We start from the raw sequence: 72,089 nt of genomic DNA on the forward strand, positions 1-72,089 counted from the left end.
CACAAAAAACAACAGGATTGGTATATGATTTTATATGTTTATTCACGGTTACAAATGTTTTACTCAGCAAATGTTAATGCAAATGTTACTTTTCGTTAGATCGTTCTCTAAGCACAATATGGCATGGCATGGCAAGGTGGGTAGGACGTTCAACTCGAAATTTGTGGTTTGCAGGTTCGAGTCCCCACCCCACCAAACATTCTCGCCGTTTCAGCCGTGGGGACATTCTAAAGTGAAGATCAATCACACTATTTGTTGGTAAAAGAATAGCTCAAGAGTTGGCGGTGGATGTTGATAACTAGCTGCATTCCTTCTAGTCTTACGGCCCGGCGTGGCCAGGTGGTTAAGGCACTGGACTCGTAATCTGTGGATCGCGGGTTCGAATCGCTGTCTCATCAAACATACTTACCTTTTCAGCCGTGGGGGCGTTATAATTTGACGATCAATCTCACTATTCGTTGGTAAAAGAGTAGCCCAAGAGTTGGCGGTAGGTGGTGATGACTAGCTGCTTTACCCCTAGTCTTACACTGTTAAATTTGGGACGGATAGTGCAGATAGTCCTCGTGTAGCTTTGAGCGAAATTTAAAACAAACAAAAGTTTAAGCACAAAGCTATACATTGGTCTATTGGTGCTCTGGCTGTCGTGGATAAGGAAATTAGATGTTTAGAGTTGTAACGGCGCATACGTAACACTATGCCACCTGGAAGCACTTTACGTAAGAAATGGATTGTTTATTTAAAAGATTTATAATTTTTTAATAAATGTTAATTGACATGTATTTATTTTTATCATTATATTACGGATTTGAAGTAATGCCGAAGATAATTATATTTTTCATAATACATTACTATTAAGCTTATTATATTTTTTATTCAGCTTCTTAGAGTGTTCAAAAAAGAATATTCGCTGCGTTTAGAATTGGGTTTTATCGCAAAACAGATGTTGTTGTGAATTTCATAAATAGCGTTCCAACTACTGACTTGTTTGTTACGGCCTAGCCGACTTGATGAGCACTGTATTGAGCGAAACGCGCCGTCAATAATGGATATAGTGGGCACTGTATGATTGAGATATTTGTAATACACACTCTTCTTTTTCTCGAACCTGAGGCATTGAATAAAAAGATAATATTAAAAATACGATAGACACTACTATTAGGTTTATCGTATTTCTAAATTTAATTAATTATAATCGCGCTTCAGCAGCGGGGAAAAAAAAGGCGTTCACATCACAACAAATCTCATGTTACCTTTTTACGGAGCAATTTTTTCGTTATAAAAGTATAAAATGGTTTTCTTAGTGAAAAGAAATAAACATGAATTTCTAAATAATGATTAAAATTCCAAATGCAAAATGTTTTACTATTACCTCTAAATTTAGGATTTAACTGCGTTTGTCATCAACAGGTAGAGCATAAAAATTAGTTTACTATATCTTTTGTAATAAATAAAAATATACACGATGGGCTATCTTTGCACTATCCACCACATTTCTAGCATTGTAACATACTGTTGTGCCACTAGGGGGCGTTTCATATGCAGAAAAACCCACAGAAGGAAAATGAAGGCTCTCAAACTTCTGGCTTTATATTAGATATTTTTTCAGTTATTGTGTGTTTGTAGAAATTGTTATATTATAATAATGTTCTATATGCCAGGTGATTAAGGCACTCGACTCCTAATTCCAGGTCGCGGGTTCGAATCCACGTCACACCAAACAGGCTCGCCCTTTCAGCCTTGGGGGCATTATAATGTGACGTTCAATCCGACTATTCCATGGTAAAAGAGTAGACGGTGGGTGGTGATGACTAGCCGCATTCCCTCTAGTCTTACACTGCTAAGTTAGGGATGGGCTAGCGCAGATAGCCTTTGTGTAGCTTTGCGCAAAATTTAAAACAAATCAAACCTTCATAATAGAATAATTAGGTGTAAGTCATGTATGACTTCTGACTTAAAGAAGTTCCCCGCTAGTACAGCGGTATGTCTTTGGATTTACAACGCTAAAATCAGCAGTTCGATTCCCTGCGGTGGGCTCAGCAGATAGCTCGATGTGGCTGTGTTATAAGAAAAATACACACAAAATACACATAAGTTAAAGAATCTCATAATTTAGAAATTATTCTAAATTTATTCATAATAGTAAAAATGCTAAGATTAATAATACAACTATAATTGTAATAAAAATCGATAAGCTGATTGTTTATGGATCTTACGTTTTCCTTTTGTTTTATCCAATTTATTCCTGAAGAAGAAAGGCTTAACTCTCATTACTCATAACTCACTTTTCTTTACTATTAGTTAACATACATCACAGCTACCAATTAAATACTGGTATTTTGAATAATAAAAGAATGCCATAATTTGGTTCAGAAATTAAAGCAAACAGAATTTCGAGAACTTATTGGAAGCAGATAATAATAGCCGGATACTTATTGTTTACGATGCTTACGGTTATAATAACTGTACTTAATGATTCTGTAAATATCCAGAAATCCATCAATATAATTGGGAAACCTAAACAAATAGAACAGATCAAAACACTCATTATCACAATATTGATTTTAGAGTTTTCATGAAAATAATTGTTTTGATCTACCTGTTTTTCAATTATCAGATATAATGATTTCAGTATGGAATATAATCAGTTGAATAGACAATATTTAAACGATGATATTAGCGGGTTTTGATGTCAATTGCTGATTTAAGAAATTATGCTAGTAGGCCTTGATTTCCTTTGCTGGTATAGGAGTGATATTAGTAAGTTTTGATGTTATTTGAAGATTTAACGAGTGGCTTATCATGTTTTGATGTAATTTGGTGATTTAAGGAGTGAGTAAACCAGTTGTGATACCATTTAGCGATTTCAGAAGTGATGTTATCGGGTTTTGATGTCATTTGGTAATTTAAGGCTGATATTGATAGGTTTTAATGCCATTCGGTGGTATAAGGAATGACGTTATCAAATTTTGATGTCATTTGGTGATTTAAGGAATGACCTTTTTAGGTTGTATTTTCATTTGGTGATTTAACCCTATCGCAACCGGTCACGGGTCAAAAGCTATAGAATATTATCGCATTTGTTGACTTGCATTCAAAATTTTGTTGAACTATTATTTAATGAGTTTATGCCAATAATTTTGGTATTAACTTGTAATTATAATTCAAACTTTAATATTATTTATGAGTTAATTTCTTAATTTAAAAGAACACACCTAAATATCGATTTTTCTGTCTCATGTGGTATGTTGAATGGAGTATTGGCTTAAATTATGTTTCTGATGTCCAAATGCAAAGTTTAAAGTTTCATACGAATTTGGAACTCAAATTACTGATATTGACAAGTTAGAATATAAAATAAGAACCTCATATCTTTTTTTTATTTTTGAGATATAACTTATGAACTGAGTCAAACACAGTGGCCCCATCCACCTGTTTCTATTTTTGGAAATGGTCCATTATATACAATTACTTTAATATATGACATGTGAATAACCAATAGAACGCTCATAATGTTCCACTAGTAACTTTTTTCACCCATTTTAAAGTTCTAGGAAGTCACCCCTTTCTTTTGAACATAGATTTCAAGCAGGTAGGTTATTGGTTTAGTCTGCTCGAAGTTACATATTGTTTAGATAAAATAGAGCTTAGTTAGTAATCTTGATAAACTATAGTAGAATTTTATGGTATGTATATAGTTATTTAGGATTTCTTGGTAATTTCAAAAGTGCACATGAAAACAAAAAATAAAAAAAATCATTCAACATCCTCTACTCGCGAAATTTGAAAAGGCTTAGCAACCTATGACAAGCAGCAAACGAGTACAAAGGTCGTCGTAACTAAATGTAATTGTTTGCTATACCTTTTTCTTTACTGTTCTAAGTTTTAATAAGAAACACGTTTAAGAACTTATTTAAATACAGTAATAATCTATTACATATATAGTGTATAATAATTGAAGTGTGACTGTATGTTACAAAATACTAGTCCAATAAAGTTAAGACAGGTCAGTTTGTAAAGACTAATGGTCAGTTTTAAATTATTGGATACGATAGCATCAGTACTCTTAGTCACGTCAATGCAACTTTTGTAATGTTAGCCAGACACGACTGGAAGGTCAATATAATAAAAATAATAAATGTATAACGTTATGATATTTAACAGACTCTCTTACAGCCTTGACTACAAAGGGTTGAGTATAAATTAAAATGATTTTGAGCCTCATTGCGTCGTGATTGTCCATCTAGCAACGCTTTGCTCTGTTAGACGACCTACAGAGAAGAGTCCATTGAAAAGGTTTCATTCTAAAGCTTTTATATCCGAAACACACTACTCCTCCATAGATGTTTTCCATAATTCATCTACCGTAGAAGAAAAATAGTTTCTTAATGTACATTTCTACAGCTCGATTATATAAAAAAATCTATAGACCTTCAGTTTAGCAACTAATACGTCTTTATATCAAATAGCATGAATACTTATTTCATTATACAAATGCTTGAAGTATGCGGCAATTGAACATTAGGAGAGACTGAAAGCCTTATATTAATGAATCCATACACTGTTGACCTCGTTTTCGTAAAGAGTATGTCTTTACATGTAGCACAAAGTGTCTATAATATTTTTATGATAGCACGCAGTGTTCACCATGACTTTTGTGTCCACTACCTTGATCTGTAGTTTGTCCTTGGTGCAGTTTTCAGCGGTGATCATGAATACGTTAAAAATTTCGCGACATGCCGAATACTACTTTTTAAGTATTGCTTTAGCCATTTACTGGCAAAAAAATGAAATTAGACTTGTTATAATTATCATGGTACACACGTGATTCGTTGAATGTTATCATGTACTGCTATTTTTCACTGGATAAGTAAATTTTAACCTTTTTCTGCATTTAGTTTTTCTTATCTGGAAGCGTTTTGAAAGCAACATGTGTACACAAAACTTTTTTGCTTTTGCAGAGAGATATAATTCTTTATCAATAATTTTTGGTTTTGCTTAAAGCCCATGGACGACTGTTGGTGCTATTCTCTATTTTCGTTGGTTACTATTTGCTACAAGACGCTGCACCTTGCTTATCACGAGAGAGTAAGACTTGTTGAAGGTCGCTTTCTGGACAGTCCTTGGTCCTCAAGTTGACACATTTCACTTTTAGATTCCAACAACAGAAGTCATCGGGATGTTCACGTCTTGAAAGTTCAAAAATCCCCCAAATTAATACACCTTTGTGATTTGCATGTATGAATATTTTGCATCAAACAAGGGCTGTTATGCATCATCCCTCAAGTTGACACATTTCACTTTTAGATTCCAACAACAGAAGTCATCGGGATGTTCACGTCTTGAAAGTTCAAAATTCCCCCAAATTAATACACCTTTGTGATTTGCATGTATGAATATTTTGCATCAAACAAGGGCTGTTATGCATCATCCCATAAAGTTATGTCAAAGTATAGTTCTAATATAACTTGTTTTACACTCCGACTTTATACGACCTCAAGTGACGTGCTGATTTCCATATCTAAAATCGTTTTAAGATAGTATACTCAACTCTCAACTACCATGATTGACAGTTGGAATGGTATTGAATGGGTGATGTACTGTGTTGAGCTGGCGTTAGATGCAAAGCTTTGCATTTAGACTAAAAAGATCAAATTATGCCTTCTCTGACCACAAAATCTTCTGCTACATGTTAAGCTTTGTCGTAAACCACATACGAAACTTAAAATAATTGTTTTTCAGTAATGGTTTTTTTCTTGCCACTCGGCCATACAGGTCAGTTTTATGTAGGGACCGGAATATTGTGCGGGTATAAAAATTGATTACCATCTCAGACATGGAACTTTGCAAATCAATGTCACTGTTAGTTTCACAGTGACATCTATAACCAGTTTCTTGCTTGTCAAGCTGCTTACTTCGGAAGGACACTTGTTATAAATAGTGACCGGATGTTATGAATCACTTTCCACTTCTTAATAATGGATTTCACCATACTTAGAGGGGTAACAAGTGACTTTGAAATTTTCTTTTGACATTTTCTTGATCTGTGCCTCCCTATCACGTTATTCCTGACTTATTTGGAAAGTTCCTTTGTTTTCATGGTTGAATTGTCGTATCACTATGTGAGCTGTGGCTTGAGCAGATGCATTTACTATGAATTTAAGTTAAACTACTCTAATTACACACACACACAGGTCATTATACTAATTTTTACTACCTTCAAAGCTAGTCTCTTGTGTCCAAACCAATTTAGGATTGTCATAGCCAAGGCGTTGAATACTTATGTAGAGAATATTGTCATTTTCTTTAAATAATTAACTTACTTACTTTATATCAACGTTTCCTTAGCTTTCTCAGTTTGCATTAAATTATGGAAATTTTAAATTTAATGTCCAGTTTGAAAGTTTCATAATTGCAAGCTCAGACTTGCGACAAGGTGTAGAAACTTTAGAAGGGTGAATACTTTTTTCAAGACACTGTATATACTTATTTAAGTAGGGACATCTACTTCTCTACAACGTAAATCAAAAATGTCGTTTAATCTTTATCCCTTTGTAACTCAACGGTAATATGTGGGCTTATAACTCTAAAAACTGGGTTTCGATAACAATATTGAACAGAGTGCAGAAAGTCTATTGTGTAGTTTTGTGCTTTGAAAAGAACAACAAGTTATTGTTATTGACAAAAGGATGTGGCATGATGCGATATAAAACTTGCTTTGTAATATGTGTTAGACTACCAAATAATAAACTTTTGATAAACACTAAAAGTCTGTGTGCACAATTCTATATTGAAATTGTTGTAATGGGTTTATATCAACGATTAGTTTGGTTTGGTTTGAATTTTGCGCAAAGCTACACGAGGGCTATCTGTGCTAGCCGTCCCTTACTTTACAGTGTAAGATTAAAGGTAAGGCAGCTAGTCATCACCACCCACCGCCAACTCTTGGGCTATTCTTTTCCCAACGAAAAATGGGATTGACCGTCACATTATAACGCCCACAAGGCAGAAAGAGCGAGCATGTCTGGTGTGGCGGGGGTTCGAACCTGTGACCCTCAGATTACGAGTCGAGTGCCTTAACCACCTGGTCATGCCGTGCCCATAACAACGAGAACCATCATATTACAACGTTACTAATTTTAGGCTAAAGTTGCTATAAAATATCAAATAACCACGTTGTAAATGTAATATATTTAACAATTACGTTAAAAATTTAACGTATCAGCTAATCACGATATAAAGTATCAAACAACCATGATACTAATGTAAAGTATCTAACAACTACGTTATCAGTGTGGTTTTTCAAACAATCATGTTATTAACACCCACCCCCCAAAGACACAGTGTTAAGTTTTAAATACCTATAAAAGTAAAAACCAGGTTTTGATATCCATAATATGCACACAGCACAGACAGCCCATTGTGTAGCTTTGCGCTAATAAATAAACAACACTAATAGGATAACATATAAGTTACAATTCAAATTATACACATTTCAGAAATTAAAACTAATTCCCAACAAGGACTTTTATTAACTAAATGTTTGAAACTAAAGCAGACAACTATTCAAAGAAAACAATAGTTACATTGTCAACATCGAATCACAATAAATAAGAAGAAAAAAGGGAGATAAATAGAATATCGATTCACAAAATCACACACAAGAATAATTATAAAAAAAACTTTTCAGTTGTCGTGTGACCCCAAAAACAAAGTTTGTTTTGATTGGAACAATAGTAAGTCGATATCATCCAATACGTGGAGTATTTTCCATAATTAACCAGATTATCCGCAATATTTTTTTTATTTCCTTGTCTACCTTATAATAAACATCTATAGGATATTTTCACATGAATTCCACGCCAGAGAACAATTACACTGATGACGAACTATACATAGCATACTAATGTGAACAATGTATCGACTGCACTACATCACAATATGCAGAATATCTGAAATAATCTATTCTACAATTTTAAAGATAGAAACTATTCTAGAGTTATTTCATAAATAGTTCATAGTCCATTTATTGTATACCGAGAATTGTGGAAGGACATTATGACATTCTCGTGTCTGATGATTTCACATTATAACTGCATTCCAAAAAAAAAAAAAAACATCCTCAAAGTTTTGTAGATGATACATTACCATCTGATCTTCCAGAAGAGTTCTAAGCATCTTGCAAACTAAGTATTATAACAATGTTTAAAACATGAGTAAAAGGATAATGTTTTTGACAAAGAAATGAAACCAATGAGTAGTTAGTACACTGAGACTTAACTTGTGTGATTATGCCATCAAAGTAGCTGAGTACAGCTTTTTAAAGTAGCCAAGACAGAACACACTTCATTAATCATAGAAATGTAGCAGATTATAATATAATCCAAATGGTAACATGACAAACTAGGACAACTGATGTGAAGGCTGTCTTTTTTTCTAGTTATTTTTTTTTACTTTCACTTGTTAATATATACTCTTAAGAACCAAGATTGAAAAGCATTTTGTTGCAGCTAGATCATCCAAAGTAAATTCAGTCCCTAACAGTTGGTAGACTTCTCTTCGTCTGGTTTCATTGATTATTCCGGCAGTCCACGCAGAACCTTTTGCATTAATCCATTTTCTTCATAAGAACAGAAGGTCATGCCAAGGAATAAGTGATCTGTTATATTACTGCTTGTTTCTTCATGAGTTCTATATTTTCGAAAGCATCAGTCTGTTTTTAATGAAGCATTTGTGGAATTGTGGGCATTTCACCGAATTTCAAATGCTTCAAATAATGAGAACAATATGTACATCACAAAGGTTAATTTGAAGAAAGAGAAGAAACGTGGTGCACACTTAGTGAATACTTGTGTGTTTATTTTTTGTTTGGACTTAGCGCAAGGTTACATGAAGGTTATCTGAGATATCCTTAATTTAGCCCTAGAAGGAAGGCTGCTAGTCATCACTCCTCATCACCAGCTCTTGGGTTACTCTTTTACCAATGAATAGTGGAATTGGCCGACACATATAATGACCCTTGGTCAGGAAAGGCGAGTATATTTGGTGGGACAGGGACTGGAACCTCTAACTTTCAGATTGTAAGTCGAATGCCCGAACCATCTATTATGCCTTTATTGAATGTATAAGATAAATTATCCAATCAAAATTAGCCAAGAAGGAAAGGTATGCCTAGTGTAAACTGAAAATACCTTATATAAATAGATGTTTATAATGTCTATAAATGGACGCTATCACAGCAATCGATGTTCAGTTAGATCTCATTAAATACCGACGACAACGTTTATATCTACAGACTGACGTCATCAAAACAGGGAGAAAGTTACAAGCAAAGTTATATTAACTTGGACACACTTTTTAAAAAGAATTGATTAATTGAAATTTTGATGTAGGATCCATATAAAATGTAAGCAGAGACAAGCACGTAGTCACTCTGCCGATTTACCATCCATTTTCGAAGATCTTTTCGATAATTTCGATGTAACCGACTATCTTGATATTGTGTTTTAAAGTATTGTTGTATTTGAATCTCAGTCTCAGAGTCAAGGGCTCGGCATGGCCAAGCGTATTAAGGCGTTTGACTCGCAATCCAAGGGTCGCGGGTTCGAATCCCGGTCGCACCAAACATGCTCGCCCTTTCAGCCGTGGGGGGCTTTATAATGTGACGGTCAATCCCACTATTCGTTGGTAAAAGAGTAGCCCAAGAGTTGACTAACTGCCTTCCCTCTTGTCTTACACTGCTAAATTAGGGACGGCTAGCGCAGATAGACCTCGAGTAGCTTTGCGCGAAATTCAAAAAACAAAAAAAACAACAACTCAGAGTCAAGATGGAGCTCAGCAAAACTAGTCATGATTAAAACCAAGTATTCGTCCTCTCTAAGTCTAGAGAATTTGAGATGTCAGCTTAAATTTAAGAGGATACTCGAGTATTTTTTAGTCGTCGTTACACACCATTACTTTATCTTGCAAAGAATACTAAAGTTATATTAAAAATATATATCACTAAAAAGTTAACATTAAATTTCAAAAAGTAATATACTGCTAGAGGGCGAAACTTGTTATTATGTTAACAGAGAAACGTGGTGAGTTTCAAAATGTTTAAACTTTTCAATTAATTTAACAATATTTTGTTTACGTTTTATCTTAGAAAGTATTCAACTTTATATATTTACATTGCTGTAAAAAATGTTTAAACGTATTTTTCAAATGCATTAATAGAGAAAATAATATAAAATGTATAATTATAAATTGTGGTTTTACAATAAATTAAAAATTCACAGAATCGGCAGTGGAACTGTTACTAAGGTAGTTGAACTTAGCTTCTAAAATTAGGTCACACGTTTGAGTAGAAACGTAGTAGGAAGTGTTACGTAATTGTATTGGCCACGTCATTTTAAAATAATTTTGTCAAGACAATTGTAATATATACTGCTAGTACTAGATCATTAGGTATATATATATATAACTATAATCATTATAAATTGTTTATTTTTGTGCTTATAGCTTCATAGTAAAATAAATAGTCTGAAAATTCTAATTTATTAATTTTAGTTTTACTTATTGTGTGACGATCTAGAACAATTTTTTTTTTCCTGGTTGAAGAGGAGAAGAGCTCAAATTAGGATGAATTTGCTAATATATCGTCTGGAGAAACAATTACAGCAACTAATTTGGGGCTCATTTTTTATATGTAGAAAAGTGATCTCAACGGTCCAGTTGGTGTTTCCACAATACTCTATTTAATGTAGTCCCATTACTATTAGTTATTAATAGTTGATTTTTTTTAGCTTTATAGTTATGAAATATTTAGTATATTAATAATATGTTGGCAATAATTTTGTTTTTTTTCTGACGTTTTTCTTATTGTTTCAAAATACATGTTTTCACATTTAAGCACATGTTTATGATGCGAGTCAATTATTGTTAAAGGCAACGCTAGTTGCAAGTAGTTAGGTAGGTAATACTGATAATAGTTGTAGATACTGTATATTTATTTTAATCATTCAAATTTAACACAGAATGTTTAAAAAGCTAAAATTGTAGTAACTTAAGAAACAATTATTTGAACATAAAATATATTAGGGCTGTTTATTCATTACACTTCACAGTTTTGACAGATTATAGCATGTTAACTGAAGTGTATTTTAACTTATTACTGAAATAAAATCTCATGCTTCTTTTTAGTAGCTTGAAATTGTTTGCTTTTCTTTATATTGTAGCAGTAGATTCAGTATGTGTTGTGTGATATAATTTTCGCAACAGAATATGTCAAGCAAACAAATTTGTTATTTTTATAGTTTTCCATGTAATGATCTGAAGGAAACTGATTTCTTCAGTCACTTTAGGAAACAGGTAAGTCAGTTATATCAGTAATTAAATAAACCTTCTCAAAATCCAAATTTCCCATTTACATTTTCTTTTGCTTTTTATTTCATTGTTTTCCTCATTTACTTTTAACTCCAAAATTACAAAAATTTTAAAATTTAGATTATAAAAAATTCCATTATACTCTAAGTCTGAACACTTCTGTCACATTAAAATGCAATTATCCTGTATGTAAGAATAAATGTTCTGTCAACTGTTCCTTATATGACTCATTGTTACAAAATGCAAATGATGCACAATGTAGTTCATCTGTAGAATTTATATAATATGTTGTTACACATATAAATAATCATTGAATCACTGATAAATTCCTTTAGTATTTATATATATTTATACTGTTTAATTTCAAGAATACACTATCTATATAAAAGCATTAAAGTATGGCATACAATTATGTTAAACTTCTTTAACAGTATTTGTAAAGTACTAAAATTTATATTTGTTTTGAGTTTAAACACTGTTTTAGAGAAAACTATGTATTGTTTAACATGTTTTTCAGTTTCCAATACTGACTTGAGCTATGGCAGCCCAAGGACTGTCTAATCTAACTGGAAAAGTGGCTCTTATAACAGGTTAGCTGTTGTAGTAAAAAAACGTATCATATTCATGTTTTTTATTGTGTTTGTCTTATAAAACTCAAATGCCAGTATTTTACTTAAATTTTTATGTCAAAACAGATTAAGAGCCTCAAGATATAATTATTGTCCATGTTACCACATCTGGTCATACTCTATCTGATGGCTATGCATTTTAACAATATCCCTGGAAAATGCTTCATTAAAAAAAGAACATGTTCATTTCTTATACTCCTTCCTGCATACTTTACATAATTCATCTAATATACAAAGACCATTTTCCCATCATTCATAACAATATTCTGATTGAACAAAAACCTTTAGGTGCTGCATTTGGTGACTTGACTGATGAATACCATTTTATTCTTCAGCTGAAACAGCTATGCAATGGTTAAATGAATGTACGTAGAAACAGATTTACTCGTAACTTGTGTATTTTTCCAACCATTAAGTCTTCTTGATTGTGTTGCCTGGAGCATGTGGGTAGATTTTACTGATTTTATGCCATTAAGTGCAAGATTTATCCTTGTCTTGCAAATTTTAAATTCATAATCTGAAAACATCTTTTGATCTGAGTATGAATACTTGAAAAGGGCTGTTACGTACTCTTCCTGAAAATGATTAGTGCCATCACACTGTTTACAAAACACCAACTGATGTCAAATGTAGCTCTTATACATTCCATTCCACTGAAACTTTTATATCAGCTGTATTTGTCAGTGCTTAAAAATCGTTTTAATGTAGCATACTCAGATCTCTGAATTTTTTTATAATATATGTTACAAGTTTAGCCATTGTTATCATTTCACGTGATGTATGAAAGGACTAAACATTAAGACTAACCTGTATTTGAAGATGAGTGATTTGATAACATGAGAACAGATATTTGTGAAAAGACCAAGGCTGTGTAAACATGATTTACATGATGCTGTTGGCATATTGTTTCTCTTTAAACTTAGTGTTTGCAAAACTGCATAAAGTTATGTACCCACAGGGAAATTAGGCCTAGTGAGAATCATGATTGTTAGATATACATTATTTATTAGTTATTGCCTGTTTTTAATATCTGATAAGTACGAACATTTGATGAATTGTGTGTTGGATTTACATATAATTTTAAAAATTGAATAAACCATCATTTTTTTCAGCAAGTCTGTATCCATCAGTCAGTCTCAGTAAAATCCATCAGTATTGTATATAATAAAATTTAGTCAGATGTACAGATTTAGATGAATAAATAATTAGTATAACAATTATAACTAGTATTGGACTTGTTTTTCAGGTTATAATCTGTATTTTGGTGTTTTTGATGTACATAAGTCTTATCCAGATATTTTTATTGCCAAAAGAAAGTAAAAATCTTATATACTAGACTTGCAAATCTTGATAGTAGTAACCTTCTGAGAGTAACATGACAGCAGTAATTTAATAAGAACGTTTTTTGTTTGTACCTTTGTGAATATTTACGGTTGGAATTGTTATGTGATGTAACTTCTTTTAAGGAAACCATTGAATAAAATTTTGAAACTAAAAGCTAATGAAACATTTGCTTTTCAATCTGGAATGTGATATTTCTGCTTACTTGTAGATAATTCCAATAAGAAAAATAATTAAGTTATAATTATCGTTTCTTCTCCAGCAGAATTTGAATAAAGTATGGTTTCATATAATAAGAACTAAAATGGCTTCAAGAAAAATGAAACATTTTTTTAACATTCTTACTATTTTGATATGGCACATTAATCACTGTGTTTGATACATCATTTGGCAAATAAATTTCAACTATAAATGTTACATTAGTTCTTTATCCAAAATTAATTATTATCAGATTTCATAAGCATGTTTTATTTTTTCTACTAGGAAATCTTCAGTTTATTTTGACTCAATATAGGAAAAGTCACAAATTTTTAAAAATGTATTTAACCTCCAATTATTAAAAAAAAACAACAGATATATAAGAATTAAAAATTAACTAGACCAATTATTACTGTCAAGCCTGGGTGAAAATACACTTTTATTTTAATATCCAAACATTAATGTGATAGCTATAAATGTATGTATTTCTAAATGCACTCTAGGGCAATTATACAAAGTTACAGATAATGTGTTCTAATGTGTTTGATTATTGTTAAAAATCTGATTTCTATGTAATGGTGTTAGAATAGTGTGTAATACTATGAATTGTACTTATAAATCTTTTATGCAAGTTTTTTTTTCTTCAGACAAATAAAGTCATTCAAAATTAATAACCTTTTTTGTAACGGGTCACAGGTTAAAGGTCATATCATCTCGTTTGTTTAGTCGCATTCAAAATTTTACTGAATTACTATTTTATGTATTAATGTTAATAAGTTTAGAATCAAACTGTATATTATAATTCAAACTTTATATATGAGGTAATTTATTAAATTTAAATTAAAAAATAAAGTAAGCCATCTAAATATAGATCATAGTAAGTCAGATGGGGTGTTGAATGCAGCACTGGTTAAAATTGGGATGTTTCTGATGACAAATTATGAACTCAGATTACCAATATTGACAAGTTATAACACAAAATGAAAACCTCATGTCTTTATATTTTGCTGAAGTATGGCTTATGTACTGAATCAAGTGCAGTAGGCCATGTTCATCTCTTTTTCCATTTTTGGAAACAGTCCATTATATACAATTACTTTAAAACATAGTAATACATGTGAATAACCAATTAAAAGCTCAGAATGCCCCCCTAGTAGTTTTCTCAGTTATTTTAGTGTATGAAAAAGCTACCGTGTTCTTTTGATTCAAGATTTCAAGGAGGTAGGCTTATCTTTAATCTGCTTGAAGTTTCATACTTTTTTTAAACAGCTTAGTTACCAAGCTTAATAAATTATAGTGGAATTCCGTGGTATCAGTATAGTTATTTATGATTTTTTGGTTTTTCAACTATATAAACATAAAACCTAAAAAAATTGTTTGACATCCTATATGTGAGAAATTTTAAAAAAGCTTAGCAACCAAGGTTCAGCAGCAACTGAGTTCAAAGGTTGTAGCTAGAAGAGAGAATTATTTCCTTGACTTCTTTATTTGTTGTTCTATATTTTAAGAGAAATAAGGTTTATAACTTATTTCTAAATAATAATAATAATAATAATCTATATACATGTATATAATGTATAATTTAAATGTTACTGTATAATACAAAACTCTAGTCTACTAAATAAAACACAGCCAAGACTGGGTTAGTTTTATATAATTAGATATGGTATAACATGAGTGAATGTTCACCACAACAATGCAAGTTATGTAATGTTAGCTAAGCATGACTAGAAGGTCAATATAATAAAAACTAAATATAAAATGTTATGAGACTTAAGCTACTCAGACCAAATGTGTATTTTTGTGTTATAATACATAGTCATTCTAGCATAAAATAAAACATAATTTATGTTTATTTCCTAATTTTTTATGATGGTTGCGAGGTCAGTCAGTTGACGAACCCTATGTAGGATATACATAATAACATAAATTATAAAGTCATACTGAAAAAAATGTTTAAAATATATTTAGCAGGTTTTAAAGATTACACAAATAATTCATATTTTTAGGATGAAGAAAGTTTTTTAATTATGACAGGAAATTACTCAAATCCTTGACCAAACAGACTTGATATTTTCGCAAACAAATCTTTGGTAAAAGTATTTCATAGAAAAATATGATTTTATTTTTGTACAAAATACTTGTAAACTGCACTAAAGGTCTGCCAAATTTTGTGTAAGCACACATACTGTGTCGAGGGTAAATACATAGTGTGTGCAAATGTGATATTAACATGTGTATTTTATACTGAACCTGTTGCAAAAGGGTTAATTATACCAGATTATAGCACATGATGTTTTTGTGTGTATCTAGGGGCTAGTTCTGGAGTTGGAGCAGCTACAGCTCTGCTTTTCTCACGACTAGGAGCTTCATTGTCTTTAACAGGGAGGAAAAAAGAAAACTTGGAAAAAATTGCAAAACAATGTGAAGACATTTCACCATCAAAGCATCAGGTGAATTAATAAACTGTTTGTATAAATTGTGATTGTTGACATTTTTTCTCTACACACTTTTAACAGTTACTTGTTCTTATCTCCAACACACAACATTCTTTTCTCAACCACTTGCGTAATATAGCATGTTTAAGAACATTGAGGAGTTGTAAACACTGTTGGAAAAAGAAAGTATTTCAGCTTCCTTACAGACAATTTCTTCAGTTCACCTGAAATGTTTTTTTCACCTTCCAGTATTAAAAAACAGTGTTAATGTGGCAGTTGTCTCACATATTACAGTCTGTTATATCTGAATGTACGTGTTTACATCATGAACATGCAATTGCATTTCTTTTCATGATTTTATTTTTCTTTGCCCACCATAATTTCCCAACTTGAACTAAAAGGGCAGTCTGGCTGAGTAATGAATGAATGCATACTGTAAATGTCTTAACGATGCTATAAGTGTAGCTAACTACCAGTTTGACTGCCAACTTTGATCTCATTCCTTTAAGTTACTCTTTCAATCCCTTTTTGGTTGTACATTTTTTCACACCTGAGGTTTTTTTTTGATTAGATGTGACATTTTGTCAATACACACCAACAAACAAGTAAAGTAACTTAATAGTAACAAACATTACCTTTAGGATCACAACCTTATTAATGAGAACAGATCTATAAATTATAGAACCAACCAGATTCTTTAAAATTTATGGTGTTAATTTTCTAATTACTTCTTTCATAGCAATGCCATGGAATTTAGATTAACAGTTTCTTGTCATCACCTGCATGCATTTGGTACAGCTGAATCAAGCATCTTTATTTATGCTAATTGCTTAAATTGATGTTACATAATATTAAATTCATTTAATTAGGAAAATTTCATAAAATTTGACAAAAGTATGATTCTTTGGAAAATTTGAGCTAGAAACTGTTAATCTAGTTTTCTTGTAATAACCAGTACTTGTGTTTCTGCATGTGCTCTCACCCTATAGTTTTGCTGCTCTAGATTAACCATCTGTAATCTCAATGACAAAAAATTAGAAATAGTCAATCTTTACTTTTGTATTTAGAGTAAATTTAATATCAAATTGTAAGTTATAAAGATTGATTACTGTACAAAAGTTGAAAAACCCATGAAAATCGATTGTTTTTTTCTATCAACTAAAGTTTTCACACTTTTCATGCAAAGAAAATGAAAGAAAGAAATTTAATCAAACATGGAGGTTTTTTATCTTCTGTATTTTTTGTTGGATTGCCTTGAAATTTGGTATAGGAAGTAAGGGTCCAGTAGAGCACATCCACTAAAAACATATAATAGTTTGAATCACCAGTCTGAGCTATAGAATGTGGAAAATTACTAAACATATTAATTATTAATAACACCAGTGAGTCCTGCAGGTTGTTTTAGCTGCACGAAACACTAACATTTTTCTTGATCTCACCTGCTTTTCACCATCACTTTTAGTATTCTGTGTCTCACCTCCTGTCATCATTACTTTCCATATTGCTTCCCTGACGTGCCCCGCACATTCACATCTAGTATTCCATATATCAGTTGTCACATCACTATTGCATTTTGTATGCTGTATCTCATGTGTCACATTTTCAGTACTTTTTACCTGCCCTACATCATAACCTTCCATATTTCTTATCTCACTTGTCACATCACCAACTTCCCGACATGTGAACTTACCCATAGCATCATATTTTCTTTAGGATCCAACAATCTGCTGGATCCTGCAGTTGAAAAGTTAAAAATAAAAGAAAACAGTTTATGAATACTCAGTGAATCAGAGATAAGAATAAGCTGTCACTGTGCTAGTGTGTATTTAAATTGTAACATGAATAAAAATAGTGAGTTACATACAGGTACTCATTTGTTTGTTACAGTTGAACCCGATATTAAATTTTCTATACTCTGTATATGTCAACACTGTTATCTGAAAATACACATCTGTTCTCAACACACCTACATCTATGTGCTATATATTGACCTTTCAGTGAATATAATTACAATGAGATATAAGCAGCTGTATTTGTAACTAAACTTGTGACATGCAAATGTGATTGCTTACTTATACATCATAATGAAGGTTTCTAAATTTTTTTAAAATCTAATTCAGAGATATTGATGACCAAGTACCACTCTTAGCTTATTAAAACACAGCATTGTTTTCATTTGCTGTTCACCACATTACCTTTTACGAGCTATAAACTAAACACTAAAATAAAAATTGAAAGTGTGTTTGTTTCTAATGTGAATATAAGATTTTATTTAAGGCACAGTTTTAGCATAAAATATAGAACAGATCAACATTCTGTGTGCTATGTCATAATCATTTTGTTTCAACCATGCTTAGCCTCCTTTGCTATTTCTATACAAGTGTTGTAATGCAGTGTCAAAAATAAGTTAGTAGACTTTGTCCCATTTATGCTAATAAGTTAGCAAAACAACAGTAGAGATAACATTCTTTTGTCATTAGTAAACATTTATATCAAATACTACTTGCTGTTGCAATATTTGAATGTACAGTGGTACCTTGGTTCTCGAATGACTCCCCTTCTCGAACCAAGCCGTCGTGTCCCGAATCCCCAAAATAACCTGACTGATGACTCGAACAACCCTTTGACCATTTTCAGCCCATGCCAAGCTTGCCCAAAACATTTTACCCACATCTGTTGCTCAGTCCACATCCCCACTAAAATCTGCTGTGAACGTTCTTGTTTTTCTTTTTTTGTTGTTGTTGTTTTTCTAAATATTTTGATTAAATAAGCCACCATGGGGTCAGAGAAGGATAATGAAAACAGCAAAGCAAAAAGAAAAGTTGTTAGAGCCACAATAGTGGTGAAAAAAGATCTCATGGCAAAGTATGAAAGTGGTGTTCGCGTGTCTGATCTTGCTACACAGTTTGGTATGGCAAAGTCTACAGTCTGCACCATACTGAAAAATAAAGAGGTCATCAAAGGAGCTGATGTTGCACAAGGAGTGACAGTGCTTACGAAACAAAGATCACAAACAATGGAAGAGGTAGAAAAACTGTTGTTGATTTGGGTAAACAAAAAACAGTTAGCTGGTGATAGCATTTCTGAGACCATCATTTGTAAGAAAGCAAAGCAGTTGCATGCTGACTTCCTGAAAAACACCCCTGGAACGAGTGATGATACAAGTGATGTCTTTAAGGCTGGTAAGGGGTGGTTTGAAAAATTTAGGAAGAGAAGTGGCATACATAGTGTGGTGAGACATGAGGAGGGTGCCAGGCAGATACAAACCTCATTAGACAAGTTTTTAGTGAGAAATAGGTCCAGTAAGTCTCAAGCAGGTTGTAGCACTGCAAAGAAACAGAAAAGAGAAAGAACCTCAGAAGGAGAATTACCTGACGTTTTTATGGAAGGTGACTCCCCTTCCAAACAATAATAACCCTCCTACTCTCCATGTTCCTCACCACCTTTCACTTATGCCATCAGCTCTCCTCAGCACAGGGGAAGTGCAGTTAAATTTTCATTTATTCTTTTTTTATTGTGTTTATAGTTTTTGTGGTTGACTTTATGCATGTAAGTATTATTATATAGGTATAAATAAGCAATATTTTTACTTAAAATGCTTCATAATGCATAATTTTTGGAGGTCTGTAACAGACTAATTTAATTTACAGTATTTCTTATGGGAACATAATCCCTTCCAGAAGGCTGTTTGAAAACTGAGGTATCACTGTATAATCTAAAAACATTACCTATTCTGTTGTATCACAACATCTTCCTTGTAAGCTGGTTCAGGGATAAGTGGGATTTAGTGTTTATAGGATGTGGTAGGTGTCAGAAATGGGCAGTGTTTGAGATTTGTAATTTTTGGAAAGTTCAAAAATATAATACACATTTTATTTGCAAAACTTGCTTACGTGATGGTAAATTAGTGAAAGACATTCTGTTAAAAGGGTAGATAGGAGAAAAGGAGCATCTGACATCAGGACAATTGTCTCCTTGGAGGGGGCAGTGTTGAATTTATTATTAAACACAGGAGTAAAAAAAGAATAATTTAGGGAAGTTTGGTTAGTATTCAGAGGATTGGTTTATAATTTCCTTGTGAGATTTCGTTTGAAAAACTCTCAGTAAAGTTGTTTTTTTTAAGTTTACTATTTGATAATCTGTTGTTACATATTAATGAAACAAAGTTCTTTTCTGATCTGTTGTTATATTTCTGCACAAAATATACTTAATATATAGCTAGTATATCTTAATTTATATGTGCAACTAAAGTAATGAAGAGCAATAATTTTTTCCAGTTTGTTTTCTCAATACGGCTGGTATGGGTATTAGTACCTTAATTAAAATAGAGTACAGAACAGCATTCTGTCCTTCTAAGAAGGTTGAAATGTTGATCTGTACTTTATTTTAATTGAAGTTTTAATACCCATACCAGCCATCTTGAGAATACATTTACTTCATAACTCAGAATAAATTCTGTAAACATAAGCGTAAACTGAATGTCCATTGCCATCCAGGAAGCAATTACTGTAAAACATAGTAACATGCAAATGTGGAAGATGATTAAAAATACAGTGAAAAATGTTTTTTTCCCAAACTAATACAAACATATATTTTGAAACCAGGAGGTTGTCCAAGTTATCTCTGTACTTCTTAACGTTTTCTGTGGTCTTTACAAAGAACTCTTTCATAGAGTTTTGTGATAAAAATAAATATGTTGCTATTTTAGTTCTTTAAACTAGGCACAGGAATAAGTTACTTAATAGATTACAGGCTTTAAACTAAAAGATTGTTAGGAATGTACTAGAGCAACAACAGGTGGGGGGTTGGTTGAACTTACGTGAGAGATTTTGAGGTAAAGATGAATACTGTGTTAGAGATATTTTTATATATGCTGTTTGGGTAGCACAAGGCTTGGGGAACCTTTCATTTGTTCAATTAAAGATTGTTTAAACTAAATTTGCATTATGGTGAGAGAATTTGGAAAATTTTAAAAGATTTAGAGCACAGTGAGTTAAATAGTAGTTCTAAAGATAAATATCAAATTTAGGTATAATCATAATAGATTTAATAATTCACTTATTTTCCATTATTCTAAAGTTGGGAGCATTAGAAATAAAATTGATGTTTGAGGGCTTAAGTTGAAATCGAAGACAATGATCTAATGGGAATTGCTGAAACTTGATTAGATTTGGGGAATATTGATGATGCAAATTACATAGATATATCAGGTTATGTTCTGTAACATTAATAGACTTTTTAAATTATATATAAGGGATAACTGAAGTCTGGTAGAATTGAAAACATGCAAAATCATAATCATTTGTGATGTTGTAACTGTGTGAGTTGGATATTAATTGGCATTTGTTACAGAGCAGATTGTTATAGAATGGTGTTAACTAGAAGTTGTACAATGATATCAAAGGTGTTACTAAAATTACAAAGTTGTCATGGGAATTTAGTTTTCAACATTGATTTTTATTGTATGAAGTGAAGTAATGAGAGAAAGTTTTTTCAAAGTGATACAGGAAGGTTCTATAATCAGAGCGCCATCTAGAATGGATGCCATTTAGATGTATCACTAATCAAAAATAAGATTTGGTTGCAAGAACTGAAGTAGTGGTGAGCATTTGCAGAGGAGGAGTTATTGCAAAATTAAGTCTGCTGTTTCACCACATGTTAAGGCAAAAAATAAATGGTGTTTTATTTCCTAATATTAAGAAAGTCAGTTTTCAAACCATAAGACTGATTAGTTATTACTAACTTAGAACATGCCCAGCATGGCCAAGTGTGTTAAGGTGTTCGACTTGTAATCTGAGGTAATGCGAGGTTCAAACACCCGTCGCACAAACATGCTCTCCCTTTCAGTCATGGGGGAATTATAATGTAATGGTCAGTACCACTATTCATTGTTAAAAGAGTAGCCCAAGAGTTGGCAGTGGGTGGTGATGACTAGCTGTCTTCCCTTTAGTCTTACACTGCTAAATTAGGGACAACTGGTGCAGATAGCCCTTGTGTAGCTTTGAGCGAAATTCAAAAAACAAACAAACTTAGAATAATGAGTTAGATTTAGAACTGAGAAATCCTGAACATCTTAAGTCTGTTTTATTTTTGTTTGGAAAATTAGAGAGCCCTTATTTTATGTTATGTTCACATCAGTACACATATTACCTGTCACCTTCTCTCTCTGTAATTTTACTTGTATTACTTTTCTTAATCTTGTGAACAATCACCATATAATTATGACCTTGGTTGCCACACCCACCTGTCATTTGTTGTTGATAAATGTATTTGTTGCACATCATACATTTTTCTACAATTCACAATCACTTTCCTTGAGGCCCAACATGGCCAGGTGGGTTAAGGCGTTTGACTCATGATCTGAGGGTTGAGGGTTCAAATCCTTGTTGCACCAAACATGCTTGCTCTTTCAGCCATAGGGACGTTATAATGTGACAGTCAATATTACTATTCATTGGTAAGAATGTAGCCCAAGAGTTGGCGGTGACTGGTGATGGCTCACTGCCTTCCCTCTAGTCTTACATTAGGGATGGCTACTGCAGATAGCCCTCGTGTAGCTTTGTATGAAATTCAAAACAAACAAACACTTTCCTTGTTCATGATCTCGCCAACCTACTTTCTACTTCTTTTAACCAAGTATTTATGTAATATGCATCATCATTATCTGGCTTTCTTTATGATTTTGTCTGCAACACTATATTTTTTGTTATCTCTTAGACACTACTTTCTTAGTACCATATTCTCACTTACCATCATTGTACTCAGTGTCCTCTATACTGTGTTTAGCATTTAATTTCAGCTACTTTGTGAAGAAAAATAACATGGAAGATAATTTAATTCTATATTTTAAGATAATATTGACAAATATAGTCCTATTTATATAAAAAATTGTACATTTTTAGAGATGCACTTAAGATTTATAATTAGTTGAAAGGTTTTCATGTCGTGTTTGATTAAAACCTGCATGTAAATTTTTTGCTTTAGCCTCTATACATTAGTGGTGACCTAACAGTGGAAAAGGAAACACGTCTCATTTTGGAAGACACTATAAAACATTTTGGAAAATTGAATGTGCTGGTAAGTTGTGACTGAACCAAGAAATGTATCAGAATTATGTTTCATTTAGTCAGTCCATGATTTTGTGGATGAGATTATTTAAATTTGCACACAAATTTGTGAATGGGAGTAGAGAGGTCTGTACACAATTTTATGTATGAGAAAAATAGCACCATACATGAGCTTATGGATTGGATTGAATTGATTAGGCCTGAAAAGTTCTTTTAACAGATTTTTGTGAAGAAATGAAGACTGGAGGTGGCCAGATATTTTATAAATTTTGCACACATTTAGAGTAGCTCCATAATGTACATATATTTTATGATGTGCATAAAAAAGATTAGTGAAATTCAAAGAGATATGCTGGATATGGCCTAGTAGTCTTTGAGTGCCAGGCTGAGATTCCAAGGGTCTGTGGTTTGTGTTCTTATATAATTAAATCATTATCCACCATTTTATGGTGTTTGTGCATTTTAAGTAATGTTCATATCACACTGTTCAACTAAAGAGCCCAGTATTTGGTTTTAGGTGCTTTTGACTACCTGCATTTTTTTATTTAGTATATCAGCTCAAAGTTATGGATGGTTGGTACAGATGACTGTGTAATTTTAGCATAAATGCTAAAAACAAGAACAAAGTGACAGCGGGCTATTCAGCACACTAAATTCATCCCTCCACCCACTGAAGCAATCTTTATACACATATATACATATAATCCCCTGGAGGCTTAGCAGTTTTTCTGAAGAATTATAACTTTGAAAATTGAGTTTCAATATTTACGGTGGGCACAACACAGATAGCCCATTGTGTAGCATTGTGCTTAGCTACAAACAAACGTGTATTTTGTAGGTGATCATTGACCCTAGTAAACTTTTTTTTTATATCTAAGCAAATATTCTGTATTTCTTCATTTAATTACTTCTTTGCCCTTGCAGTCACAAGTAACTAGACAAAATTTGTGATTAATAAAAATTGAGATGTTTGTACATTAACTGAATGAGACAACTAATTAAAAAGTAGAAAACAGCTTATTTTGTAGTCCACAAGCTTAAATGCTTTCTCTATCTTTATGCTTTAATGTAAATATATTTTGTGAATTTAACATCTAATGTACATGCCTGTGTTCTTAACTCTCTGTCTAATAAGGCTAATAGTACTATTGTTTTATAGTTTTTCGTTAGTAGAAATATTAGATGTAAAATCTTGATTTTACTGTATTACTTCAAATGTGAAACATATTTCAAAATAATACTACCTTTTAGCATTGCTAAAAATTATATCCCTAATAGCACACCAATTTTTTATACCTCTTTAATTTTGTACCACTTCAAAATGTGCTGATCATGTGACTAGTTTCCACCAATCACACTGTGCTACCTACTTAACACAGTTTTCACTTTCTTGATTGGTGTTAAAGTGTATTGATGTGTGCTTAGTTCTCTCTTTATGTGACCCTTGCTATTTCATTTATGATTGCTTTTCAGTCTTTCACTAACTTTAAACATAACCTTTTGACTGTTGGCTTTCAAACTTTGATTTATTTTTCTTGAACTTTTCTCATGCAAGTTGAATTCTAGTTTGATATATGAAGCCAAATTTTACTGTGATGGATGATGAAGTTCTCATTAACACTGAAGATAGTAATGTCACTTGTCTCCAACATGGCTGATTGATGATATCTTCCAAGGAACTCCAAATGTTTATTTGCAGGAAGTTGAATGATTTTGTTTGGTCAAGGGTTAATTCTCCTTTTCCCACTGTCTGTGCTTCTGAGAAAGATTTTCATCAGGGTGAAGACAATTTGGAATCTATTTTTCTGGTTCCAACTTTTTTTGGTAAGGCACATAGTGCTAACAGTCAGGAAATTTTACCAACCTTGTTCTGACCCTTACCTCCATCCAGGCTACTCTTCTGACTAGTATGTTTAGACCCGTTTCATCCTGGTGTTGCCACACTCCATCTTCATGCATGGTTTTTGTCTGGTCTTTCAGCTCAGCTCATGGACATATGCCTTGTGTAGCATTCTTTACCTGCTCTACTATTCAGCCTTCTTTCTTGTCTGTATGCTTAACCTGGTTGGTTTGATTAGGGTTTGTCTGTATCAACTGTTGCTAATTGTAGGACTGCCCCATCAAACAACTTTCATTTCTCTTGTTTCTGTAAAGCTTTTGCCTCCCTGATTATTTCCATACTTTTCTGTTCCTATCACCTAGTTTATCAGTTACATCCTTTTCTCCTTCTAGAAAGGGATCTCAGTGTTGTTCTTCATGCCCTCTCTGGTTGTACCTTTAAATTCATTGCTACATGTTCATTGTATCATCTTTTTCTTAAGACCTATTTTCTTCTTCTCTGGGCTTGAGATCTTTATTGTTTTGATATTTTTGCCATTACTGTTTCTCTCATCCTTTCTATTATTTTTTATTATCCTCTATCCATATTGGGTTTTCCTTCCTAAGATATCTGCTGCCTGTGAAGGTTATTTAGCCTTTCCTCCTATTTTTTTTACCATCTCTTTCCAACATGTACTCATATTAGGATCCAGATTGTTTTCTCTATCCAGTTCATTTCCTACTTGATTATGTGTCTTCTACAGCCATTTTCAGTGGTTCTCATTTTTGCCTATTTATTACATGTAATCCCTCTGCTTCCCAAGATCTATTACCCTTGCTGGTTGGGTTCTTCAACTCATATGACTGGTGTATTGTGACTTGTCTATGGAAAGTTGATGGTTGCATAATGTTTCACCACTCCAAATACATCATTTAACTGTGTCTTTAGCTGCTCGGACCTGCTTACCTCTGGAGGAGGCCATTCCAGCTAGTATGTGGACAACTCCCAATACATTCATCTTGCACTATCTGTGCATCCTGGCTGCCTTCCTCCTGTGATTACTCTACTCATATCTGTTTGTCTTTGACTGGGTTGACTTATTGTTTTTTATCCTTTTCAGTCGATACATATATCATATTTCATGATCCTACCTAGTGGTGGGCATTGCCTGGTCAAGTATGCTTGATATTATTTCTTGGCAACAAATTAATGTATAGTTCTATAACACTAGCTGTGGAGATTGGGTATTTCTGTAAGACTATGGGCCACTTATTTGGTGGTGGCATGTGTTTATAATATGTATTTATGCATTTTTATGGCTTCATGAGTAAAGGAAATCTCTGCTTCTTACAATTGAGGTCTTTCTGCTTTTCAAAATGAGGAATCGTGGACACTCTCATTGCACTTTATCAAGTGTGTCATTCCTTCCTATGTGCTTTCTGATGCATATACTCTTTATTCTTGTAGTAGAATATGGGAGTCTTTGCAAGTTTTGTTTCCAGTTGCTTGTATGGTGGACTGTGGAGGCTACCTCATGAGTGGGGTTTGTACAGTAATCTAAATCAATCTTTATAGCTCATATGAATCCATTCAGTAAGAGGGGAGCTATCATTGATATATGTATTGATTATACTGTAACATATATTCTTGATATAAGGCACTTCTCATAGATGCTTTATTCTGTGCTGACTGCACTTTTTCATTAAAAAACAGTTTTTATACAAGGCACTTCTGCTGGATGTCTTCTGGCTGAATTGGCAGCACTTGACATACTCAATAGTATCTTAAGGCACTTCCACTGGATATTTTCTGCCTGGGCAAACTGCGATTATTGTTGTTGATCTTGCATACTTAGGCAGAGTGCTTCTACTGGATGGTTTTGCCTAGACATACCAATCTTGGCATAATAACATGTATCCGAAAGTGTTTCTCTGGATATTTGTTTTGTCTGAGTGGGCTGCACTTAGCTAATTCACTCGCAATGTACACTTCTTTAATCCTAGTCACATATAGCTATATCAGATTATCAGTCATGGAACCTAACTGTGACTAACTATCACTATGTTATATGCTAAAGCACATGTTTTGTAATGGAGCAAAAATAAAGGGGTATAATAGACTGGTGAATTGTTAGCAATACATTGGAGACAAACCAAGGTTTAGTGTGGGTTGGCAAGTACCTGTTGGAAATGCATTTTCAATGTAAGAAAATGTTAACTTTTGATTGTACTGTATTTTTCCAAATATCTTATGTAAAATCTTGGGTTTACTGTGCTGTTCCAAACATGAAATTTAAGATTACTCTTACCTAATTACAGTTAAATAATACTACTATTATTATTTTATACATATAAGTGAATAATACAAAGATGTGAAACAGTAAAAGGATTACTTTTATACTTTATCATAGATAAGGCAGGAATCACAACTTTTACATTTGAGTAGTAAATAATGCTGGATTGTTTGATTTTTCCAGAAGCCATGTGTGTGCACGCACGCACGCACATGCACTACTAATGCATGTATCATTGTTTTGTACATACACCTAACCTCAAATAAGTTAGAGGTTATTATTTCATAAATGCATGGGAATAATACAAGAATTTTATTAGTAAGTAAATGATGTGAAATGTCAGATGAAATACAAGTAATCTATTCAGGTGTAATTTCTTTCTGTCAGTTGATTAGTAGAAACTATTGTTTGACTATGGTGTAATGAAATATATATTGTTTGGTTGCAGGTGAACAATGCGGGCATTATTGAGACTGGAACAATTGAAAACACCAGTCTCGAACAATACGACAAGATGTTTAATATCAACGTCAGGTAATTCAGTACAAGCTTCAATAAAATATATCCTAACTTGTTATTTAAGGCAGCTACATACATTTTTCTTAATATGATAAACACTCTAAGCAGTAGCTGTTTTAAGGGTGGGATATGGAAGCAAAAGGCTAGTTTAGAGGAGCAGAAAGAAATTAAAACTTATGGGTTGGTAGGAGTCACAATGTAAAGAATTTATAATCTTAAATGACTATCTCAGTTGAGAGGTTGCCCTCCACACTGGGATAAATTCGTAATTATTTCTCTTTCTATTGGAGTAGTATTTTGTACATAAGAAAAGACAATGAAATTTGATGCAGAAAAAGGGTATTTCTCTACACTGAGAAACTAGGTTAGTTTCTGAAGCCAAGCACAAAGTTTGAAGTCCATGTTAGTATCATTTTTATGAAACATTTGACAACAACTTATTGGAATGGTGATATGTGTACTAATGCTAATATGTACACTAAGAAATTAATAAATCCTCAAAAAGAACGACTTAACGTAAAGTGTTTTTTTTTGTTTGTTTTTTTTCAAAACTAAACTCCAGTTAATGAGCATTAAGTTTAAGATCAATTGACAGTCTCGGATCTCATATTAAGGTCATATAATTCATTAAGAAAAATTACTTAATACAAGTTTTACGTGTTGTTTCCATTCAGTAAAGTATCCAATTTTTATTCAAAATGTCATATGTAAGATGTAGCACTAATTGTTATCACACTTACAGCTGGTCTCAGTGTTACGAATGTCCCTAAGTTTTGTCTTTCATTGCCTTTTTAAACTTGTATTGGCACTGCTTATTTTACATTAAAAAATGTAACTATGGTAAAATTTAAATTTGGTAAATTGGTTTATAAAGAAAAGTGTTTTGAAAGATAAATGAGAGAGATCCCAATATAATGCAATAGTAATGTTTGTTGTGTATTGTCCCAATATAATGCTATAGTAATGTTTGTTGTGTATTGTCCCAATATAATGCTATAAAAGTAATGTTTGTTGTGTATTGTCCCAATATAATGCTATAAAAGTAATGTTTGTTGTGTATTGTCCCAATATAATGCTATAAAAGTAATGTTTGTTGTGTATTGTCCCAATATAATGCTATAAAAGTAATGTTTGTAGTGTATTGTCCCAATATAATGCTATAAAAGTAATGTTTGTTGTGTATTGTCCCAATATAATGCTATAAAAGTAATGTTTGTAGTGTATTGTCCCAATATAATGCTATAAAAGTAATGTTTGTTGTGTATTGTCCCAATATTATGCTATAAAAGTAATGTTTGTAGTGTATTGTCCCAATATAATGCTATAAAAGTAATGTTTGTAGTGTATTGTCCCAATATTATGCTATAAAAGTAATGTTTGTAGTGTATTGTCCCAATATAATGCTATAAAAGTAATGTTTGTTGTGTATTGTCCCAATATAATGCTATAAAAGTAATGTTTGTAGTGTATTGTCCCAATATAATGCTATAAAAGTAATGTTTGTAGTGTATTGTCCCAATATAATGCTATAAAGTAATGTTTGTTGTGTATTGTCCCAATATAATGCTATAAATGTAATGTTTGTTGTGTATTGTCCCAATATAATGCTATAAAAGTAATGTTTGTAGTGTATTGTCCCAATATAATGCTATAAAAGTAATGTTTGTTGTGTATTGTCCCAATATAATGCTATAAAAGTAATGTTTGTTGTGTATTGTCCCAATATAATGCTATAAAAGTAATGTTTGTAGTGTATTGTCCCAATATAATGCTATAAAAGTAATGTTTGTAGTGTATTGTCCCAATATATTGCTATAGTAATGTTTGTTGTGTATTGTCCCAATATAATGCTATAAAAGTAATGTTTGTTGTGTATTGTCCCAATATAATGCTATAAAAGTAATGTTTGTAGTGTATTGTCCCAATATAATGCTATAAAAGTAATGTTTGTTGTGTATTGTCCCAATATAATGCTATAAAAGTAATGTTTGTTGTGTATTGTCCCAATATAATGCTATAAAAGTAATGTTTGTAGTGTATTGTCCCAATATAATGCTATAAAAGTAATGTTTGTTGTGTATTGTCCCAATATAATGCTATAAAAGTAATGTTTGTTGTGTATTGTCCCAATATAATGCTATAAAAGTAATGTTTGTTGTGTATTGTCCCAATATAATGCTATAAAAGTAATGTTTGTTGTGTATTGTCCCAATATTATGCTATAAAAGTAATGTTTGTAGTGTATTGTCCCAATATAATGCTATAAAAGTAATGTTTGTAGTGTATTGTCCCAATATTATGCTATAAAAGTAATGTTTGTAGTTTGTAGTATATTGTCCCAATATAATGCTATAAAAGTAATGTTTGTAGTGTATTGTCCCAATATAATGCTATAAAAGTAATGTTTGTAGTGTATTGTCCCAATATAATGCTATAAAAGTAATGTTTGTAGTGTATTGTCCCAATATAATGCTATAAAAGTAATGTTTGTTGTGTATTGTCCCAATATAATGCTATAAAAGTAATGTTTGTTGTGTATTGTCCCAATATTATGCTATAAAAGTAATGTTTGTAGTGTATTGTCCCAATATAATGCTATAAAAGTAATGTTTGTAGTGTATTGTCCCAATATAATGCTATAAAAGTCATGTTTGTTGTGTATTGTCCCAATATAATGCTATAAAAGTAATGTTTGTTGTGTATTGTCCCAATATAATGCTATAAAAGTAATGTTTGTAGTGTATTGTCCCAATATAATGCTATAAAAGTAATGTTTGTTGTGTATTGTCCCAATATAATGCTATAAAAGTAATGTTTGTTGTGTATTGTCCCAATATAATGCTATAAAAGTAATGTTTGTTGTGTATTGTCCCAATATAATGCTATAAAAGTAATGTTTGTAGTGTATTGTCCCAATATAATGCTATAAAAGTAATGTTTGTAGTGTATTGTCCCAATATATTGCTATAGTAATGTTTGTTGTGTATTGTCCCAATATAATGCTATAAAAGTAATGTTTGTTGTGTATTGTCCCAATATAATGCTATAAAAGTAATGTTTTTAGTGTATTGTCCCAATATAATGCTATAAAAGTAATGTTTGTAGTGTATTGTCCCAATATAATGCTATAAAAGTAATGTTTGTAGTGTATTGTCCCAATATAATGCTATAAAAGTAATGTTTGTAGTGTATTGTCCCAATATAATGCTATAGTAATGTTTGTTGTGTATTGTTCCAATATAATGCTATAGTAATGTTTGTAGTGTATTGTCCCAATATAATGCTATAGTAATGTTTGTAGTGTATTGTCCCAATATAATGCTATAGTAATGTTTGTAGTGTATTGTATTTGAAGTATGATCTTTTTTTTTTATATTACTAACTATGTTGCTAGGCTATAAAACATGGTGAAACATGCTCTCTCTTTAACAGATCTGTATATCACTTGACCATGCTAGCTGTCCCTTACCTTGTTTCAAGTAAAGGCAACATTGTTAATGTATCCAGTGTAAATGGACTAAGATCTGTAAGTTTAAACTAGAAAAACTTTGTATTTTTTATGTGGAACAAAAACTGAATTGTTAGGAAAGCAAAACATAACATAATTGTGATTTTGAACAATATTTGTTTTACAGTTTCAGTCCTTAAGTCCTTGATCGTTGGTTTTAGAATCCAGTAATTAATTCAAGTTTTAAATATTATAACTTTTTTTGTGAACCAGAGGAGTATCACTGAAATTCTCCCATTTTGTTTTCTTCATTCTAACAGTTGAAATACTTAACCAAGCTGCTTAGAACATAATACACACTTTCCAAATATTTTATGTTTTCAAACTTGAAAATTTTCAGATAATCTTCTGTAATTTTGAAAGTTACAAACTTTTGTTATGAAACACTGTTTTGAAAAAAAAAAAACTTTAAAAATACTTCCTTCATATGAGAAGTTAAAGTTTTGTTATTTTTTGTCAGAAAGCTCCATTTTATGTACTGTTCAGTTTAAATGGTAGAATTCAAAATAAATAACTTACAACAATTATCTATGTCAGGTTAGCTAACAGGATTTTGGTAAAACTATTTGTGGTTGAGATTAGTTTGGAGCTGATATTAAGTTCCTTTGTTTATCTGTATTGTTTGAATACAGTAAATATAAGGACTTGAGTCACAGGAATATTTTGTTTTTGCCTACTCACTAAACCTAACTAAATTTACCTGATGTCTTTTCAAAGAAAAACTTTCCATGGCTTTCTAACAAATGTGATTTAATGTGAAAACTTGTGTAAAGAAAAAATAATTATTGGTCTTTGATGCGCTCCAAGGTTTTCTAAGCTCCTTATCAGATTCTTTTTTCATTCTTAAAGGAACTGCTAGTAGTTAGTTTCCCATAAACCATACATTATTGCTCAAATTTCTTTATATATTCTACTCTCAAATAATTTATAACCTGCTTGAATCAGTGGTACTGAAACATTTACTGTACCTATTTCCAAGGTTGCCCTTCCTTATTAATTGTTCAGGTCACACATACTATACAGCAATAATAGCCTTTTAAAAGTAAAATTAGGAAATGGGATATGGTAACTGTAACAAATTTAAACCTGTGACTTGGAATAGGCAGTAAATTATAAAAAAACTTGATAAATGCACTTCGTACAGTTCCTCAGTGTTAAATGCACTTCGTACAGTTCCTCAGTGTTAAATGCACTTCGCACAGTTCCTCAGTGTTAAATGCACTTCGTACAGTTCCTCAGTGTTAAATGCACTTCGTACAGTTCCTCAGTGTTAAATGCACTTCGTACAGTTCCTCAGTGTTAAATGCACTTCGTACAGTTCCTTAGTGTTAAATGCACTTCGCACAGTTCCTTAGTGTTAAATGCACTTCGCACAGTTCCTCAGTGTTAAATGCACTTCGCACAGTTCCTCAGTGTTAAATGCACTTCGTTCGCACAGTTCCTCAGTGTTAAATGCACTTCGCACAGTTCCTCAGTGTTAAATGCACTTCGTACAGTTCCTCAGTGTTAAATGCACTCAGACAGTTCCTCAGTGTTAAATGCACTCAGACAGTTCCTCAGTGTTAAATGCACTTCAGTACAGTTCCTCAGTGTTAAATGCACCTGTACAGTTCCTTAGTGTTAAATGCACTTCGCACAGTTCCTTAGTGTTAAATGCACTTCGTACAGTTCCTTAGTGTTAAATGCACTTCGCACAGTTCCTTAGTGTTAAATGCACTTCGTACAGTTCCTCAGTGTTAAATGCACTTCGTACAGTTCCTCAGTGTTAAATGCACTTTGCACAGTTCCTCAGTGTTAAATGCACTTCGTACAGTTCCTCAGTGTTAAATGCACTTCGTACAGTTCCTCAGTGTTAAATGCACTTCGCACAGTTCCTCAGTGTTAAATGCACTTCGCACAGTTCCTCAGTGTTAAATGCACTTCGTACAGTTCCTCAGTGTTAAATGCACCGCGCACAGTTCCTCAGTGTTAAATGCACTTCAGACAGTTCCTCAGTGTTAAATGCACTTCAGACAGTTCCTCAGTGTTAAATGCACTTCAGACAGTTCCTCAGTGTTAAATGCACCATGACAGTTCCTTAGTGTTAAATGCACCGCGACAGTTCCTTAGTGTTAAATGCACTCATTTACAGTTCCTTAGTGTTAAATGCACTGCACAGTTCCTTAGTGTTAAATGCACCATTTGCAGTTCCTCAGTGTTAAATGCACTTCGTACAGTTCCTCAGTGTTAAATGCACTTTGCACAGTTCCTCAGTGTTAAATGCACTTCGTACAGTTCCTTAGTGTTAAATGCACTTCGCACAGTTCCTTAGTGTTAAATGCACTTCGTACAGTTCCTTAGTGTTAAATGCACTTCGTACAGTTCCTTAGTGTTAAATGCACTTCGCACAGTTCCTTAGTGTTAAATGCACTTCGTACAGTTCCTCAGTGTTAAATGCACTTCGTACAGTTCCTCAGTGTTAAATGCACTTCAGACAGTTCCTCAGTGTTAAATGCACTTCAGACAGTTCCTCAGTGTTAAATGCACTCAGACAGTTCCTTAGTGTTAAATGCACTTCGACAGTTCCTTAGTGTTAAATGCACTTCGTACAGTTCCTCAGTGTTAAATGCACTTCGTACAGTTCCTTAGTGTTAAATGCACTTCGTACAGTTCCTCAGTGTTAAATGCACTTCGTACAGTTCCTTAGTGTTAAATGCACTTCGCACAGTTCCTTAGTGTTAAATGCACTTCGTACAGTTCCTCAGTGTTAAATGCACTTCGTACAGTTCCTTAGTGTTAAATGCACTTCGTACAGTTCCTTAGTGTTAAATGCACTTCGTACAGTTCCTCAGTGTTAAATGCACTTCGTACAGTTCCTCAGTGTTAAATGCACTTTGCACAGTTCCTCAGTGTTAAATGCACTTCGTACAGTTCCTTAGTGTTAAATGCACTTCGCACAGTTCCTTAGTGTTAAATGCACTTCGTACAGTTCCTCAGTGTTAAATGCACTTCGCACAGTTCCTCAGTGTTAAATGCACTTCGTACAGTTCCTTAGTGTTAAATGCACTTCGTACAGTTCCTCAGTGTTAAATGCACTTCGTACAGTTCCTTAGTGTTAAATGCACTTCGTACAGTTCCTTAGTGTTGAACAGAACTCCTTTTTTTGCCTCCTGCTAGTACAGTGGTAAGTCTACAGATTTATAATGCTAAAATTGGAGGTTCGATTCCCCTCAGTGGGCTCAGCAAATAGCCTGATGTAGCTTTGCTAAAAGAAAACACACACAACCTTCTTTCTTTCAATTTTCTTTGCAAATCATGCTAAATAAGTGATAGAAAGTGAGAAATTGTTCATTCTAAGATATTTTCAGGAAATGTTATTTAAATAAGAGTTAAAACTAGTATTTCGACTTATGGTTTGGAAGTTTATACACAGGTCTGCACTTGACACCTGAAATATGGTCTTTAGATTGGATAGGGTGAATGTGCTTGTATATATAACTATTTAAAAACTGATTACTAAATTATCATAAAACTAGAGATAAAGAGAAGAAAAGAACAGTTTTTTTTTTACTTTAATTTCTCTCCAGTGTACCAGTGAGGGAATTGTTTGAATGTAACTTTTTTATTTGACTTTTTGTTCAAAACATGATTTGAATTAATGTTCTATTTGTGTAATTTTATTTCTTATTCTAGTTTGCTGGTGTCTTGACTTACTGCATGTCTAAGAGTGCTGTTGATCAGTTCACCCACTGTGTAGCCCTTGGTAAATATCTGTTTAAGTGATTGAGACTAAAAAAACACATTAAACCACTTAATATCAGTAGCACTATATTATCTCTGTAAGTTATGATGTACAGCTAGGCTAGTAATTGTATGTTGTGAGAACATCTTTTGTTCTTTGTAGCATAATTAAAACTTCTGGTAATTAGAAAGTATCATAGCTAGTGATTGCAATTAGTTAAATTCTGTGTTCCAATTACTCAAACATTAGTTACTACTCTATTCTATTATTTTGATAAAATAATTCTGAGTAATATGTGAAGTGAAAGTTAAGTTATTTACTTACCAGTGAGTGAGAAACGTCTTACTTCTGTGATATAACTTATCCCAACAATAAGTGATGCATTTACACTCTTACCAAATTCTTTGTATTCCTTCCCATTTCTGGTATATTTTATATATGTATGTAATGTATGTATGATGAGAATGAAAATGAATTCCACTTCTGAGATGTTGACATGGAAAATATTAAGACATTAAAAATGTTTTTATTTTATTAATGTAAATACATAATTTTGATTTGGATCCATAAAATAATACACTTGACATTTGTAAAATATGAATCAGGTAGAGAATTAAAGGAGATTAAATATTAAACAAAATTAACATGCTTAGTGAAACTCTCTCTGTAATCGGTGTTTCTCAACTATCAGTTTGCAGACAGTGTGTATGATTTGTCAACAACCATCTTACCAAGCCATGAGATTTCACGAAAACTATTAGAATAATTGTGTAACTTTTAATGGTTTTTTTTTCATTGTACTTTAATGGCCCAAGAATATGTAGGGTACAGGAAACCAGTATCAGAAAGATTAGTGTTGTTCTATGTGACATGTTTATAAATTGATGTTACTAAAATTTCATTATGATGTTTTGCAAATTCATATGATGATGCTTATATATTTTAAAATTTTGTTCTAAATTATTTAATTATTGAAAGAAGGTTTAAATTGCTATGAAAATTATGTACAAAAACATTTAAAAAAATTTTGCATTTCTGCAAATCTAAAATAGAAAAATGTGGTTCCATTCATCTCCCAACAGTTTATTCTTTATAACCAGCTTTCAGTGAACTTCTGTTTGGAATTCTCACATGGAAGTTGTTTAGCTATCTGTCTTATTTCTATTTCTTTTGTATAGAAGCTAACCATAAAAAATAAGCATCAGAAAATGTCAAGGAATTCTTTATATAGAAGAAACTATTATGAGTTATGATATAAAGGTTTTGGTAGTTTGAGCTGTTAAAAGTACCTTACGATCATTTTCTAGGGAGTTAGTCCTTTAGCACATTTGGTAGAGCACTTGCATAGAATATTAGAAGTTTCAAATTTCGATTTGAGCCAAGCAGGTAACATTTTAATTACCATAAGGTTAACTAAGAAAAGGATCAAGTGATATTTTATATAAATGTCATTATAATTTATAAAATATATCTTAACATGTAGAATATGTTTTTGTGTCTTGTAGCTGAACTGTTTTTTGTTTTGTTCTATAATGTATTTGATTAGATGTTTTAAATATACATAAATTTATTTTTACAGTAAAAAAAGTTAAGTTGAGAAATGGAGGATAGGCCTTTCTTTTCTTTTCCTCACTAATTTAAGCCATAAAGCATGAATCATTTATTTGAAGTGTAATAATAATCTTTGCTTTCCTTTGGTATCAGCTTCAATTCTTATCCAATAAAATTCAACCTCAGAAGCGGATCCTCCTGAATTTCTATATTACTTTATTTCATCAAAATTGACCCGGCTAGCTTCCTAACTACAGCATAGGATGTTAAGACAACAGACAAATGGACGACAATAGATAGACAGATATAGATACGCACACATACGATACATGCGTAATTTTAAATTATATAATATTTATTTTCATTATTGAAATAGCTCGCATGTTTGTTGCATATATTTACAATGTCACTTTTTTAGGAGTGTTTATTTATGGGACAGGGTCTGGTGGTTTGATACTCTGATCTACCACATTCTACAGGATTTAGAAGCATTCACCACTAATTCTGAACATACTGATACATCCATTAAACAAAAACAATTTGTATGAAAGATTGATTTCTTCTGTTTTCCTAATATTTAAGTATTGAAAATGTAAATCACTAGATATTTGTTAAAGAAGAAATGGTGAATTATGTTATGATGAATGTATGAATACATTTTATTGGGATAGAAAGATATGACAGAGACATCCAAATGCATTATACAAAGTATTTTTATACCATTTTGGAATATTGTACAAAAGTTCTGTTTTAAAGTTGAATGTTGAGAAATTAATCAAATATAGATAGAACATATTAGATGTTAATAGAAATTATTACATGTGCATTAATGTTTTGACATAAGTTGTCATAAACCGTGAAGTGGTATTTTCAGTGTCTTGAGTTAGGCCTTGTTATGATATGAAATTTCCTTGTACATTTATAACATGTAATATACAAATTAACCATAATAGAAAAAAAAAATTGTATAACTTTTAAGGCACATCTCTGATAGCTTTCCACTGTGTTCTTTACAAAATTACTTAGTCTAGTGTTGCTAGAGTAGGTGTTCTCTTTATCTCTTGTGGATATCACATGTAAGATTTGAAGTGTTGTCTTCAGTTAAGAGAATGACATGAGATTATTTGTTTAAACCATTTACACTGTTATTTTACATGTATATTTTTAAAATATTGTATACTGTATACACTTTCAGTTCACATGTACTTGTTGCTTAGAAAACAAGAATCAGTTCTAAGAACTTATGGCATATTATATTTCTTATGTATATGATTAAAAAATAAGATGATATAAACTCTGAATGTTATAAAGTTGCTTAAATCAGAAATGTTCTAACCTTAACCAATGACTAAAGTTGGAACTTCCATGTGCAGTTGATTGTAAGATAGGGTTATTGGAATTGTCTTAATGAAAACTCTGATGGAAGTAAGTAACATTTGTTGACAGTTACCAGACTTTTGAATTGGTAAGCATTCTAGACTAACCATGTTTCTAATACAGTACTTCATATCACTCACAACATTAGCTATTCTTGTTCATTGCTGACCCCTATATGTGAATTATTTCTTTACACATGCCACAAGCCTCTTGCTCCACCATATTGGAATCATGCACCACCTCCAGCATCTGTTGGATTCTGTTTTACATGTTTGGGTGACAGGTCCCAAATTCCCTGTCAATATAACTCATGTCCAATGTTCAAACCTACATCTTACCCTCACAACTCTTTTACAGTATCCTTTCACAATGCATCTTCTATTTTAGGTTTTTCACAGAAATCTGGAGGGGTTTCCTGGAGTCATCTTACCCATCCTTACCTCCACATTGGCACTTTTGTCATCTTCAGATCTAGCTTTACATATGTGGTTTTCCACCGTCGGAATGCTGTGTTATCAAAGGTCTTCTTAGCTGCACTCTATCTCGAGTATTTATGTATGTCTCTGTTTTTTACACCATTTTGTTTTTGATACAGTCCTAGAGTTTTATTAATCTCAGGTAGCATCAGTCTAACAACAGTCTACCCTTTCCCATCTGGTAGCTCTTTTGTCTCAGTCAGAACCAAGTGTGGGACAAATTTCAGTTTCTTGTCCTTAGCCTTCCCAACCCTTACCCATTTCTTCTTTTTGAAGATCCACAGCTTGTCATTTATCTCAACGACACATGATTCATTACCGATAGTTCCATTTCTTGCCATGCCTCCTTTGTTTTTTGCACATATTTCCTTTCCTTCACCTTAAAATCCCATTGTTTGTCAGCATCTGTCATAGTCAATTCAAGATCTCACTCAACAGACTATCAAACATGCTACTTAACATTCATCAGGGTATTACTCCTTTGTTGTTTCCAAGAAAACACAGGACTTGAAGGCCTATCATCAATTTGTCCCACCACAGTTGCTTTGTTTATCTTTCCCATTTCACTGTGGAGTCCTATCTCACCCCTCAGTGGGCATTTTCTCAAGGTTTATGGAAAACCAATATGGATGTCACCAATGCTTACCTGCATATTCCCATCTCAGTACAGTCTTCATATCTTTGGTTCTCCTCCATGCTCTCTCTTCCACTTCTTGGGGAGCAGATCGATGTTCCATGCTAAAAATCTATCATGCCAATCGAAACTGGTGTATGGTTCTGGTTCATGGCTTTGTCAAGATCTCATCCTTGAAAATGCTGGACCCTGTTCACCATCAGGGACCTCGGCTCTGCACAAGGGCTTTCTGCACTTTTCCAGTCCAGAGTTTGTACACTGAGTCTCATGAACCTCCTCTACATCTCTGCTATTTGTAACTATATATGGCAAAACTTTGATCCTTACCCCAGCATCCTACCTGGGGTTGTATTTTCCTTACTCAGTGTGCCATGTTTTTTCAGAATAGATGGTATACCATTGCCTCTTTTTGCCTTCATATCCAGGTGGAGTTGACTGAATTGGGTCTGTCACTGGATGACAATGCTGTCTCCACTCATCAGACCATCCCACCATGACTTATAAACACCATCAAATGCGACCTTTTTTTGAGCCCTCTGAAAAATGTGGATATTCCCGATCGGAAGAACTGTCTTCTATTTGCCAAAAATGTTTCAAACCACCTTTCCATTCCCATTTATATGGATGGTTCATTTTGGTTAGATGGTTGCATACAGGATCCCCTCTGCAGTTTCTGTGTTCACTGCTGAACTGTATGCCATTTCTCTTGCCCTGGATTCGCTTAGCTTTCTACTGGCCTTGGAGTCAATCATTTTAGTTCTTACCCTGTTCTTGTTGATATTCAAAACCAACTGGCTTGTTTCTCTTTATCATCTATTTCTATTCAGTTTTTTTGAATACCAGGCAACATTGTTATTCATGAGAATGAGCTCACTGACACCACAGCTAAGTCTGTTTGCTCTGGTGCTATCACAATTCTGCCTGTCCCATATATGGACTATGGTTCTGTGTTCAAGGCTCAGCTCCATGTCAGTTGGCAGTTGACTTGGAGTGAGCAATGTGATCATAAGCTTTTCCAGATAAAACCTTTTGATCTTTGGCCATCTTGGTTTCATAAGGAACAGAAGGAAGAAGTTGTTCTAGCTAGGCTACACATTGGTCACAGTTTTTTAACTCATCATTTTCTTTTATTGGACAATGTCATTGGTGATGGTGACACTGTCCACCTCAGTTGTGTTTTTAAATTTTTAAGGGCCATTAGCCTTTTTAACTCAAATTTTTAATTCAACTTGTTTTTGTTTTACCGTGATTCCCTTTTATGTATTTTAATAATTTTACTTTTATTTTTAATTTTTTTACCAATTTTGTGGTGCAGATAGCCTAGTTGCTTTGCACCAATAAATACCAACCAATCATCAACCCTCCTGGACAACTTCCATTTTTCTCCAACCTCCTTCATCAACCTCAGTCACTGGTTCTACATCTGACAGTTTACATTCTCCATCTTCATGCCCAGCTTTTGTCCAGTCCTTGGCAAGGAGATGTAGTTTCTCTATTGTGTAGCTTTTCATTTGGCTCAATCCATACATCCTTCTCTCAGGGAAGTGGAAAGTCTTTCACACATGGTTTCATGCTTGCAGATTTTCATCTGCTCACCTTATTGTGGCTGGAGTCTCTGAATTTCTCATGTGATTTTTCATTCAAGGGCTTTTGATCTCCCCAATTTCAGGTTGTTGGGTAGCCTTGTCCCATACTTTTTGTCTTTCACTTTGCTCAGAGTATTTGCTTCACCTATCCCTTATTTTGTTAATCCATTCCATCATGATTTGTCGACCTACTCTTTCTGACTGAGATATTAATGTAGTCCTCCATCCCTTTAGTTTTACCTTTGTTTGAACCTCTTTTCATATGTTCTTTATTTAGCCTATCCTTTAATGTATATTTCTTCATCTTTTTAACCTTGTTGCCATTGGCAGTCTGACTCATTTACCACTGACGATGTACGTTTTACAATCACACCTATTTTCTCCTTTCCCTCATAAAAACCTTGGTGGCTTAAGAGGATAACTCCTCATTTTTGTCTATTTCAATTTTCATCTCTACCCTCATCCTGATTTGGATACTCTTTTATGTCCAATGTATGTTCTTCATTGTTATATTATCCACATTGTTTCCTACCATGGTTACCATTTCCTACTTCTATCTCATAGCAGTCTTCTTCATCGAGACATCTGTCCCCTCGGGTTCATTGTTTGATACAGTTGGTTTATTTCTCCTTGTCCTATTCTAAGCAGAATTTGTTTAGAGTAACTTCTCATCAAGTTGACACCTCAAATTTTCTTCCACTTGTCTTTGTTGGCTTTTGGAGGAAATTCTTCAATCAGGCATGTGGACCTCTCCTAACACATTTATCTTCCATTATTTACATGATGTTGTGATTTTTTGCTTCCTTTGGTTTTCACTTTCCAACTGTTGCTGTTCCTCATACTTATTCATACACTCCATACAGGGATCCCTTTCTGGGGTCAGTGGTACCTGACCATGTATTCTTTAGCTCTAACTCTGCACTGTAAAGCCACATGGATTAGAGCTTTATCCTCTATGGCTTTGTAATGCTTACTGTTGAGATGGGGTGTTTCACAAGATCTCTTGTAAATGAATAATCTCATGGCTTTTCTTCATACATTTTCCTATTCTGAACCATACCATCCATGGACTTATAGGTAAATTGGAAAGGGATAGCTTCCCATCTCTATGATACCTTGACGGAACAAATTGATATGATCTGGTTTTGAAAATAGAGTTGTGTAATTATTCATTGCATTGTCTCAGGTGATGACATTTCTCTGGACTCTTCATGCCTTCTCATTCTCCTTTTCTTCTAGTGGATTATGGGAAACATGTGACTTACCAGTTCCAAGCTGCTTGGATGGTTGACTGTCAAAGTACTCTTCTGTATGAGTTACACACATAACCACTTAGTGCAGAGTAGAGCAGTGGTGTTCTATAAGCATAGATTACATCCTTCAATTTGAGACAATATAACACAGTGAAACATGAGAATGCAGTTCATTCCTTTGACTGGGAACCCTCATCCTGTGGATGTTGGTACCCCATGGACAAGTTTTGGATTTAGAATGAACCAATCAACATATGCCTCTACAGAGGTTTTAGGTTGTTTATCTTCCTCCCTCTATTTCTTCTATCTGTGTTGTAGGTCACAGTGGTAGTACAGGGATTCTTCAGGTTCTGTCCTTGGCTATCCCTCGTTCTTTCTTCTTATGTGGATGTTATTGCTGTTTGGATGATCCTAGGCTGTTTCACAATTGGGGAAGTTGATTACAGGTGATAAACATTCTTTTGATACCAGATGTTAAATTTCTGGATCAACAGCTCAGAGCTAATCCACATTTCATAGTTGGGAATTGAAGTGATTCTCAATTCCCTTGTTTTTAGGCTTAATGTGAAAACAGTGTGGTTCTCTTCCTACCCTCATGTTTATGTTGGTGCCCCACGAGGAGGTTTTAGATGTAGTTAACTTGCCAAGTACAGCCAAGTACTAGCCACTCTATACTGTAGAGTACATCCTTTTTTACCCACTTTTCTCATTGTAGGATTATGTTCCAATACCTTTCTCTGGTTAAGATCACTTTTCTAGCACATTCTCTCTTACTTGGATGTGCTTCTCTCATTTTCTCCCCTGATATCTCACACAATCCCTACTTAAGATATTCTGATCTGACTCTCTCATCTATAGGGTATCCTTTACACACTTTCAGGGGTATGTCTATTGTTCACTTGTACTGATCTGTCCTCCTTATAAGTGTGGGATTCTAGTTAACCTTTTATCAGAGGGAAGTATCATATCAGATATTATACTTTTTTCTATCGGTAATACATTTTCAATGTAACTACTTCCCACCCACTTCTGGTTCTATCATTTTCTGCCAAACTTCAAAGTGATAGTTTGGTATAAGTGTACAAAGGGAGTCTTGTATGTATACTGTGTTCCTTTTGATGGTGAGGTGACACATGATGATTTACTTGAGACACACGTTGATTCCAATTAGGAAGAGCAGAAGGTTTGTGATACACAGAAAAAAGGTTCATATATGGAAGGCAATGATAAATGAGAATACCTAAACTCGTGAAAGGAGGGAAATACCTGTTGGAAATACATTTTCAGGATAGGTAAATTATAACTTTTCTTGTTCTACTTGTTTGTCAGAAAAAGTAAGATAAAGGGTGTAAGTAGAGAGACTTTGACATGAAAAAGTCCATTGTTGAAATATTTCTTACAATGTTAACCTTATTTCTGTTTGATATAGAACTTGCCCCTAAGCAGGTTAGAGTGAATGCTGTCAAGTGAGTTCATTTTCTTTCCTTTTAACAACTTGTTTCAAATTAAGATGATTTAATTCTTTTGCAAAATGTTACAGTTCAACTGATATTACTTGTTTTTATGTGATGTGTGTACTTGTTATCCTATTATTTATATTGTCCTTTCAAGATGTTCTTCTGCATAAATATTTTAGCTTCTGTAGGTTTGTTTTCTGTAAACTGTATAATCTTTAACTAAGCGGTACCAAAATATTTATCATTAGGTTTCTTTTTAAGCAAAGAAGATAGTTTGTAATGGACTTTAAAAATGTTTCATAGAGTAACAGTATTTTTGTACGTCTCTCTTGAAGAAATGTTATTGAAAATTAATAATTATCATTATTAATAAGTGAAAATATGTATTAGGCATATACTTTAAAGTTACATGTAAATTAAATGAGACTTATAGTAAATTTAAATGTATGGAAACAGCTAAAGTGGGTAATTAAGAAACTATTGTAAGTGTGCCATGTTTCAAGAAAATTGTCATTGTCATGATTTGACAGTTTTAACCTTTGTGTTATAAAGTTTGGAGATAGTTACATGGTATGATAGATTTACAGTAGTAAACAAGTGAGGAAAAACATTGAAACAAAATACGTAGGATAAAAAAAACAAACACAAAGTCTTAAACAACCTGACTTATAACTGAAATGACTTACGTTTGATGAGAAGAAACACTACCTGATGATGACATAGCCTTGTTCAAATGCTGTACAATTATAATAAAGTGTTCTTCATTACTCATTCGAGCTGTTTCCAAACTTAGTTGCTGAAGAGTGGGTTCCTAGTCATTAAATTTATAGTAACTTACTATTGTTATAGTCTGTGAAAATAGAAAAACAAATTATTCAGTTGTTAGGGTTAACATTACAGTTTGACTTGTAAAAAGTTTATAGTACTTACAATTAGGCCCCCCGCTAGTACAGCGGTATGTCTCCGGATTTACAATGCTAAAATCAGGGGTTCGATTCCCCTCGGTGGGCTGAGCAGATAGCCTTTGTGGCTTTGCTAAAAGAAAACACACACACACACACACTTACAATTAAAGAAAACAGACTGTAGTATAAGGACTTGGTCATGATTTAAACCTCTCCTTTGAATATAAATCACTACTAAAGGTACATTTTAGTTATGAACTACATGAATATTGTATCTAAAAAAAATTGTATTTTGAATGTATAATTTTTATTTTTATTTTTGACTTAACAATGTCCAGCATAAAAATTCTTCAACATTAAAATTCTACATAAATCCAGTACTACTAACTTAGAAAATGATAAAACTGGTGTATTTGGTGATGTCCTATAGTGGTGATCTGTGTGCTTACAGCACAAAAGATTGGATATTGATACATATGATGGGCAGAGCATAAATGGCCCATTTTGTAGCTTTGTACCTAAAACACACCAGCTAACCAATATCCAGTGGTGTCTTCTCTTGACCAGTTAATCTGCCTTGAGATATTAGATTTTTATGTATTTTTAATTAAATCTTGTATGTTTAAGTAAGTCATGAATACCAAACTATAACATTTATAGACTGTTTAACTTGCTCACAGAGTTTATATCTGCATTATATATACTGTGGTAAATCATATTACTTATAATTTTGTATAATGTTAAAGAAGTTATTGTAATTAATAGTATTTAGTTGCAACATATAACAAATAAGTCATTACAATTCATAGTTCACCAAGAAGTAGTGGTTGGACTAGTAAAATTTCTCGTGTCCATTAGTATCAAAACTTATTTTTTACAACTACGTATCTTACTTAAGATGCAGAATGTTACTATCAAATGATTACATGATATTTCAGTCCAGGTGTTCTAACAACTGGTCTTCAACTGCGTGGTGGCCTCACTGAAGAAGCTTTTAAGCAGGTTAGGAACAACTTCTTATTTGAGACGAATTTTTACATGTAATCTTTAATACAAATCATAATAACATGAACAGGCGACATAAGCTGTTAAAATAGTAGTTTGGTAGTTAGAGTTAAGGAGTACCATAACACATGGTTGCTAGTGGATTAACCTCTTAGCTTATTTGTCAGAACAGTTGCATTAGTAATAGCAAACCTACGTTAATTCCTACTCATGAGATGCAAGTATGCAAAGAAAAACATTTATTGTTTCAGAAGTACATTGATAAAAACATAAAGTACCAATCATGTTTATTTCAGCTTGTGATATGAGTTGCTTTTGTTGGCTATAAAAATTATAATATATACAAATGATGTTTTTAATATTTGCTTTAAATTTAAGTGAATATTAATGCATGTTTCCTAAAAGAGCAAGAAACGTAATCTTTAGTATGTAAAATCTTTACCTTTTCAAGTTTTGTATAAAACCTGAAACTGAAAAATTTTAGGTAATATACTGAAAATTGTTAAAACTTCTTTTTGATGGACACTGCATTACCGAAAGTACTGGTACAGTGCACCTCTAATGTAATGGACCTGCTGTAGCTGAAATTTTATGTGAATTTCACTAGGCATATCTCCATATAGTTTATAAGTTGGACTCAAAATGCCACTAGTAAATCAGCTTATGGTAACAATGTGGAAGCTTGTTAGATGAAGCATCATTGAATGAATGTGATACTTCAGTCATGTCTTCTTGTACTTACCCACTATTGATATTTTGTTAAATGAATAGGAGATCCTGGATGCATAATTGATTCAGTCCAAAAAAAAAACTTTAAAATTTACTTTGAAAGGAAAATCTGATGTCTGCTCTTAAATCCATCACTTAGTTCTGTAATCAGCTGTCAAAGTTGCAAGCCAGCACATGCAGTGTGTGCTGTTGACAAATAGCCATGCTGCTAGAAAATAATGATGGTTAGCAACAAATGCTCATCACAACTATGGATGCAAGGCATCATCCTTATGCATTGAAATTAGAATGTTTAGCAATAGGAAACCATCATTTGGTTTGGTGAATGCTGTTGCTCATTGTTTAACTTCAATTGATGTGTTTAAGTTTGATTGAAACCTGCAGAACATTTTAGATGTAATTACATCATTACAGGTGTGATGAAAGATGAAAGTATTGTCATGGCCTTTCTTAACTAGTTTGGAATCTGTCCAGTAATAACAGTTTAGAAAGTTGTGATCTCTTAGTTGTATAATGGCCAATTGTTTGCTGCAGTGGAGTTCTTTAGTGGGAAATAATCCCTTTTCCAGCATGATAATGCATCACACCATAAAACACACTGTGTCTAGCAGTGGTATGAGGCAACATCCACAAGATACTATGGCCAACTAAGAGCCTCATCCTTAGCTCAGTTGAACTGTTTTTGAACACTCTGTAACAGAGACAGAAAGGAATTCCTTCAATAAGTTATAATACTTGGAACTGCTTTGGAAATGGAGGGTCTGTTTGTTCCACTAGCAAGACAGTAACAGAAACTAGGATGTAATTAATGCTTAAACTGGACCTAAATGCTTATAAAATGGTGTCAGTTGATGAAGTACAACCACCTCAGTCCTAAGATCTGCTGACACACTACTTTTGGTAAAACAGTGTACAGGGTAGTGTAAAATTATTTTTACTATTTTAAAATCTAATGATTAAATAACTAAATAAATACAACCATACAATTTTCAACATTCTGTAACCCGCCTTGAACAGTTTTTATTGCCATGTTTTTCATTTCACTTCAGTGTGAGTACTATTAACCTGTAAAATGTTAAATGTGCAGTAAAAGTCTCAGTGCATAGTTTGACATGGATGGTGGGCTAATTATGTGATCTCCACTAAACATCTCTAGACTTGTTTCTTTCAAAGTATAATAAGAATATTGTGTTTTGTACACTTATCACAAAGTTAAATAACAGGATAATGAATGTCATTGCAACTGTAACTGTGGACATGTTTCTTGAAACATGGACTGAAATGGAATAGCAGTTAGACGTACTGGGGGCTAATAATGGTGCACACATAGAAAACTGCATGGTTGTATTTTCTTAGTTATTTAATTATTAAATTTTAAAATAGGAAGAAATTTTGGACCACTTTGCATATTTACATGTATATATATTTATATATAGAATGTATAAAGTAAGTATTTGCATTTATAGATGTGTATTTGTGTAATACGTAAAAGCACACACTACATGGAAGTTGTTTTATTTGACTAAACAGTTTTTAGAACGAAGTAAGACCACACATGCCTTAGGAAGACCAGGAGAAGCAGAAGAAGTTGCAGTAGCCATAGCGTTCCTTGCTTCCGATGAAGCATCCTTCATAACCGGCGTGACTTTACCTGTTGATGGAGGTCGACATACTATGTGTCCTCGGTAGAACTTAAAGTCAGTAAACCCCAAAATGAAAAGCAGAAATGACATGATAATGTTGAATACTGTGGTCCTTCCATTTGAAATGTTTACTTCTTATTTTAATTTCCTTGGTACAATTGAGATTAAGTGAGCTGTTACAAAAAGTGGTTTATGTATCTGGTGAAAATGTGTTTGCAGAGATTGTATCAGCTGAAGATTAGAAAACACTTTTATACAGATGATATTTTGTTTGATAAGTGTGTCTTACCTTAAAATACGTTGACAGCCAATGAGATTTCCATATGTTTAGAAATGTACTTAAATAATAAAAGAGAGATATAATAAAAATTACATGAAGAAACTCTCAGTGGCATTCATGACCTATGTGCCATCATTTCCATGGTTATAATATAAAAGACCATTCTGTACAGTAGTTACCACATGAAGAAAGTTTTTTGATGATTGGATATATTATAAGTCATTTGTATTATTATTACAAAATAATTCTATACTAGTTGTTAATGTTGTTTATTTGTTTTTATGAATTAAATATTAAACTATACTCGTTTATAAACATGTACTATTGTTATATACTATCTTAACTGTAACCACTAAATTAAAATTGAAACAGGATGTTTAAACACGTCTATTTCCCATCTGAAGAGGCACTTCCCTATAGGGTCAAACTTAGAGGAACATTCCACCCCCATCCATTCTTTCAGTCATGATAACTTCATAAAATGATTGAATAATACATTTACGTTTCTATCAATCACATCATCAAATAATACAAACAAGTGAATTAAACCATACCCACCTGAAAATGTATAACAGCGTTTTAGTCTGAAGGAAATTGTTCGTAACGACAGAGCATATTTTCTAACTCTACCATGTGTGTGTATTGGAAAACCACATCGAGCTATCTGCTGTGTCCACTGAAGTGAATCAAGCCCTAAATTTTAGAGTTGTAAATCTGAAGACTCACCATTGGCCCACCAGGCGACCTGACCCTACAATTTATAAGGTAGGCCACAAGTTACAGGGCCCTCTCCCTCAATAAGTAAGTGATACGTTTACAAAATAAAAATTCTAAATTCCAGGGTTGGTTTTCCCGTGTTAGGTAGAGTAAAGATAGCCTATTGTGCAACTTTAAGCTAAAACAAACAAGTAATGTGCACAATGCCAACTCTAATTATGTAATTAAAAGATTCGCATAGCGTGAAGCGTAAGAAAATATAGACGACGTCATCGTACGTAAGATAGGGCTGGGTATAGGATAGTACTATGCATTGTAATGGGAAAGGTGTTTGAGAAATGAATCTGTCGTCCCTCAAGAGCCCCAAAAACAACAGAGTTCACGTTTGAAGGTGTTATGTATGAATTTTTTAATCTGTTCATAGACACTTAGTGTACTGATGTCTTCACACTGTTGGGTTTTGAAAGCGTCATTCGATCTGCTGTCTTTCACTTGATAATTCGTTTGGTTTGTCATTTTTTATCACAACATTCTGTTCAGATTGTCTTGTAGTAGAGGTGTTTGTTGAGTATCACATGTTATGGAATATGCTTAACCCACTTAGGTTTGAACTCGCGGTCAGTGAGGCGCCACCCATGGCCATCAAGCTCGATCAGACCTCTACGTACGTAATCTCTAATGCGAATAATCTAGGCTGGTCACTTGTTTAATACTTTAAACAACACATCTCTTAATTATGTTTTATAAACTATGTGAATTCAAATGCAAAATACCACATCCCAATGAACGTTTCGATTTAGATTTTCATTAATGTTTTTTTTTCATTCAGTGGCATCACTTTACCATCCCTACCAATTTGACTCTTATGTTAAGTTGAAAATATAGTAATTTCGTAACTGTTTTGCTTCGTGGTCAAACAGTATAGTTAATGGATAAACCTTATTTTCGTAAATATTCAACTAATACGCTAAATCACACGCCCGGCATAGCCAGGTTGTTAGAGCACTCGACTCGTAATCTGAGGGTTGTGAGTTCGAATTCCCCTGTCGCACCAAACATGCTCGCTCTTTTAGCCGTGGGGCGTTATAATGTCACGATCAATCCCACTATTTGTTGGTAAAAGAGTAGCCCAAGAGTTGGCGGTGGGTGATGACGACTAGCTGCCTTCCCTCTAGTCTTACAGTGCTAAATTAGGTACGGCTAGCGCAGATAGCTCTGTTGTAGCTTTACGTAACATTCAAAACAAACTAAATTACTAAATCACACGCACATTTTGAAAGCGTGGTACAGTGTTATTAATTGTATAATGCACGTCAAGCGCTGACACGTGTACAAATGTGGAAAATACATGACCGTGCTACTTCAGTAAAAGTATTGAGTAACGAAATTTTGTGTATTAACATTAGTAACAATAAATTTTCAATGCCATTAAGTTAAGCCTAATCCTCATAGGCTAAGCTGGAGGAAATGGTTTGAATGGTTGTTACTTTTCATTCTACAAGTTACTATTATTAATATTACCAGAAGAAAGAGTATTCCTTCGACTTCATTTAGTTTACTCACATGTATAGATTTCAATTCGTTCTTCTAGGTACCAGTTTAGTCCTGAACTATCTTTCTTCCATTTAGGATACGATGAAAGAAATATAAAATTTTTGTCCACAAAACACTATCTTTGTATTATCTTTACGTCGTGATATATACTAGAATTTGTTCGTAACTTGAAACTTTTTGTAGGCCGAAATTAAAAGGAAAAATCACTTAAACTGCAGACTTTTTTTATTGCCTCGTTCCTTTCTTTTTCTCCTTTCAAAATCATGTTAGAGCACCATTTCAGACTTATTTCCTATTTCTCATAAGTCACTGCCAAGTAGACCTTTCGTTTAATACCAAAACTCGTCTGTTAAGACAGAAACAAGGTTAAGGTACATGTAATGTGAAAGTCTACACTTCTAGCGTTACAGTTATGTTCTATTTAATACATAAAATTAACAACACGTAGTTGTGATTATCGGTGTTTTCCCTTAACATATTAAGATAGAGTTATCATGGATTTTTATTAATCGTTCGTAAAAGAATTGACGGTAGGTGGTGTTGACTAGCTGCTTTCTAACTAGTCTCACTGTTAAGGGCGGCTATCCAGAGGGAGATGAGTGCAACCACGAAATTTGTGCGAGAATTACCGATGATGCATGCCCCAACAATCGTAAATAACCTTGGGATTTAATAAAGATCGAGTTTTTTTATTAGAGGTACTATTTACTTCGAACATATCACACAATACTCTGTTGTCTTCTGTTTATTATACACATCTAAAAGTTGAATATGTTCATAATTTAGCTTTTAGGCCCAGCATGGCCAAGCGCGTTAAGGCGTGCGACTCGTAATCTGAGGGTCGCGGGTTCGCATCCCCATCGCGCCAAACATGCTCGCCCTATCAGCTGTGGGTCGTTATAATGTGACGGTCAATCCCACTATTCGTTGGTAAAAGAGTAGCCCAAGAGTTGGCGGTGGGTGGTGATGACCTTCCCCCTAGTCTTACACTGATAAATTAGGGACGGCTGGCACAGATAGCCCTCAAGTAGCTTTGTGCGAAATTAAAAAAAAAAAAACAATTTAGGTTTTAATCAGTTGTAAACAAGTAAATAGGAGTTCAACATATAATTTGATTGATAATAGAATATGCATCGTGTTTCACTCAAAGCCTTTAACTTGTATTTCAAGGATACCGAAACAATAATTGTGTGTGGGAAAAGGAGGGAACATTATTTATTTTCCAAATAATCCAAGGGGCAAAACTGTTTTTATATTTAACGAAAAACTAGATTCAACCGAAATCTTCACAAGCAACTGTAACAAAAGCAACTGGACTACAAAGAGGTTGATGTAAGAATTAACATCTAAAAGTTTTTTATTAATACAAGACAATAAGCTTCCTTCACTTTTTGCACAACTTGGAACCGAAACGTTGATCTTAGCATTGAAAGTTCGAAAACCTACCTCTAATCCAGCGTAAGTCAACATATTGTAGAAAATATGTAGAGACTTTAACACTCAAAACAACTAAAGACAAAACCTTTTATTGTTTTCTAACCACACTTACTTGAAGTAAAGGTTGGAACTTATAAACCACACGGATTATTATCAATTAAAAGTAAAGGTAAAAAGATAACAGAAAAAGCTTGAATAAACTGAATCCTCAGTGAAAATAATGTTATGTCTTTATGAATTATATCTGTATTTTAATTAATGAAAATTTTTTCTTACTTCTATGTTAAAGTAATATATTTTATCTCATTTTTTCCTGACCAGTTTCACAAAAAATCTTACCCAATCTTATTCAAATTCTACCATTGGGCACTGATGGCTTTTAATAATTAAAAGTTAATTTAGAATATTTATTGCACTCACTATTTGCAGTTATACGTTTTCTTCAGGTTTTAAATTCTTACATCTAAATGACTGACTATCCTCTCAATAATATTAAATCACATTATGTGAATAAAGCGTCTGCTCTTGGAAGATTTTCCACTAATTAATACTAATGATGTAAAAATCACCTTAAAAACTGCATGTTAATTTTAAAAATTGTTATGACCAGTATATATTTTGAGGGACATTTTTTGTCATCCTTTCCATCAAATGTGGTTCAGCTCACGTGGATTGGTGATAACGAAGTTTGTGTATGTGTGTACGTACATGGAGTCAATCTAAACTTGTTGATTTCCTCATGGGACTTCGGGCCTGACATGGCCAGGTGGTTAAGGCATTTGACTCGTAATCTGAGGGTCACGGGCTCGAATTCCAGTCACACCAAACATACTCGCTCTTTTAGTCATGGGGCGTAATAATGTAACGGTCAATCCCACTATTCGTTGGTAAGAGAAAAGCCCAAGAGGTGGCTGTGGGTGGTGATGACTAGCTGCTTTCCATCTAGTCTTACACTACGAAATTAGGGACGGCTAGCGCATATAGCCTTCGTGTAATTTTGCGCGAAATTCAAAAACAAATATACAATCCTAACCATATTCGCCTACTCTAAAGTCAATACTCACCCAGCAATTGCCAGTATGTTTCATTGTAGTTTTGCTCGGTGAACGGCGCTATCTTTACATCAAAAGTTAATCACTCCCTTAGGATCAACTCTCACATGATGGATCTGAAGTTAATCTCTCCCACTTATAAACCAACATCAGTTCATTCTCTCAAATGCCTTCAGATTTTGCCACTGGATATCTCAACAAGTATCACATTATTTTATCCTAGTATGAAGAAAGTTAATAGCTAAAATAAGACTGATAAGAGATGTAGTTATAACCATGTAAACTGGATAGTGGATGTTAAATTAATAGCAGTGAAAAATGTTTTATTTTAACTTTAGTAGGCTCATGAGTTAACCGTTATCCCTCTGTAACTCAGGTAAGGTTTGTTTGGAATTGAGCACAAGGCTACACAATGGGTTACCTGTGTTCTGCCCACTACGGGTAACGAAAGTTGGTTTCTAGCAGTGTGAGTTCGCAAACATGCTGCTGTGAAACTGGAGTCCCCAGTTAAGGACTTGTTAAATAATGTATGGATTTATCTTTGACTTTTTAAATAGCGCCAGTACCTCCCAGGAATGGGTAATTATATTTCCAGAAAGATATTTTCAACGTGAAACTACGCAGTGGACTATTAGTTCCCTCTCTACAACGAGGAATCGAACCCTGGATTTTACCATTGCAGATTCGCTGATTTACTGTGGTTGAAAGTAGTCCTGCACGTAATGCAATTAAAAAATTGAAACCAAATGAAACACTGGTTAATATTTAAAGAGTTTATTTTTTGGTTAAAAATTAATGTTATATTTTCTATGGATACGAAAAGAGACAAAACTATAAACTAATTATTTATGTTATATATATACTAGATTCCATTATTTGTTTTAATAGTGTTTCTTTTAGATGGAACTAAAGATAATTTTTTTTGAAACTTGAGGTTTAACGATGTTGATTTATTTCAAACAAATTATTAGAAAAATATAAACATAAAATTAGAGTTGAATATTCGTAATTTCCTAAATATATCGTTGTTTTATCATTAATATGAAGTTTTCATATGCTTAGAACTTTTTATATTATTTCTCTGTGGTACGTTTGTTTTTCTAACACTAAAATTCGTGGTGCAATACCCGCGGTGAGCATACTTTCACTTTGTTCTTGGTAATAAACAAAGCAAAACATTTTCATATTTAGGCTTAGTTAAATGTAACTGAAACAGTGAAATAGACGAAGCAAAATAAAATACAGTTATAACAAATTAGCCCCTTTAAGCATTCAGACTAAAATTTGTAGCTTTAACAAGAGTAAATAACATGCCCTTTAACATACTCTCGGTTTGAGCAGTTCTAAACCATGTTTGTTGTCTTATTGGTTAGGAAATCACGAATATCTATGTGATTTTTATTTATTGGCATGCAACAAGTAAGCGTTGCCCATCTCGTTGCTAAGTCAGCTCGATCGATAAAATACAGGTTACTTTTTACCTGAGATTACGGTATTTCGGTCAACCCAGACTAAAGTTTAATCAGAATGTCGTTAAGGCTACTGCTGTTGCTATGAGTAGGCGGCATATATCGATAATCAGTCGTCATGACAACCGTCGTGAGCATGTGCGTAGTGCAGCTTCTCATGGTGGTGCGTTATGCGTGGGCTGACGCTTTCCAAGTGATATGCAATTATACTGCAGTAGCACAGAAGATCCGTAGACAGGGAAGAGACCATGCTTTTGTTTAGGTAAGAGAAACAAATAGGCTTATGGCTTTGAAAAGAAAAAATATAATATTTCCGCTCCAAAAGAAACAGTTTTTGTATTAAGAGCAATGTATATTTTTTCTTGAAATTGCTATAAAGTTCTATAAATTGTACTATAAAGTAAAAATTGTGCAATCACGATACAATATTTGAGTAAAAAAACCTATTTGGTGGAATATGTTATTCAACAAATGTGTAAAAATAGAAGTAATAACAGTTAATGTTGTTTATCTTAGACACGAAACGCTTGTTATTTACCACAAGAAAGTTTTTATTTCTGAGCTGATGGCTGTGGCCATATTATCATCCACTGTGGCTCCATCTGAACTAGATAGACCACGATATGAGATTGATAAAAACAATATCGTGCGTTGAAAATTTTAACAGATAAAAAAATTGTTCTCGCCTTTGAGATACTTTATCTGTTTTATCCGTCGTTTTTAACTTGTTCGTTATTTTTCCATTTCTTTAGATAATAAATTTATCTATAAGTGAAAATTTTGTGTCTTAAAAACATTCAATAAAGAAACAAGATAAGCTGTTGCCTTCACAAGTAATATATTCTGACCTCAGGTATTTTTTTTTTAAACTTTATACAAGCCAACAGTTTATAACCGTACATTATACGTATGTAATCCAATGTTTTTGTTTAGCTATAAAATAGAATATAGGATGGTTATTGGCTTACTTTTGGTACTAATACCATTAGGTAACTTATAAAACTAAGGGTGTATACTTGAAGAATGGTTGGTATCTTTTTTTACTAAAAAAACTAGTACATTTATAAGAAGTTTATATCAGTTTAACTGTTTACTTACTAAAGTCAGAACAAAGTTAATAGTTGTCCACTTGCTCTTATTACACGCAAGTTAAAAGCTCTTACATTTAAATTTAAACCAAGAACGTGTAATTACAATATGTAACACAAATTTTGTTCCTGGATAGTATGTGTTATTTCTTAATTGCTTATGTTGTAAAAGTACAGAAAATGGCCATTATTCCCTTCAAACTTTGCTTTTGTGACCTGGATAATGAAACTTAGAAATTAACCAATTTTCTATGTAAAAACGGGCAAATTTGCACATTTTCATTTACATAAGATCTGAATAAAACAACATATGAATCAAGATTTACATATATTTACATTAAAGTTATACAAAAATGTTTAGAAGTGAGTAGTTTTTTGAGATTTGTGACTGTAATGTAAATCACTTTCACGTATCAGCCCCTAAATATAGTCTCCCATCATGTTTTCGTTATATGCTCCCAAGTCACAAAAGCAAAGTTTAAAGAGAAAAATATGTCTTTTCCATTTACTTTAGACATAAGCAATTCGGAAAAAACACTTTCTGCCCAGGAACAAGAAAAGTAAAAATTTTGTTACTTAGTGTTATCAGATGTCAGTTATCAGTTGTTGCTATTGAAGCATGAGTTACTCGTTGTCGAGGTAAGTTGCTAGATGTAGCTATTTAACTAGAAATATTTAACCATCAAACATAAGTTATCATTTTCTGTTGTTATTTAAACATGACTTATCATTACTTGAGGTAATGTTGCTAGATGTGGCTATTTAACTGTGAATGTGTTGCTATCAGAGGTGAGTTACCTACTAGTATTATTTAAATATGACTTATTATTACTTCAGGTAATATTCTAGATGTGGCTATTTAACTGTGAATGTGTTGCTATCAGAGATGAGTTACCTACTAGTATTATTTAAATATGACTTATTATTACTTCAGGTAATGTTGCTAGATGTGGCTATTTAACTGTGAATGTGTTGCTATCAGAGGTGAGTTACCTACTAGTATTATTTAAATATGACTTATTAGTAGTTAAAGTAAATCACCAGACGTAGTAATCTAACTGTAAACACATATTTATTAGAAGGAAGTGAAATCAGGCCAGCTAAACATATCTCTCTGACAATAGAAAAAAACCTGTTAAATCAAGTCGGATGCACACGTTTCTCTGACCTCAGCTAGAATGATATATCAGGTCGACTGAACAGGTCTTTGTGTTAAATCTTGTCAACTGAACACTTCCCCCTGACAATGGTAAATCTTTTAAATAAGATCTGATTATGTTTTGGTTATTGATTTCTGGTCATAAAAGAAATGTGTAAAATTAGTTGCTCGGGTGAGGAAGCACATTATCTGTTTAATGTTCTGTCGAAACGTAACATGTCCAACCATAAATAAATCACTTGCAGTACATAATTTTTCTCGTGATTTATGGTATGTGCACGTTTTACCAACGTCATAGAGCCAGGCATGGCCAGAATCCTCGTCACACCTAACATGCTCGCCCCCTTCAGCTGTGGGGGCGTTATAATGTGAAGGCCAATCCCACTATTCGTTGGTAAAAGAGTAGCCCAAGAGTTGGCGGTGAGTGGTGAAGACCAGTTGTCTTCCTTCTAATCTTACACTACAAAATTAAGGATGGCTAGCGTAGATAGCTCTCGTGTAGCTTTGCGAGAAATTCAAAAACAAACAAACAAACAAACCGACGTCATAACAGTACAACCTGCAAAATTAAGCTTCTCTTTTATAACATTATTGTGGTGTCTACTAACTCATTGGCAGGCAACACACTACTGTATAGTGATGCGAATGGTTGAAACAATAAATAAAGACCGTATTTGACTGAAATTTAGGACAGAGAAAGAAATACTTAGAGTGTAAATAAGTTTAATATTAACGAGAGAGGAGTTAAGCAGCACATATATTGCAATACAGCATGACCTTTGAACTTCAAAAGCAAGAAATTAAAATATTTGTTATTTTTAACCTTGGTTTTATTTACTTTTAAAACAAAACACTTTCTATGACCTCGCACGTGTCGTATATTTATGTATTTGAAAAAAAAGCTACAAAATCGTAATAAATTTACACCAAACGGAATAATAGCGTTGAACATAGCATGTCTGAATCTCAGAAAAAATATAGACAGATTTAGTTTCTGTGAAACAAGAAAACAACTGTCTTTCCATTTCTTGTTGTGGGTAGCGTAAAGATGTGAAACGTTGTGGACTTGAACACGTACATCCTCTTACTTCGTTTTTGTTATGCAGGTGGGATGGGTGAAACTTGGTTTAAACGACGTAGACTAGGTCCTCCCATGACGTATTACATAACGATAGTTCGTTCTCTGGTGTGTTTTTAAGAAAAATAAATCTATCTACATATACACACACACACGGACCCTCATGTTGCGTTACCTCACGGCTTTAGAGTTCTTCGAAGTAAACACTTCGTCAGGGGTTTTTACTCTTTCAGACTATTGTCTATTAAAACTTTTCTATAATTTTAGAAAGTTATCTTTGTATAACTTAATTGAAGAGAAATAAAGTATTACATTACATAAAACTAATAATAAAATCGTACACGTAACGAATCATTCCAATGACGCAAGTGTACACTCAGAATCCTCTATTTAACCCTAAAAATATTAGACACGAAACCGACAAAGTATAGTCTGTACGGACTAAGAAGTTGATTATTCGTGAAATGTTGTTGTTGTCGAATGGACTTACTAAGTCTGTAATGGTTAATCCTGGAAAGCTTTACGACAATAGAAGGTACGTCAGGGACTTATAGTAACGATTGCTGTAAGTGTATGAAGAAACACATTTAGTTAATGGCGTTGCTTGGCAACATTCATTGCACAGAAACACGCAAAATAATATTTGTTGGTGATTTAGTGAGTTGTTCTGAACATTTTAAATGTTTGAATAAACAAGCAATAAAATATGTTGGATTAAGCTCATTCAAGGGAGCCGTTATACAAGTGAAAATCAATCTCTGTGTTTCTTGAAAATAATAATGAAGTTAGTTTAGAAATTATGTGAAAGTCTGACAATTTTTTATAGAAATTGAATATATATAAATATACACGTATTAAAGAAAATGTAACCAGAGGACGCTGTTATCAATAGCATCCTTTCGTGCCAAAATATTAAACCCACAGGACAACAGATAAAACTTGTTGATATTAACTTATTTTCCATAGTTCAGAGTACAGTTAGAAAATAGTAATATACTGTTTAATTTCTTCATTAATTTTATCATGTCGACATGTCAAACTTTAAGCGATTTTATATTACGGTAAATCAAATGTGAAGACTTATTCTCTAATTTTAATATATATAAGTTAAAACATTACTTTTGAACTTTAATAAATCCTTTCTCTCTGGGCATATTTTTTGTGGATGGTTATTTTTATTTTTTATCATACATATCGTAAACCTCATGCAAAGTAAAAGTAAAGGGTGAAGAAACAGAGTAGTAAATCACATATCTATTAAAATAATGATTTATTAGAAATCACAGTACCATATCTATTAAAATAATGATTTATTAGAAATCACAGTACCATATCTATTAAAATAATGATTGATTAGAAATCACAGTACAATATCTATTAAAATAATGATTTATTAGAAATCTCAGTACCATATCTATTAAAATAATGATTTATTAGAAATCACAGTACCATATCTATTAAAATAATGATTTATTACAAATCACAGTACCATATCTATTAAAATAATGATTTATTAGAAATCACAGTACCATATCTATTAAAATAATGATTTATTACAAATCACAGTACTATATCTATTAAAATAATGATTTATTACAAATCACAGTACCATATCTATTAAAATAATGATTTATTAGAAATCTCAGTACCATATCTATTAAAATAATGATTTATTAGAAATAACAGTACCATATCTATTAAAATAATGATTTATTACAAATCACAGTACCATATCTATTAAAATAATGATTTATTAGAAATCACAGTACCATATCTATTAAAATAATGATTTATTAGAAATCACAGTACCATATCTATTAAAATAATGATTTATTACAAATCACAGTACCATATCTATTAAAATAATGATTTATTAGAAATCTCAGTACCATATCTTAAAATAATGATTTATTAGAAATCTTAGTACCATATCTATTAAAATAATGATTTATTAGAAATCACAGTACCATATCTATTAAAATAATGATTTATTAGAAATCTCAGTACCATATCTATTAAAATAATGATTTATTAGAAATCACAGTACCATATCTATTAAAATAATGATTTATTACAAATCACAGTACCATATCTATTAAAATAATGATTTATTAGAAATCTCAGTACCATATCTATTAAAATAATGATTTATTACAAATCACAGTACCATATCTATTAAAATAATGATTTATTAGAAATCTCAGTACCATATCTATTAAAATAATGATTTATTAGAAATCACAGTACCATATCTATTAAAATAATGATTTATTAGAAATCACAGTACCATATCTATTAAAATAATGATTTATTACAAATCACAGTACCATATCTATTAAAATAATGATTTATTAGAAATCTCAGTACCATATCTATTAAAATAATGATTTATTAGAAATCACAGTACCATATCTATTAAAATAATGATTTATTACAAATCACAGTACCATATCTATTAAAATAATGATTTATTAGAAATCTCAGTACCATATCTTAAAATAATGATTTATTAGAAATCACAGTACCATATCTATTAAAATTCATGAACATTTAACGAGTTTATTGGACTTCAATAATGATTTATTAGAAATCACAGTACCATATCTATTAAACTTCATGAACATTTAACGAGTTTATTGGACTTCAATAATGATTTATTAGAAATCACAGTACCATATCTATTAAAATTTATGAACATTTAACGATTCATCAGACTTCAATAATGATTTACCAGATATTTTTGTACCATTTCTATTAAAATTTGTGAACATTTACCGATTCTTCAGACTTCAATAATGATTTACTAGAAATTTCAGTACCATTTCTATTAAAATTTGTGAACATTTAACGATTCATCAATTTTTAAGAATGATTCCTAAGAAATTTTAGTACCATTTCTATTAAAATTTATGAACATTTAATGAGTTTTTCAGACTTCAAGAATGATTTACTAGAAACTCCAATACCAATTTTATTAAAAATTCTGAACATTTAACAGATCTATCAGGCTTCAAGAATTGCTTGTTTTACCAATTATTTAAAAATGTTTCAACATTTAGCAAGTGTGTCAGACTAATGCTCGTGTTTTGAATCTTACATAACTTATGGTCGAAATATCTAGCCCGTTATTTTTCAAAAAGCAACATTGTATCGTATACATATAACTTCACACACATTCATGTATATAATTAGCACGTATATTTAAGCTCAATAGTGCATTAACTCTAAACTCTGATGAGGAAATACTAGAATATAACAACATTTCCATCCTTCCGTTGTTTTCCGATATAACAGCCAAAATGAAGTCCAAACAGAAGTATTGATAAACACCATAGCACGAGGCAAATATATTTATGTGTATACTTTCCCCTACACACACGCGCGCAGTATGAATGTGCAGTTATGTAATGATTACTGTTTTGTAGAAAAACCACATATCAGTAATTTTTGAGAGACGTAAAAGAAATAGTTTTAACTATGTTTAAATTTGATCTCATTCCAAAACCTGACAGCCGAATTAATGATCAAATTTAAGGAGTTGCCCTACAATTAAAGTAGCTAACATGTTTACGTAGTTCATATGTTATCTGTAGGAGATCATCTCCGACCGCCATGAAACGACAGTTTGTTACTTTCACCCTGTTAATGGTCTGCCTTGCTGTCATGGCAACAGCAGCTCCGACTGTTCAGGAACAGGAAAAAAAGACAGAGAACAACAATGACCTAGGAGCAAAAGGTAGGCTTTAGTGTTTTAACGTCACACCAGTGGGTTTCTTTCTCGTTGTAAGAGGCCTAAATGTACCTTAAGTATGTTGTCACGAAAAGAGAGACGTATTATCTCCTACTATGTTCGGAAGGATTTATAGCAATATTCCTTAAAACTTAGACTGTTCACGCTGGAACACTGACTAGAGAAACAGAAAAACAGAAATCATTAGAGGAATAATAAAGTTTATTTAAAAATTATTGTTAAAATATTTATCAGGATTAATTGAAGTAACGATACAAATTGGTCCATAGAAAGTTATCTGGGTAGTTCTGAAGGAGATACTAGTTTTGATAAATTCAACAAGACATCCAAAATATGATCTCTAAAGCGACGAAAATATTCTTTAAATTTTCTCTTTAGTATTGGAAATAATATCATTATTTGTTTCAGCAGATGTTAATACATTATTATAAATTACTTAATACGCAAATAAGTAGCAATACTTTTAAACACTAACTGCCTACGTTTTCAATGATTCAAGAGATTAAGAACTTGCTGAAGTTCAAATTTAAAGCGTGTATTTCCTGTATTCCAGAAAAACGTTCAAAAGAGAAACTCGTGTTTGGAAACCAACAAAACAAACCTTCCTCAACAACAGACAATTTTCCAAAAATTCAAAACTCAGAAGATTCGGAATCGCCTGATGGTGAAAACGGTTCATCTTCACATACAGAAGATAAAACTGGCAAATATCCAGGTGAGTTTTTGTTTGATTGTTTTGTCTGTTAAATTCAATTCAATATTATGTAAAAAAAGAGAATGTTTTAGGTCATTGGATTATATCTTTATGGTATATTTGTAAACATGACATAAAATTGGTTAAAGAAAATCATACATCTAAACCTAAATCCTAATTATAATACCTTATAGTTTCCCTGTCTGATGAAATCGATGCATGACGGTGAATAATTTACCCAGGTGTTATGGCCAGGCACGGACTAGTGGTTACGAAGTCGGGCTTCGGATCCTAGGGTCATGGGTTACAGAGCGATGACAGTGAACATACTTCAGACTTTCAGATGTGGATATTTTATAAAAGGGTAGTCAATGCTATTATTCGATTAAAAGCCAGGCGAAACCCTCATTGGCTGATTGCAACACGTTTATTTTAAACTGGGTACCGCTATAACTGAACCTTAAGGGTCTCTAATCTGACCATTTATCCCTTGAGCAGATAAAGTCCCATCCAGGCTACAAATTCTAATTCCATTTTTTCCAAATATAGTTCAAAGGAAGAATTCGCGATTTCTAGAATTAACTTTATTATTGGTTGTATCTATTCTTCGTACAACATAGATAAATTGGGTCTCAACTGTATAGAATAAACAGCTAATTGTAAAACTTTACATCTATTTCGAGCACTTCAAGTCTGAATACTGCTGGTAACTATACAAAAGATGCACTGAGCATGCGTGGATCAGATCCGGTGTGCTATATTTATCAATTTAGTTACTTTCAAGAGGCGTAAACGCTCAGTTGAATTTTATACTTTAAAACAAGAAACATATTTTATTTACTAAAGTCAATTAAACATTTTTTTCCTAGAATGTATATGCACTAATGGGCCAGTGATAGGTTTATGGACTTGCAACGCCATTTTATTGTAAGCAATACAGAACTATGATTTTATTTAGGATGGATTAAATATTATTTCTATCATGGTTGAAATTACTTCATCAAAAACAAATATTAAAAAACAACGAGTGGAAACAGAATATTTTCATTCTTTTGGTTTAACAAAATTTGGAAATAGTAAATGAATTAATCTTAGCGTTAATACTGAATAGTCATGATGTCCAATTGTGGCTCAAGGGTAACCCTAAGGACTTTTAACACTAAAATTAGAGGTTCGATTCTGTGGTGGATTTAACATAGATAATAAGCACATTGTGCAAATTCTGTGCTTAATAACAAACAAATAAACAAACCGTTTTGTTCTTTCCATTTATTTTACATTCATTCATTCTTCCAGCATTTGTAATCTGTTATCAATCATGTTAAGCCTTTCAAATTATTAACATAAATAAACTTTCTAATGTTGTAGTACGCCCTACTTCCACCGCGAGGAATCGAACTTCGGATTTTTTAGCGTTGTATGTAAACTTACAGTGGCCCACTAGGAGACTGTTACTTATTCCTAAAAAGCAGGACGTTTTTGTCATTAAAGATAGCGCTTTGGTCGTGTCACAGACAGATGTACAGTTACAGAAGATTATAGGAGTCACTAAGTCTTACAATAATCTAGTTGTTACAGTAGTTTAGTTTTAATGATATAAATGTAAAAAAAAAAAAAAAAAAAGTTAATTCTACTAAATGTTTGCCCAAATTATAATAGACAAAATAATACATTCAACTCCTTAGCTGGTGATGAATCGTTGCACGGAAAAGAACAAGACAAAAAGCAAGGCTTAAATAAAAACTTGGACGTTTTCGGATATATGGACACCCCTTCTGTATTAAGTGTTACCAACCCGTACAGAGGTGAACCGTACGGATCTGAGTCAGATGGAGCCACTGGATCTCTCTCAGCAACTGATATTTATGGTGAGATATGCCAGTGCTCTAAACTAGATTAGATTTAAACTTGCTCAACTTAAAACATGTTAGGGTTCGGTAGATCAGTAGTAAACCTGTTTAGTGTTTTATTGATTTGAATTACGTGAAACTTCGTGAATGTGTAGTTAAAACCAACAAGGTTTAATTTTAAATAAATTTGACTAAAAATGGTTGTTTCTTTACTTCAACTACTTTTTATTCTGTTTGAAAAATCCCTCCAACTTATTTTCTGTATTGAATCCCCACCCCCACCCGGCCAGTGCCTAATAATAAGTCTATAGGCTTATAGCGCGAAAAACTGGTTTTAGGTACTCGTAGTGAGCAGATCAAAGATACCCCATTGTGGAGCTTTTCGCTAAACTCCAAGAAAAACATATTGTTTTTTTAATGGTGGGAAGGCAGTAAGATTATTGGCTAATAACCCCAACATCCGAGGCTCGATTTCCCGCGGTGGGTACAGCAGAGATCCTAACGTGTTTTTTGCTTTAAAACAAGTAAATGTGTTAGTCGATTGTATTTACCAAAAGAGGGATAGCTTGATAGAGAAAGGACTGAACTAATTTAAGATTAATTAATTAACATAACAAACTGTAATTGTAACAAAAGTAGTAAGTAATCCTCCGATGAGACAATAGTAACTTTACATACTTGCAATAATGAAATCCGAATTTCGATTTTCCAATGTGGGCGAGCGCAGATAACCCAATGTGTAGCTTTGCACTAAAAAAAAAAAAAAAAAAATATCCAAAATAACGACTATTATAATTTCTCATTATAAATGTACCGAAAAACGTTTTGTAAGTTTGGGCAACCTCTACTTATGTCTGTTGATAACAATAAACACCAATTCTAATTGTCTCTCATTTATTTCAGACGATTACTCGCAGTACAGGCCATATGATTATAGTGACGCCATCTATCGTCGAAAAAGGAGCTACATGAGAAAAAGAAATTTAAAAAATAACATGGACGAAATGTTAAACGCCGCTCGACGATTTCCTAGGCGGGCCATGCGTTTAAAACGACACGCAGATGTGGAACAAATACTTAAATGGTTGAACGCTCTTAGCCAAGAGAAACAGTACGAGGTTCGTTTTTTACAACGGTGAAAAAATTCACTGAAAAACAAGTTTTTTTACTTTTTATTTCTTGTTTAGATGTCATTCATTAAAATATTAATTCTGTATTTTTATTTCTTATAAGTGCTTTTCAATTTGTTTGTTTTATTTAAAATAATATATATTTTTAATTTTCATACCCTAGATATTCCGATAGGTGGATGTATTTAAGCTTTTAAATGTAGATGTAGTGAGTTCAACTCAATTATCATAAGGAAGAGATTTTGCTGGTGTGACACGTGAGTATCATACGTAGCGGCTATTTCAAACAGGCGACAAGCTATATCTGATTTTAGTTTACAATTCAGTGTTTTTTTTTCTTTGTGGAAATCTTATATAACTAAACAGCAATATTTCGTTGAAATTCTCTAAAATAAGTATATATATTTTATGTGTTACTTTCGAGCGTCATAACTGTACAGAAACTACAATTATACCTCAATGTCTCAGTAACCAGCACATCTAGGCCTGGCATGGCCAAGCGCGTAAGGCGTGCGACTCGTAATCCGAGGGTCGCGGGTTCGCGCGCGCGTCGCGCTAAACATGCTCGCCCTCCCAGCCGTGGGGGCGTATAATGTGACGGTCAATCCCACTATTCGTTGGTAAAAGAGTAGCCCAAGAGTTGGTGGTGGGTGATGATGACTAGCTGCCTTCCCTCTAGTCTTACACTGCTAAATTAGGGACGGCTAGCACAGATAGCCCTCGAGTAGCTTTGTGCGAAATTCCAAAACAAAACAAACAAACCAGCACATCTACGTAAGAATTCAAAACAATAATAGGTTATGTACCTGCTTGACGATTTTCATGTGGGTGTTGTTAAAACCTGTGAATTCTTTTTGTCTTAAACTAGCCCTTGATGCAGATAATTTAAGGCGACTTTGTAAAGTTCATACAGAAAATTAACATAACTCTGGACATAACACATTTCACCTCCACTTTGTATATCAGACCGTGTTAAGGTGAACACTTTAACTCGTGATTCTATTCGGCCTGGCATGGTGAGGTGGTTAGGGCTCAACCAGTGAATGCGTGACGTGGCTGAGACGTTCTCCGTTAAACCTCATTCTTACAACGATTCTGTTTCGTTCATGCATTTGTTATCTATTCATTCTCTCCTGTCGGGGAGGACTAATTTTCATTTGATTTTATGCGAGTTTTTTTCGTTTTTTATTTGTATTTCATGTCATTGCGAACTTTACTCTGTCAGTAATTTCGACAATGTTAGACCTTTAGCTTAAATAATATTTCTACTGAAAGACCAAACTTTTACCGAAAATATGTTTTGATCAACTTATTTTTACTCAAAACAGCTGAACTTAGATATCTTTTTCTTTTTTGTCATTTGCAGCATTCCAATTAGAATAGCAAAAACTTCAGTACTTAACGGTGGTCTCAGAAGACCCAGGAACAAACGTATGTTGCTCAGAACGGCTGGTATGGGTATTAACCCTTTTATTGATAAGGAGAGAACAACGTTTCGACCTTCCTAGGTCATCTTCAGGTTAAGATGATTTTAGTCTTACACTGCTAAATTAGGGACGACTAGCGCAGATAGCCCTCGAGTATCTTTGCAAGAAATTCAAAACAAACAAACATTTTTACTGACCTAATTATATTATTGGTTCATTTTAACTACCGGAAACTATGTAGTAATGTCATAATTGATATGCCAGTTAAATATTAACTTTAAACCACGGCTTAAAGGATGAGCATGTTCGATGACATGATCCGATCCCCACCACCAGACAAAGTCAGTTCTATCGAAAAGAAAGTTGTGTTTATTCATGTTATAATTTATTGGTTATATTAGTTGCGTACTGAAGTACATCGAACATGCTCATCCTTTAAGCCGTGGTTTAAAGTTAATATTTAACTGGCATATCAATTATAACATTACTACATAGTTTCCGGTAGTTAAAATGAACCAATAATATAATTAGGTCAGTAAAAATGTTTGTTTGTTTTGAATTTCTTGGAAAGATACTCGAGTATTGATCCGATCCCCACCACCAGACAAAGTCAGTTCTATCGAAAAGAAAGTTGTGTTTATTCATGTTATAATTTATTGGGTTATAAACTTTTTCGGTAAAAGTTTGGTCTTTCAGTAGAAATATTATTTAAGCTAAAGGTCTAACATTGTCGAAATTACTGACAGAGTAAAGTTCGTAATGACATGAAATACAAATTGAACGCTTTAACACGCTTGACCATGCCGGGCCCAGTAAAAATGACGTAACAATGTCCAAGCTCAGACATAATGTATAGCGATTAATTTACTAATTAATTAATTTACTAATTAATTTACTAATTTACCCTAATTTTCTAATTGACAAAAATGAAAAGCTGTTTGTGAGTCTGCCCTCTACCGGGTCCAACACCATTTCCCCTACAACCATTAACGTAGCGTAATAAAGACAGTGTATGACATGACATATTATAACAAGTCATATCGAAAGAGTTGTAGTGGGTGCTAATCAGTAAGTACTTTTAACCAATCGACAATATTTCTGTTTGGATCTCCATGAGGATGATGGCAGTTTAAGACTTTTGGATAACTTGTGTGGATTGGATTAACAAATGCAGTTTTAGGAATTAAGTTAATAATTTCTTCATTGTTCCAAAAAGCAAAAAAAAAATCACGTTGTCACATGACTAGCCCCCTAGTGGCACATCGTATGTCTGCGGAATTACAACGCCATAAGACAGGTTTCGATATCTATCTTGCTTGAGCAGAGCACAGATATCCTATTGTGTAGCTTTGTGTTTAACTACAAACGAATCACACGATTGGTAGTTTATTTTCGAATTTACTTACTGATATAGTTTATCAAAACTTAACTTACTGTAAAATCTGTAAGTTTTGAGAACACGTAAGACAAGATACTCTTTATTTAATAATAATCTCACCAGTAATCGAAACGTCATACGTCTGAAAACAAATCTTACTTGTTGGAAGAGTTGGAATAAAATCACGTGATTATTTTCTCTATTAGCGATGACGAAATGTTCACACTGCTCCAAAGGTTTACTATGTACTGAAAAACTCCATTTTGATTACTGGTCCTCGTCATCCTGGACAACATTCATGCATCAACAGAATTGAACTTGTGTCAAAAAAAGAAAGTGTTAGCTATGGCAGTTTCCTTGTAAAACGTCAAGACGTTTCATTCACAAATACAAAGACAGGGGTTCTTCTTGCTGTCAACTCCCGTGAGGTTGAGACACCCTATCAGAGAAACGTATTCCTCAGTACGATGGCAATTTAAAAAACCTAAACGAAATAAATGATAAAGATTTTACCATTCTTTCTCTGCAGCATATATTATAGTATCTGAAAAGACACTGTTGTCCATATACTTGTCAGAGGGTTTGTCATCTTTCAGACCAATCTGTCTTAAACGGGTCTCTCCAGGAACATTTTACAGCAGCTGAGGCTTAAGACAAGCCAAACATTTTAATTGATTCATTTCTGTTGTTGTTGTTATAAGATTTATGTTGAACTCATATTAGAAAAGCAGAAATACATTTAGGCAATGAGAAATCTGCACAGTTCATAAACGACAGCTATGTTGTTAGGTCAAGCACCGTTTCATTAGGGCCCGGCATGGTCAAGCGTGTTAAGGCGTGCGACTCGTAATCTGAGGGTCGTGGGTGCGCATCCCCATTGCGCCAAACATGCTCGCCCTTTCAGCCGTGGGAGCGTTATAAAGTGACGGTCAATCCCACTATTCGTTGGTAAAAGAGTAGCTCAAGAGTTGGCGGTGGGTGGTGATGATTAGCTGCCTTCCCTCTAGTCTTACACTGCTAAATTAGGGACGGCTAGCACAGATAGCCCTCGAGTAGCTTTGTGCGAAATTCAAAAACAAACAAACAAACCGTTTCATTAGATTCTTTAGCCGTAAAAAATAGACACATTCATTAAAACCCTGATTGTATTTGGTGTAGAAGTTAATATATAAAGTGTTTAGGTCAATTGATCACCATTCTGAAGTTTGAAATAAAAATTAAAAAAGCACATTTCCCCAAGGTTTGATTTTTACACGTTCCTTGCACCGAAAGAAAGAAATTGGCTTAAACATTTGCCTCTTTTACTAAATATTTAAGTTCATGCCAATTTTTATTGGACTAACTTAAGTCCTATCATGACTAGCTTACCATCGCCCTCTAGTGGCTCAGCCGTATGTCTGCAGACTTACAACACTAAAATCCGGGTTTCGATACCCGTGGTAGGTAGAGCACAGATAGCCATTGAGTAGCTTTGTGCTTAATTCAAAACAATAACAGCTTATCGTGTTTCACGACAAATTATAAATTGTACTAATGATAGTTGAACGTAACTCGTCTCATTAAGTTGCACTTCATCAACTCACCAAAATAACTTTCTTAATCATAGGCAATTTTTCACTGTTATAAAGTCACTGTTTTACGTTGTAGTGTTAAACATAGAACAAGAAAACATAATTAGATTTAACTTAGAATATGATCATAGATCAAAGTAGGATACGCTTGATAATTCTTCGTAAAGACAAGAAGGTCATATCTTGATGAATGTTAAACTTAGATGAAGCGTTTGTTTTTTTTTAAATTAAATTAATATCGTAGGGTCACTTGCGGCAGGACGTTCCCTATCAAGATAGGCGACCGTTTCCTATTAATGACGTGCAAAACACAGAGATGATGCTTCCGCCAGATGGCGTACCTTTGCCTACTTTATACTCCAACAATTACCCTACGGAAGAAGAAAACGCCGAGTCGGAGGTCATGTGGCGAAACCCTTACAGGGAGATCATGCGACGTTCCTTCTCTTACCCAACTGATTACCGGTATTTTGTGCTACCAAGCCAGAAGAGGTCACCGCAAATGCCAAGGTTAGACGACAACGGTCAATGGGGGCAAATCATTCAGCGCCACCAATTATATAACACAGACAATGCCGAGGACTTGGAACGACTCTACACGCTAGCGAGCTTACTTTTGGATGATGGTTCCGACGGAGAGAACGATTACCGAAGGTATGCTCCTGAATGAATTCTGAATGGCAGAAGCTGTTTGAATTCAGTAAGATGTCGTCTAAATTCGTTGTTGTGTTGTTGTTTCTTTCGAGTTGCAAAGCGATTGGCATGTTAAAGTAAAGATAATGTTCCAAATCACTTGTACGCTGTGTTAAATGTGTAGTAAAACTGTAGTTGTACTATAAACAGTGAAATCGTGGTTATACGTGTTTTGAATGTTATATGAATTTGATTCTAATTTAGAAACGTAATGCACAGCCTTTTAACTTCTTAGCATTGATAGTTTTACGTATCTAATGGCAATCGCTGAACTGCTGTAGTTGTAGAAGAAATAATATGATTTAAATACAATTTTAATGAAAGTATTTTAGTTGGTGTTACCTTTAAGAAAGATAACTCCAAACGACAAGGATATAAATTAATAGCTAATTTTATTCTATAAAGTGAAATCGGTCACATTTGTTTACCTTTCAACTGCATAATTAAAGATAGATAAATACTTGAACTAAAAGGACAGATATTTAATTATAAACTATATAACAACATGTGTAATGTTTATAATTATTGAAAACAAAAATGCCTAAATAAATAATAATTGTATATATAATATATATTATATATAGCATCATCCAATGCATTTTACATTCTTTCAACGTCTATTTTATCTTAGTTTCTTAGTTAAAACCTAATTCCAAATAAATTAACAACCAATGGAAAACTATTTAGTGTTAGAGTATTTTACTTAGCCTAAAGTACAGGCTTCTGAAAACAGTTTTGTTAATATAAAAATATCAAAAAGGTTATATATGCGAACACATATATAACCGTATTATAATTTACAAAATGTGTTAAATATTTTGTTATAAGTAGCCCAGGTAATAGTTTTATGTATTAAAGCTTGAAACAAACCATAATTATTAATTTATACAGAGTCGTTAAACTGACATTCTGCTCTTATATCTCACGTTTACTTACTTACGGGTCGCGAAAGTTAAGTTGTGGATTGTATTCCCATATCTTTTCAGCCGTTAATATAACACGGTAACGAAGTATTGTACTGAGGAATTCTGTTCTTATATGTGAAATACGTTCAGTCACTCCATTCGAATGACGTGATACATTCAAAGTTCTCTTGATGTTGTTAGTAAGCCACTCGAGCCAGATATGAATCAGTTGTCATTCAGAAACCACCACCAGCTTCTACATTTCTTCTTTTGGCGCTCTTCTACGAAAGATATTAAATAGTCGTGTAATATGGTGGAATATTTTTTATGGCTTTGGCGATACAATGGCTATCAACAAAGTTAGTTTCTCATAAAGATGGCCTATTCTGAGTATTCTCTACGGATAAACCCTTCAATATGGTTTCCTTGTTGTAATATCTTGTGAGTTTTCAGCTACTGAATTTTCTTAACTATTAGAATCACAATATGATTTTTTAAATTTTGTAATAGCTATAGAGAAATAAACTGAAGATACTAAACAATTCATGCTTGGGAATGGTTTTTATTTTATAGTAAAATACTGTTAAGTTTTCAAGGCACTAACGTTATAAAGAATCCCATAAAATGTGACGAATGTGTCTAGAGGTAAAAACTACATATTAACTTTTGGAAAATCAGCTAAACTTCTGTGTTTTTATATTTATGCATGGGAAATAGATTCTGATAAAAAATTTAAAAGTCCAATCGCAAGATTTATTATTGTTTCTTCGTTATTAAAGAAGTTAATATAAAACGCTAAACCTATCGAACTTTTCAACCAGAGTATTACACTGTGTAAGCTGTAAGCTGCTGAAGATAACCTGTGTAAGCTGTAAGCTGCTGAAGATAACACGTTCTAGTTCTAGAAAACTATTCTATAAGCAAATGACTAATATTCGCATGTTTGCCATTAAAATAAAGGAAAATTAACATGTTTCATGTTCTAAAGTAACAGGGCCCTGCATGGCCAGGTGGTTAAGGTATTCGACTAGTAATCTTTCAGCCGTGGGGGCGTTATAATGTGATGATCAATTCAGGTATTCGTTGGTAAAAAGAGTAGCCCAAAAGTTGGCGGTGGGTGGTGATGAATAGCTGCATTCTCTTTAGTCTTACACTGCAAAATTAGGGACGGCTAGCACAGGTATCCCTCGTGTAGCTTTGTGCGAAATTCAAAAGCAATGTAACAGACAACCAGAAACTATTACAGTGGTGACCCCAACCAGTCGCTACAAGAAATGGAAATCACTAAGTCACATCACGATCGAAGAGAGATCCACGTCTAAACGGTGATATACAGTATATGT

At 33.0% G+C, this 72,089-nt stretch overlaps 2 protein-coding genes across 4 annotated transcripts; both read left to right on the forward strand.

Annotated features, from left to right (window-relative positions):
* The first annotated feature begins 11,872 nt into the window (after positions 1 to 11,872).
* On the forward strand, positions 11,873 to 47,896 carry LOC143223586 (3-oxoacyl-[acyl-carrier-protein] reductase FabG-like). Of its 2 annotated transcripts, XM_076451714.1 has the most exons (9): positions 11,873 to 11,954; positions 15,846 to 15,985; positions 22,955 to 23,047; positions 27,598 to 27,683; positions 31,101 to 31,194; positions 34,849 to 34,918; positions 43,204 to 43,240; positions 45,075 to 45,138; positions 47,401 to 47,896. In XM_076451714.1, the coding sequence occupies exons 1-9, from the start codon at positions 11,903 to 11,905 to the stop codon at positions 47,557 to 47,559; spliced, it is 795 nt and encodes a 264-aa protein (XP_076307829.1). In that variant the 5' UTR covers positions 11,873 to 11,902; the 3' UTR covers positions 47,560 to 47,896. The 2 variants fall into 2 exon arrangements, with proteins under 2 accessions (XP_076307829.1, XP_076307830.1); XM_076451715.1 differs by lacking the exon at positions 22,955 to 23,047.
* Positions 47,897 to 54,130: 6,234 nt separating this feature from the next.
* On the forward strand, positions 54,131 to 71,288 carry LOC143223587 (uncharacterized). 2 transcript variants are annotated; one of them, XM_076451716.1, is made up of 6 exons: positions 54,131 to 54,284; positions 60,941 to 61,083; positions 61,652 to 61,813; positions 63,478 to 63,660; positions 64,546 to 64,760; positions 69,393 to 71,288. In XM_076451716.1, exons 1-6 carry the CDS (start codon positions 54,271 to 54,273, stop codon positions 69,816 to 69,818), a joined length of 1,143 nt encoding a protein of 380 aa, XP_076307831.1. In that variant the 5' UTR covers positions 54,131 to 54,270; the 3' UTR covers positions 69,819 to 71,288. The 2 variants fall into 2 exon arrangements, with proteins under 2 accessions (XP_076307831.1, XP_076307832.1); XM_076451717.1 differs by lacking the exon at positions 63,478 to 63,660.
* The last annotated feature ends 801 nt before the right edge of the window (positions 71,289 to 72,089 follow it).

Source organism: Tachypleus tridentatus, chromosome 8 (assembly GCF_004210375.1).
Source record: "Tachypleus tridentatus isolate NWPU-2018 chromosome 8, ASM421037v1, whole genome shotgun sequence".
NCBI classification, from domain to species: domain Eukaryota; kingdom Metazoa; phylum Arthropoda; class Merostomata; order Xiphosura; family Limulidae; genus Tachypleus; species Tachypleus tridentatus.

Excerpts from the sequence above, each read along its gene's own strand:
- LOC143223586 (XM_076451714.1), top strand. The coding sequence starts at position 11,903 with ATGGCAGCCCAAGGACTGTCTAATCTAACTGGAAAAGTGGCTCTTATA. Across the intron at positions 43,241-45,074 it reads GTTAGAGTGAATGCTGTCAA|TCCAGGTGTTCTAACAACTG; the intron begins GTGAGTTCATTT and ends ATGATATTTCAG. Across the intron at positions 45,139-47,400 it reads CTGAAGAAGCTTTTAAGCAG|TTTTTAGAACGAAGTAAGAC; the intron begins GTTAGGAACAAC and ends TTGACTAAACAG.
- LOC143223587 (XM_076451716.1), top strand. Across the intron at positions 63,661-64,545 it reads CTCAGCAACTGATATTTATG|ACGATTACTCGCAGTACAGG; the intron begins GTGAGATATGCC and ends CATTTATTTCAG. Across the intron at positions 64,761-69,392 it reads GCCAAGAGAAACAGTACGAG|GGTCACTTGCGGCAGGACGT; the intron begins GTTCGTTTTTTA and ends TTAATATCGTAG.